The sequence below is a fragment of the Mustelus asterias genome, chromosome 28 (assembly GCF_964213995.1).
Source record: "Mustelus asterias chromosome 28, sMusAst1.hap1.1, whole genome shotgun sequence".
Taxonomy (NCBI): domain Eukaryota; kingdom Metazoa; phylum Chordata; class Chondrichthyes; order Carcharhiniformes; family Triakidae; genus Mustelus; species Mustelus asterias.
The window spans coordinates 30,593,095-30,665,183 of record NC_135828.1 but is presented as its reverse complement, the minus strand read 5'-3'; the positions used below and the strand labels follow the sequence as shown (position 1 = coordinate 30,665,183).

At 45.1% G+C, this 72,089-nt stretch overlaps 1 pseudogene and 1 gene segment (V, D, J or C); both read left to right on the top strand.

Annotated features, from left to right (window-relative positions):
- Positions 1 to 34,560: 34,560 nt before the first annotated feature.
- Positions 34,561 to 35,170, top strand: LOC144480151 (large ribosomal subunit protein eL19 pseudogene; annotated as a pseudogene).
- Positions 35,171 to 61,521: 26,351 nt separating this feature from the next.
- Positions 61,522 to 71,867, top strand: LOC144480177 (immunoglobulin lambda constant 6-like). The segment is given in 5 exon segments: positions 61,522 to 61,854; positions 61,971 to 62,306; positions 65,679 to 65,696; positions 67,783 to 67,927; positions 71,403 to 71,867. Coding segments are annotated over 4 exon segments (504 nt in total).
- Positions 71,868 to 72,089: the final 222 nt, after the last annotated feature.

Below are 72,089 nucleotides of genomic sequence, written 5' to 3'. Positions count from 1 at the left end.
GGGCACGCAATCCAACTCGTGATCAGCACTGTCCACAATGCTCCGCAATTGATGAAGTTAATTTCTATTCCTCCGCTTATCCCTATGACTCCAGGACATCTCAACGCGTTTTAAATTTAAATCGGCAAAGAGTAATTGATTCATTCCTACAATGAAGCATGTTTTTTGCCTGCACTGCTGGAAGACCATCGAGGCAATATCGGCTTAATTAGAGCAAGACAGTCAAAGTCCTCCCCCCCCCGTTCATATCCGTAAGCTCTGCAAATTGATTTCCCCTGAAATTTTACTTCCATTAAAAAAGTTGCTCATGTTCGTCGCTTCCACCTCCCTCATCGACGAGGAGCTCCAAGTCCTCAGCACTTGCTGCATAAACAATAGATCCCTCATATCCTTCCTGTATGACTCGTTTAATTGCAAATGTTTGTCCCCTTTTCCGTGCACAGTAACTGAGGATGACAGCTTTTATTGCGTACCTTATTTAAGCCTAACATTGTGTTGCATACCTGCATGCAATCTGTCCTCAACTGATTTTCATCTAAGTAGAAAATATCCAATTTCTCGAAACTATTCTTTTTGCTGAATTCCCTCAGTACTCTTACCATTCCGGTAATTATCCTTTCCAAACTCAGAAGGACACCCGCACACTTCCTAAAATGTTCTGATCAAAGTGGTTGCAAATCTATAGCTGCGGCGAATTAAGGATTTGATAAATGTCCAGAGTAACATCAGTGATTTTTGTTGTTATGAAGTGCAATTCCGCCTTTCGATTCTCTTTCTTCTATGATTTCTAATATTTCAAGTGCAACCATTACAATAACGTAGGTAAATCAATTGCTACTTTATACACGGGAAGAGTCCAACATCGCCCAACGGGCTGTCAGGGTCCTTTATTTCCTCAGAGTGACATTTGAGTTTGAGATATAACCATTGCTAATGACTGTTTTCATTGGCACAACACTGTTTAATTTCGAAATTAGAGCTCGCCGTTTGTATTGCATCATCACATTTGCGAATGCACACAGTACGAAAAAATGAAATACTTCTCATTTGCTCAATCTATTGACCTGGCTTAGCACACTACTGGTTCATCGATCCAGAACTGGCTTGCCCAAAGGAGGCAGAGGAGTGGGTATAGATGGGTCTTTTTCTAATTGGAGGTCGGTCACCATTGGTTTGCCCCAGGGATCTGTTCAGGGACCCTTGCTGTTTGTCATTTTCATAAATGATCTGGATGAGGAAGTGGAGGGATGGGTTGGTACGTTTGCCGACGACAGGAAGGTTGGTGGGGTTGTGGATAGTCTGGAGGGACGTCAGAAGTTACAGAGGGACATAGATAGGGTGCACGACTGGGCGAAGAAGTGGCAGATGGACTTCAAAGCAGATAAATGCGTGGTGGTCCATTTTGGCAGGTCAAATGGGATGAAGGAGTACAATATAAAGGGAAAGACTCTTAGTACGGTAGAGGATCAGAAGGACCCTGGGGTCCGGGTCCATAGGACTCTAAAATCGGCCCCGCAGGTGGAGGAGGTGGTTAAGAAGACGTATGGTGTACTGGTCTTGATCAATCGAGGGATTTATTTAAGGAATCCGGGATAATGATGCAGCTATTTAAGACCCTCGTCAGACCCCACGTGGAGTATTGTGCTCAGTTCTGATCGCCTCATTACAGGAAGGATGTGGAAAAGATTGAAAGGGTGCAGAGGAAATTTACAAGGATGTTGCCTGGATTGAGTGGCATGCCTTATGATGATAGGCGGAGGGAGCTCGGTCTTTTCTCCTTGGAGAGACGTAGGATGAGAGGAGACCTAATAGAGGTATATAAGAGGTTGAGAGGCATGGATCGGCTAGACACTCAGATGCTTTGTCCCAGGGTGGAAATGGCTGCTACGAGAGGACACAGGTTTAAGGTGCTGGGGGTAGGTACAGGGGAAACGTTAGGGGGAAGGTTTTCACACAGAGGGTGGTGGGCAAGTGGGATCGGCTGCCGTCAGTGGTGGTGGAGGCAAACTCAATAGGGTCTTTTAAGAGACTCCTGGATGAGTACATGGGACTTAATAGGATGGAGGGTTATAGGTAGGCCTAAAAGGTAGGGATATGTTCGGCACAACTTGTGGGGCCGAAGGGCCTGTTTTGTGCTGTAGCTTTCTATGTTTCTATGTTTCTCCAAGTGCAGCTCGCTTCCATATTGTGAGACTTCCGCTGGGAGGGAAAATTTGCTTGCTAGCAGGTTATGCCTCATTAACTCTCCAAGTCCCTCATAACGAGGGAGAGGGGACTCACATCTCAATTGTTCTTCATATTGTTTCACCGAATAGACGGGCCATTGGAGCTGTTGTCAGAATTAAGCATCGAAATATGCTTTGGAAAATTAAAAGAAGTGGAGTACCGTCCATTTGTGAATACATGGGAGCAAATTTTGATTGGTTTAATGGGGGTGGGTGGATAGCAAATGGAGATGTATCTTTACACAGATAGCGGGAAGAGTCAAGATTAGATAATCCTGTGAAGTGCTGGCATTTTCACGATGGGCTGAGTGCCCTCTGTGTTGGATCATTCTAGTTGTCTCGGCATTTCATTTTTCGTTGTACCTATTTCAAGGGGATGCATCTGCATCCACTGCCTCCCGGCCGAGGCTGCCTTTGCAGAGGGAGAGAATCTCGGTCTCATTTGCAGTTTGGAGGGAGCGAACAAGAGCTCCTACACCATGTATTGGAATAGGCAAGAGAGAGCATCCAATCGTGTACTTAATTTGAAGGGCAGTCAGTATTTAAATATTGAATATGTGGGGGGAAAAAAATCACACGTGCCGAATCAGGCAAATGTATGTTTCATTCGTGTTAAATAAGGACTAAACATTTCCCGGACAAGAATAAAGAAATAAGTATCGCGAAAGCCATAAACATTGACCAGGCTCATCGGTAACCCTTCAGCATCACACACCCGATAACACTTCTGCCTTACGAATAAGGAACAAATACTGACTATAGACCGGTGAGTCTTACGTCAGTGGTCGGGAAAATCATAGAAATCATAGAGACCCAACAGTGCAGAAAGAGGGCATTTGGCACATCGATTCTGCACCGACCACAATCCCACCCAGGCCCTACCCCCATATCCCTACACATTTACCTGCTAATCCCTCTAACCTACGCATCTCAGGACACGAAGGGGCAATTTTAGCATGGCCAATCAACCTAACCCGCACATCTTTGGACTGTGGGAGGAAACCGAAGCACGTGGAGGAAACCCACACAGACACGGGAAGAATGTACAAACTCCACACAGACAGTAACCCCAGCTGGGAATCGAACCCAGGTCCCTGGAGCTGTGAAGCAGCCGTGCTAACCACTGTGCTACCGTGCTGCCCTCAATTATTTGAAAAGATTCTTAGAGACATTCTGTACTCACATTTGGAAACAAATGGACTTATTCTTGGTAAAGACCATGGTTTTATGAAGGGGAGGTCCTGCCTCACGAACTTGAATGAGCTTTTTGAGGAAGTGACGAAGGTGTTAGATGAGGGAAAGGCAGTGGATTTTGCGTGCATGGACTTCAGTAAAGCCTTTGACAAGGTACCTCCTGGTAGACTGGTATGAAAGCGGCGGAGCCTTGCTTTAATTTGCAGATTGATGGATACGCTGAAGGACGTTTAATTTAGGGCGGCACGGTAGCACAGTGGTTAGCACTGCTGCTTCATAGCTCCAGGGTCCCGGGTTCGATTCCCGGCTCGGGTCACTGTCTGTGTGGAGTTTGCACATTCTCCTCGTGTCTGCGTGGGTTTCCTCCGGGTGCTCCGGTTTCCTCCCACAGTCCAAAGATGTGCGGGTTAGGTTGATTGGCCAGGTTAAAAAATTGCCCCTTTGAGTCCTGGGATGTGTCGGTTAGAGGGATTAGCGGGTAAAATATGTGGGAGTAGGGCCTGGGTGGGATTGTGATCGGTGCAGACTCGATGGGCCGAATGGCCTTCTTCTGCACTGTAGGGTTTCTATGAAAGGTAAAGTCGCACCGGATCAGGGCAGAACTGGCAAGATGGATGCAGAACTGGCTTGGGCACATAATACAAAGGGTAGCAGGAGACGGGTGCGTTTCTGAATGGAAGGCTGTGACTAGCAGTATTCCACATAAATTATTTTGACGAAAATGTAGCTGGTCTGACTTGTACGTTCGCAAACGACACAAAAACCCATATAGCTGCAGATAGTGAAGAGGATTGTCAGAAGGTGCAGCAATATGTGGACCGGTTGGAGATTTGGGCGGAGAAATGCCAGATGGAGTCTGTTGTGGGAAATGTACCTGAGTCAGGCTTGACGATTTCAAGAATACAGTTTTTTTTTTTAACGAGGCTTCGTGGAGACAAGGCACTAACAAGTAGCAAACCTTCTCTCAATGAGACAATAGGAGCGGTCCATCTTTGTACCCTTTACACATAGATGGACCGGACATCTAGCCATTATCACATCGTTGTAATCAAGTAGGTGATCGATCGTTAACACATCGTCATAGACATATACAGACAGGTTATGACTGGCATGTTAACATCGCATTGTTCTATGAATGGATACATTTCCTACGATAGTGACCATCAATGGTTTTAGTTTCGGCTCATTCATATAATAATTGGCTTTCCTGCATTTATGTATTCCCGATCCCACCTGTAGCTAATCTCTTTACCCAACTTTATTGTCCTTATCCTAAAGGGTGTCTCAAGCCCTGGCTGGCTTCCTGCAGGATCTGATTCCTGCATATTTAACTTTAAATAGCTGCCTGTCCTTTATGTTTTAATCTCAGGTGGCTGTCTGTACTAAACGTCAGTGCCTGTTTAATGTCTCTTTCCCAGGTGACTGTTTATGTGCCAGGCAGTCATTTTTTAAAGTGTACTCATCTGTATATTTTCCCCACTTCAGAGTCTATCCGGACAAATGTGAGGTAATGCGTTTTGAAAGGTCCAATGCATGTAGGAATTTCACAGTAAATGGAAGAACGAATAGTATAATTGACAGGCAGCAAGATCTGGGCGCACATGTCCACCGATCACTGTAAGTGGCAACGCAGGTGGATAAGGTCATCAGAAAGGCACACGACACGGTTGACTTCATTGGTTTGGGCACTGAGTATAAAAATTGGCAGGTCATGCTGCAGCTGTACAGAATCTTAGTTTGGCCTCATTTACCTGATTTAGAATATTATGTGCAATTGTGGTCGCCACAATACCAGGGGGATGTGGCTTATTTGGAGAAAACACAGAAGAGGTTTACCAGGGTGCTGCCTGGTGTGCACGGTATTAGCTATGAGGAGAGGCTGGGTAAACTCGGTTTGTTCTCACTGGAAGGACGGAAGTTGATGGGCAACCTGATATGGGTTTAAAAGGTTATGAGTGGCATCGACAGAGTGGATAGTCAGATGCTCTTTCCTCGGGCCGAAAAGTCAATAACCAGGGGACATAGGTTAAAGGTGCGTTGGGAAAAGTTTAGAGGAGATGTTTTTTACACAGATGGTGGTTAATGTCTGGAACGCGCTGCCCGGGGAGGTTTTGGGAGCAGGTATGATAGCGGCATTTATGGGGCACCGAGACGACTACGTGAATAGGATAGGAAGGGAAGGATACAGACTCTGTAAGTGCATACAGTTTTAGTTTGGGCAGAAATCATGATCGGCACAGGCTTGGAGGGCCGAAATGCCTATTCCAGTGCTATACTGTTCTTTGTTCTGTGTTCTTTGATCCTTCAATAGCAATTGCAAAACGTGTAATAATCATAAAGAACAAAGAACAAAGAACAGTACAGCACAGGAAACAGGCCCTTCGGCCCTCCAAGCCTGTGCCGCTCCTTGGTCCAACTAGACCAATCGTTTGTATCCCTCCATTCCCAGGCTGCTCATGTGACTATCCAGGTAAGTCTTAAACGATGTCAGCGTGCCTGCCTCCATCACCCTACTTGGCAGCGCATTCCAGGCCCCCACCACCCTCTGTGTAAAAAACGTCCCTCTGATGTCTGAGTTATACCTCGCCCCTCTCAGCTTGAGCCCGTGACCCCTCGTGATCGTCACCTCCGACCTGGGAAAAAGCTTCCCACTGTTCACTCTATCTATACCCTTCATAATCTTATATACCTCTATTAGATCTCCCCTCATTCTCCGTCTTTCCAAGGAGAACAACCCCAGTCTACCCAATCTCTCCTCATAGTTAAGACCCTCCATAATTGAATTCAAATTCCACCTTCTGCCGTGGTGGGATTCGAACCCGAGTCCCCAGAACATTCACTGAGTTTCTGTGTTAATAGTCTATCGATAATACCACTAGGCCATCACCTCCCCCTTGTTAAAGAAAACATTCAAAAGAGGTGACAACGAATCATATTGGTCGAAGAATAAAGAGACATTAGTTACCAAAAGCTGACGATTTGCTGAAGTTGGGTGTTAGCAGAAAAAAGCCTTCTATTGCAATTATGGCTCCTATGCTCTCGCCCGATATTTGTAATCAACGGGTTGGTTATTTACAGAAAAAAGGTGCTCGCTCCATTCACTGATATTGAGGGCAGCTGCAAACACATCAGGGATGAATCGTCTTCCAACTGATGGAGTGTGTATCCGCAGTGTAATGGATTAGCTGCTGTCTGAATCTTTGGATAATGTTTAGGTTCACCAGCTAATGAATAGAGTTATAGGTCTCCTTGTTATCAGCGGTCCAAAGCTGAGCCTGAACCATCTCAGTGTGCAGATAGTAGCAAGTGTCAAATGGATAATTTTCCACTTGCTTGAGACCCCTGTCCTGTCTCATGCCACTGTGGTTCGATGCACTTAGCGTAGTGAAGGTGGTGGCGCAATGTCTTTTTTCACTTGGCTAGTAATCCAGAGACACGTGACAATACGCTGGGGATCGAGTTCGAGTTGCAACGCTGCAGGTGAATTTGAACACAATAGAATATCTGAAATTTTGTTGTAAAAAATCTGTATGTTTCACTGCCTCCCATTCGAGGACTAAATCTGCTGCCAAACCTGACCTGGCGTTCATGAGACTCCACTCTGCATCAATGAGGGCGACTCTGGAATGACCTCTGAAATGGTCAAGCAGGTCACCCAGTTCAAGTCCTATTAGAGATGGGCAAGAAATGATCACCCAGCCAGGGACATGGACATCGCAGGAATGACATTAAATCATGATCCTCGTTTAGAGAGCCGCTGCGGACGCGAAAGGCCAAAAGGCCCCGATCTGCACAGCAATTCTGTGAATCTGTGAATAATTGGCCAGTTCTGAAACGTAAGGAAATTCAACTGGAATATAGAACAACAGCTGCCCTTGTTGCGGATCCCAACGCCATGCAATTGAGACAGGCATGGCTACTGGCAACCAAATAGATTCAGGTTGGTTGCTTCAACTAAAAAGGCAAGTCCAACAATACAGTCAATTCTTCTCATGTTTCCTGAATTATTTTAAAAGCGGCAGTGTTTTCACCTCAGAGTACTCAATGCTCCTGATCTCGCTACCTCTTTTAGTAGGATAGTACATGTAGAAAAATGCATTTGTTCCTGGCTCTTTTAACTCTGCTTCACGGTAAGGGATTTTGAAAAAAAATACATTGTTGCTTTACGTTACTTTACCGTCTTTCGATTTAATTTTCAGAATATCCCTGTTTACTGATCTTCTCCTCTCCCCATCTCATTGCCAGAAGTGAACGCCCAGGCTATCAGACTCCCAAAGCCCTCTCCAGATTTCTGGGGGAGTCAGCCAACATGAGGTGCAATGTGGAGGGCACGAGTAACCCTTACATGTACTGGTACAGGCAATATCCAGGGAAGCAGCCGCAGCTGATGTTTTACTCCCTATCAATACAGAACGGAAATTCGAATGTAAAGGTGGACAGGTTTAAGGCAGATAGACCGAGTGACACTGTATTCAATCTGACTTCCTCCAGCCTGCAGGCGGATGACAGCCGTATACTTCTGCACCTGGATTCTTCACAGTGACTCAGAAAGATGCAACCGTATATCAGAAACCCGAATGTGGCAGCAAAACACTTGTTGCACACCAAATCGTGCGTTACCTCGTCCTTTTTGAGAGCGTTTTGCAGGAAGGCAGTACTTTTCCCAAGAAGAAGAGAAAGATTTGAACAGAAGGTGGCGGTCGCTCGATGTTACGGAATTTGACTATCACTAGAAAATAGACACCTGGAAGCTTCTCGTCTGGCACTCATCTTGCAATTACAAGATTTCCAAATTTAAAAAGAACAATAATTAAAACTTCATAAACACTTAATGTTGATTGGTTAGCAAATTGATTCGGATTGGTACAGAGGCATTCCCCTGGAGAAAGTGAAAGTTAGCTGATGACGGACAATTAAATACCAAACTCTGTTGAAATTCAAGTGTAGTAGCACTTGGACTCAAAATAGTCAGGGTGTTGCCATGGGAGCATGGCTGTCACCTATTTATAGTCGACAATTGGGCAATGCATATACATGTCTGCGTTTTCTGCACAGAGCAGGGTCCTGTGTATTAATTAGACACGGAGCAAGTGCTGCACACGGTGAAACCGTCTGACCATCTGAAATCTCGTTCAGTATAATTCTTACCACGCTAACCATTGTTGAGCGAATGTTACCCAAACGCGGAAGCAAATTTAATGTTGAACACTGCGTTTTGAATCTCGAAAGCATCGGCTGGCTGGATACTGTCAGTCTTTTGCGAGTTGCCCACAGCCGAAGGGACTCGTCATTTGACACCAGCTGCCAGTCTTTGGAACATCGAGCCCATACACCTCGTACCACACCTGCAATGAATACTAATTACATTGTGTGGTAGGCAGAACGTCATTTAGGCTTCAGGGCAGCATCTTGTTTCTGGCGAAGATCAACCCTGTTGCCCCTGGAGAGAAGCAGCGAAAAACGCCTAGATTCAGCTGTTCACCGACGTGTGGCGCACTTGCGTCTGCTGGAAGTTTGCCGCCGATGTTGGAATGGCAGAATGTGTAAAGGAGAATGAACAAAGATGACGCTGTAAATGGGACGTGTTAAGGAGGCGGGACAGACATTTGACGTCGGAATACGTTTTGACAGTCAAATATAATCCGGACTCACCCAGGGAAATCAATTAGAGTGCTTTGTTTCAGTCCTGAAATATAGGTTGACGCTGGCTGTGCCTATCCCTAATTGTCGTTGAACTGAATGACGTCGCAGACCATTTTAGAGGGCATTAAATATAAACCACATTGCTGTGGATCTAAATTTACATGTAGGTCACTTAGTTTTTTCAGGACAATCCATGTAAATTTTATGTTCGCCATTAAACTTTTAACTTCAGATTAGATGTTATACTGACAGAGCATTGATGTTGCAGACGTGGAAATTAAAGATGATTAAAAGAACAACATTTCTACAAATTCATTATTTTATGGGATGTGGCCGTCATTGGCTGGCTCACGAAATATCTCCTATTTCTAATTATCCTTCAATTGAGTGTTGCTACGTTTCAGAGGGTCTGGAGGCACGTGTAGGTCAGAATAGATCCTTAATTAAACAACATTACCAAACCATGTGGGCTTTTTAGACATAAAATGCCGGATTTTTGTTGGATTCAAATTTAATCATTTGTTGTGCTGGGAATCGAACATGGATGCACAGAGAAATAACATTGTTCTGTGGATTACTAACCCAATTATAAGAGCGATATGTCACCGCGCCCCCCACCCCCCCTCCCCCCTCCCCAACCCCATCACCGAGTAATCGAAGACATGAAGAGCGAAGGAGTACATTGCATACTGAAAATCGTTGTCTCCCTTGGACGCATGCTTTGGAGAGGACGCTTTGTGAGTATGCACTGGCGGGGGGCGGGGGGGGGGGGGTAGGGGCGGAGGGCGCGGAAGGTGTGCTGCACTATAGCAGCCAAACCACGATACAAATGGTACTAAACTCGCCATACGTAAGAGTTTAATGCCACAACAAGGTTCACTTCCTGAAAATTCGAGACACCTGTCCCGATACCATCAACTCTGGGACACCTGCTCCCTTTCTGCGGTTTCACAAGGTACTGCAAACAGTCTTTTCGCTTGTCGAGGTTTCGTTTTGATGTGTTTTGCAAAGAAATTGATAATGGTGGACATGGTAATCCTTCAATTCCTGGATAGAACTGTAATTCTTGAAGCACAGTAGTCATAGTACGAATCCGGAGAACTGGAGAAATTACCCCAAGGTATTCATTAAAATGCAGCACGCTGCAATGGAAGTTAAATTCCATGAAACTATTGATGGATTGCAATATTAATTATCATAATCATTGCCACAAAGCTAGTTAATTGATCCAAAAGTCCTATTATTCGCTGATCTTCTTTTGATTGGACGTCTGCCACCCTTACCTTAGTGCCTAAGACTATTAATTATCCTGTGAAATGGTCAAATAAGCCTTTCAGACATATGCACGAAAAGGTTTAACCACTATTCTTTCTAGGGCAATTATTTACAGAGGCACTCCCAAAATTGGAGTGAGGCGAAGTTTCACGTCCACGTGTAAGTGAGCTCAGTACATCAATGACTGCAAGATGGAGCTCCGTCACTACAGCGGCTTTCTCTCGATTGCGTCTGCGACAGTAAACCATTCCCTCAGCCCACATGGCGTTTGATAAGGTGCTGCACAAAAGATTAAGACACAAGGTAAGATCGCATGGGGCTGAGACTAAATATTAGCTTGGATAGAGGATTTGACAACCGAAAGAAAGCAGCGAGTGTGGATAAACGGGTCCTTGTTTAAGTGGCAATATGTCACTCGTGGTGCGCCGCAGTTAGAACATAGAACATTACAGCGCAGTATAGGCCCTTCGGCCCTCGATGTTGCGCCGATCATTGAAACCAATCTAAAGCCCATCTAACGTACACTATTCCAATATCATCCACATGTATTTATGCAATGACCCTTTAAACGTCCTTAATGTTGACGAGTCCACTACTGCTGCAGGCAGGACATTCCACGCCCTGAGTAAAGAACCTACCTCTGACATCTGTCTTATATCTATCACCCTCAATTTAAAGCTATGTCCCCTCGTGTTAGCCATCACCATCCGAGGAAAAAGGCTCTCACTGTCCACCCTATCTAATCCTCTGATCACCTTGTATGTCTCTATTAAGTCACCTCTTAACCTTCTTCTCTCTAACGAAAACAGCCTCAAGTAACTCAGCCTTTCCTCATTAGACCTTCCCACCATACCAGGCAACATCCTGGTAAATCTCCTCTGCACCCTTTCCAATGCTTCCACATCCTTCCTATAATGCGGCGACCAGAACTGCACGCAATACTCCAAGTGCGGCCGCACCAGAGTTTTGTACAGCTGCAACATGATATCGTGGCTCCGAAACTCAATCCCTCTACCAATAAAAGCGAACACACTGTACGCCTTCTTAAAAACCCTATCAACCTGGGTGCCAACTTTCAGGGATCTATGCACATGGACACCGAGATCTCTCTGCTCATCCACACTACCAAGTATCTTACCATTAGCCCAGTACTCTGTATTCTTGTTACTCCTTCCAAAGTGAATCACCTCACACTTTTCCGCATTATTCTCCATTTGCCACCTCTCAGCCCAGCTCTGCAGCTTATCTATGTCCTTCTGTAACCTGCAACATCCTTCCACACTGTCCACAACTCCACCGACTTTAGTGTCATCCGCAAATTTACGAATCCATCCTTCTACGCCCTCATCCAGGTCATTTATAAAAATGACAAACAGCACTGGCCACAAAACAGATCCTTGCGGTACACCACTAGTAACTGAACTCCAGGATGAACATTTCCCATCAACCATCACCCTCTGTTTTCTTACAGCTAGTCAATTTCTGATCCAAACCGCAAAGTCACCCTCAATCCCATGCCTCCGTATTTTCGGCAATAGCCTACCGTGGGGAACCTTATCAAACGCTTTACTGAAATCCATATACACCACATCAACTGCTTTACCCTCATCCACCTCTTTGGTCACCTTCTCAAAGAACTCAATAAGGTTTGTGAGGCACGACCTACCCTTCACAAAACCGTATTGACTATCCCTAATCAAATTGTTCCTTTCAAGATGATTATAAATCCTATCTCTTATAATCCTTTCCAAAACTTTGCCCACAACAGAAGTAAGGCTCACTGGTCTATAATTACCAGGGTCGTCTCTACTCCCCTTCTTGAACAAGGGGACAACATTTGCTATCCTCCAGTCTTCTGGCACTATTCCTGTAGACAATGACGACATAAAGAACAAAGCCAAAGGCTCTGCAATCTCCTCCCTAGCTTCCCAGAGAATCCTAGGATAAATCCCATCCGGCCCAGGGGACTTATCTATTTTCGCACTTTCCAGAATTGCTAACACCTCCTCCTTATGAATCTCAATCCCGTCTAGTCTAATAGCTTGTATCTCAGTATTCTCTTCGACAACATTGTCTTTTTCCTGTGTGAATACTGACGGAAAATATTCATTTAGCACCTCTCCTATCTCTTCGCACTCCACGCACAACTTCCCACTACCGTCCTTGACTGGCCTTAATCTTACCCCAGTCAATCTTTTATTCCTGACATACCTATAGAAAGCTTTAGGGTTTTCCTTGATCCTACCTGCCAAATACTTCTCATATCCCCTCCTACCTCTTCTTAGCTCTCTCTTCAGGTCCTTCCTGGCTATCTCAAAGGCCCCAACTACTTACGGACGATGTTAATCACTCGGACACAGCAATATACTGTACTGTATCCAAATTTGCAGATGGCACTCAAATAAGTGGGAAACAAAGGTGCAATGTGGAAATCAGGAATTTATAAGTGGGTATGGATAGGTTGGGTGAGTGGGACAATATTTGGCAGGTGGAATTCAATTCGGATGATTGGGAAATTATTTGCATTTGTCCAAGGAATGTAAAAGCACTTAGTACCTAAATGGAAGACAACTTATTCATTTTCAGTGCAGAGAGATCTGGGTGTCCTCATGCATGAATCCTAGAAAGTTCATATGCAGGTGTAGAAGCCACTAAGTAAGGTAAATACATTTTTAACATTAATTCTTAATGGAATGCACTATAAAAGTAAAGAAGCGATTTCGCAACTGAATCGCGCACTGTGACTTCTGTACTGTACGTATTTTGGATGGCGTTATGTAAGGAAGGGCAGAAATGCATTAGAGGCGGTTCATATGAGGTTCACTCGATTGATTCCAGCAATAAATGACTTGTCTATTGAAAGGGGATTGCGCAGTTTAGGCCTACACTGGCTGGAGTTTAGAAGAATGAGACGAGTTCTAATTACGTTATATACGTTACTAAAGGGTATTGACACGGCAGATGTAGAGCGGATATTTCCCCTTGTTGCATATTCTGTAAGGTGCAGATCACACTGACGTCCAAGAACAGCCAAGATCGCATTAAATGCCAGACCAGGGTCGAGGGGCTGCATTGCCGATGCCTGCTTCTCGTTCTTATCTTCCTGTACTCTGGACGTTGTCACCATTTTTTTCCATCATCCGTCATGTGTTATAAACATTTAAAACTGCATTAGTTGACGCTTCAATATTGTATTATCATGCGGAAGCAAATCCAATATATGCAGCACACCCCACAAATTAATTGTCTCGGCAGCTCATTCGTGCTGAAGAACTGAAAGCAAGACAGAGCAGAGCAATTATTGGCGGAGAAAGGACAGCGAAAATGTGAATACTCGAGTGAGAATCAATCGCAGCAAGTAAGTCGAAGTGAAGCTTCTGGATTTTGGTGGAAAGGCTGGGGGGCATCAGAGCTGTCATTCAGAGAGTGGAAAACTGGTTTTAAATTTTTCGGTCCGGCTGGTGGATGAGAGAATGTGGTTTGGTCTGTCAATTAGCGCCTGAAGGGCAGGACTGTCTCATGGAGGCAGGAGGCTTGGGTGTCAAGCATAGAGGGCAGTGTTGAGCTGGCATTCTGAGCTGTCAATCACAGTAAGCGAGCCAGGGCTGCCAATCAGGAAATGGTGGGCGGAATTGGAATTGTGGAGGAGGATGGGGCTGGCAATCCGAAAGGATGGGGCGGGACCTGTTAAAGGATTCCCCTTGCTTATATCCGTCATTTTCTCAGAACTTGCAAAACGACTTATGCACATGTGTTGTCTCTGGAAATAGAAAAAAGCGTTCGGTCTCTGTTTTCGGAATCTCTGTCCAGGACCATGCGGTCTCTACTCTTGCTCCGTGCATCGATCGTGTTCCAATTGGTGGGTAAGTCAAAAGTGAGACCGGTGTCAATTCAGGAGTGGGCCGCAAAGGAACGATCAATTCCAAATGCCAAATATTTAATAAGGAGTGTACGCATGAAATCTAAAAAGGAGGTTTAAGTGAGAGAAGAAAATAGAGATTGAGGGAACGGAGGAAGTAAGGAATGAACGGATGATTTCACGAAATACAACAAAACCAGCAAGTGGATTGTTAAACACTTATTTGGTGCATATCCATTGATAATGAAAAGAGATCTTTTATTGGGTAGCTTCTGCAGGAAAATGTCCCAGACAGGTTGACTGACTGAGTACACTTTCGGGTGCCAGCGCAAATTAGAATGGGAGCTCAATAATCAACTGGAGCCCATCTAACTATAGATATCACCGGCATGTCCAAAGATGTGCGGGTTAGGTTGATTGGCCAGGTTAAAAATTGCCCCTTAGAGTCCTGAGATGCGTAGGTTAGAGGGATTAGTGGGTAAATATGTGGGGTAGGGCCTGGGTGGGATTGTGGTCGGTGCAGACTCGATGGGCCGAATGGCCTCCTTCTGCACTGTAGGGTTTCTATGTCTATACTACTTTTATTTTGGATTTTCCCGACGACAGTAGATATAATTTGCCAATTCTCAACACAGGGACATAAAGGCACGCAACGCCCTCAGTCTATTCCAGGATTCAACCAGATCATGGTGCCGTCTGTATTGTTCCACCATTGAAGAGCCTTTGTTGCAAACCATTATTGCCCCTACATAACCCTCTGATTGGTTAACGTTTAGCCTTGCGTTCGTCCAAGCCTGGATTTATTTAATTGGACATCGCGACATGCTGCCAGATATGAGCCATGGACTCTACTAGACAATGATTTCCGTCAATCTCCACAGACAACCCTGCCCACAGTCTCCACTGGATTGTAGGAGACAAACCATGGTGTTCAATTGCAATAATGTGATAGAAATGGGACATCGAAGGAGGAATGTCTAATGCAAAGAGTTTGTCTTATTGATGATTCCTGTATTCATTTTATTCCAGGACTTGGAGAGTCTCAGAATATCGTGCAGTCCCTGGAAACTGTCTCGGTGAGAAAGGGAGCGAATGTGACTATCCCGTGCAACCAGGGCGGTACTGATATTTACATGTACTGGTACCGTCAGTTCCCGGGCCTGGGACTCCAGGACCTCTTGTATGCAGTGCGGGAAGGTAAGCCGATCAGGTCAGACGGGATCCCGGAGCGGTTTAGGGCGCAGAAGACTTCAGAGGGCTCCTTCGATCTGAAGATCGAGGACTTGCAGCTGAACGATCAGGCTCAGTATTTCTGTTCCTCCAGTGATGCACAGTGATACATTCGGGCTGAAGAGTGCTACAGAAACACCACCGCCTGAGACATGAGCGCCACACGGGTTATAATCTCTCCATAGCCAAACAGATAGACATACGGACAAAGACGGTAATTCGAGTCGAACAATAAACGGTGGTGCCGGCCCCCCGACCCCCCTTGGCTGGAAACTGTGTAAACCTGAAGCAGATTTGGGAGTGAGCATTCCAGCCTGGCCGAGCTGGCCGGACACGAAGAAGAAAGAACGAGAATTTTCGAATCGACAAATAAGGAAGATAATGGGTGAAATTTGCCTGAATCTTGAAATTGAGAAAATTTGTGCGAGCGAGGGAGTGCTAAGAATCGTCATATGCCTTTGTATTTCAGTTGCCCGTCTTTTTGTCATCCGGCCATGCATCCACCAACCTCTCTCGCCAAGTATCTCTCCTCATACCGGTGCTGTTTTGATTCTAACGGTATCATTCGCTCTATATCCATATTTCAACATATAAAGTCAGTAGTTTCTCTCTCTGCCTCTCCGTCGACCGGTAGCTATCTGTCTACCTTTTTTTCTCTATAGCCTCCTCTCTCTGTCTCGGCATTTCTCCGCCGATCTCTCCCTGACTTTTAAAAAAATATTTATCTAGATATACGTCTCTATGTTCACTTAACCTAAATCTACTTATCTCCATCAACACCTATATATTTTTAAATAATGCAATTAGTATTCACAGATCCAAGGACAGATCCTCGTTTAATACTGTAATTTATTAATGCTTGTCTATATTCTGTCTTTCACTCACACTCGCTACTTTCAGACAGTTACCTTCTCCAATCTCTGGACGTCACTGAAATGCATCATCCCACAACATTCTGCTGAGTTTTTCTATAACGACGGAAGAAGTACAGCGTCCAAACCCACATACACAATGAAAATATTTCCTCTGAGAACGCTTAGATTTTCTGTCAGTGCAAGGCTGGAGCGGCTCTGCAGATGCGTTCACCCTGGAACACCTGCTTCCTGACACGGATAGAGGATGTGTTTAAAAACCGTTTGCTCACTGTTTTCAGAAATCCACATAAACATTTATAGAGTGGCTTCTGTCACATGGTTTCTGACTGTGGGTAACTTGACCACTTTTCGCCCATTGTTTTACATGTACTGTGTACTCGCTGTGTATACATCTGTGAAGTTAATGCACATCTGCACATAACAAAAAAAATTACTCTCAATCAGCCCAGCTTACATTTTGGGAAGTGACTTGTTGAGCAGGAACATCGGCTTGGTGCAGAAGTGTACGTGTTCGTTGTTTCCACTAGCGGGGGCTGTAGCTCACTGCAACCTGCGGCACTGTGTCCTGGCATAATATTTTTTATCAACGAACTCCACGTACTGTTACCATAGAACCATAGAAAATTACAGCTCAGAAACAGGCCTTTTGGCCCTTCTTGTCTGTGCCGAACCATTTTATGCCTAGTCCCACTGACCTGCACTTGGACCATATCCCTCCACACCCCTCTCATCCATGAACCCGTCCAAGTTTTTCTTAAATGTTAAACTTTAACATTTAACTTTATCTGGCAGCTCATTCCACACTCTCACCACTCTCTGCGTGAAGAAGCCCCCCCCCCCTAATATTCCCTTTAAACTTTTCTCCTTTCACCCTTAACCCATGCCCTCTGGTTTTTTTCTCCCCTAGCCTCAGCGGAAAAAGCCTGCTTGCATTCACTCTATCTATACCCATCAAAATCTTATACACCTCTATCAAATCTCCCCTCAATCTTCTACGCTCCAGGGAATAAAGTCCCAACCTATTCAATCTTTCTCTGTAACTCAGCTTCTCAAGTCACGGCAACATCCTTGTGAACCTTCTCTGCACTCTTTCATTCTTATTTACATCCTTCCTGTAACTAGGTGACCAAAACTGTACACAATACTCCAAATTCGGCCTCACCAATGCCTTATATAACCTTACCATAACACTCCAACTTTTATACTCGATACTGCGATTTATAAAGGCCAATGTACCAAAGGGACTCTTTACGACCCTATCCACCTGTGACGTCACTTTCAGGGAATTTTGTACCTGTATTCCCAGATCTCTCTGTTCAACTGCACTCTTCAGAGTCCTACCATTTACCCTGTACGTTCTACTTTGATTTGTCCTTCCAAAGTGCAATATCTCACACTTGTCCGCGTTAAATTCCATTTGCCATTTTTCAGCCCATTTTTCTAGTTGGTCCAAATCCCTCTGCAAGCTTAGAAAACCTTCCTCACTGTCCACTACACCTCCAATCTTTGTATCATCAGCAAACTTGCTGATCCAATTTACCACATTATCATCCAGATCATTGATATAGATGACAAACAACAATGGACCCGACACTGATCCCTGCGGCACACCACTAGTCACAGGCCTCCACTCAGAGAAGCAATCCTCCACAACCACTCTCTGGCTTCTTCCATTGAGCCAGTGTCTTATCCAATTTACTACCTCCCCATGTATACCTAGCGACTGAACCTTCCTAACTAACCTCCCATGAGGGACCTTGTCAAAGGCCTTGCTGAAATCCAGGTAGACAACATCCACCGCCTTCCCTTCATCCTCTTTCCTGGTAACCTCCTCGAAAAACTCTAATAGATTGGTCAAACATGACCTACCACGCACAAAGCCATGTTGACTCTCCCTAATAAGTCCCTGCCTATCCAAATATTTGTAGATCCTATCCCGTATCACACCTTCCAATAACTTGCCCACCGCCGACGTCAAACTTACTGGCCGATAATTTCCCGGATTTCTTTTGGAACCTTTTTTAAACAACGGAACAACATGAGCCACCCTCCAATCATCTGGCACCTCCCCCGTGAATACTGACATTTTAAATATGTCTGCCAGGGCCCCTGCAAGTTCAACACTAGCTTCCCTCAAGGTCCATGGGAATACCCTGTCCGGTCCTGGGGATTTATCCACTCTGATTTGCCTCAAGACAGCGAGCACCTCCTCCCCTTTAATCTGTAAAGGTTCCATGGCCTCCCTACCAGTTTGCCCTATTTCCGTAGACTCCATGCCCGTTTCCTCAGTAAATACGGATGCAAAAAAACCATTTAGTATCTCCCCCATCTCTTTTGGTTCCATACACAGTGTACCACTCTGGTCTTCAAGAGGACCAATTTTATCCCTCACTATCCTTTTGCTCCTAACATACCTATAGAAGCTCTTTGGATTTTCCTTCACTCTGTCTGCCAAAGCAACCTCATGTCTTCTTTTAGCCCTCCTGATTTCCCTCTTAAGTAGCTTCTTGCACTTTTTATACTCCTCGAGCATCTGATGTGTTCCTTGCTGCCTGTACATTTCATACAACTCTCTCTTCCTCTTAATCAGTGTTACAATCTCCCTCGAGAACCAAGGTTCCTTATTCCTATTTACTTTGCCTTTAATCCTGACTGGAACATACAAACTCTGCACTCTCAAAATTTCTCCTTTGAAGGCCTCCCACTTTTCATTTACATCCTTACCAGAGAACAGCCTGTGCCAATCCACACTTCCCAGATCCCTTCTCATTTCATCAAATTTGGCCTTTTTCCAGTTCAGAACTTCAACCCTGTTATAAGCAGCTCCTTTTTTTATGTAACTGTTTCGAATGCATTTCATTATATATGCAAACACAGATTGAGTGCTTCCTATCTCTTTCTTTCTCCTGATGTTATATGAAGAGGTTCTCTTTCCACTGTTGAATTCGGGCGTTACTAAGGTACGAATTTGCACCGGATTTCGGCCATTCGGGTCCTCGAGCCTGCTCTGCCATTTGATACGGTGGTTGATTATGTCATCGTGGACTCAGCTACATTTCTTGCTTAACCCCAATAACACACTTTGTTCGTCAAGAATCTACCCAACATTGCCATTAAAAACACAATATAATTTTCTCTATTCTGGAGAAGAGAATACGGTCGATTCAAATTAAAAGTCTCTACCCAGGTCGGAGTGCAGGACCAGCGACAGTAAAAATGTCAATAATGGTGTCGTCAAGTGTGGTTTCTGGAACAGGTTCCTTGGATTCATGTCGGCAGAAGGGCCATGTAACCTCTACACAAACGAGAATATGTCTATGCCTTCATAAAGGGAAAAGTGGTCCAAGATACTCCGCAAAAATGCATCGATTTAGTAGGCTTCACAGGAACCAATAGTTGTCGTTTAATTGACGATTTGTTCGTTAGACGAAATGGCTCACGATTGGCCTTTGTTTTTTTATGGGCATGGAGGCTGCCTGGTTACCAATATAAAGCATTGCATTTTCCAACAGCTGTACGGGCATTACAATACACCTTCCTGATACCCTGATGAGTTAATTGTACAAGTCGTTTCTAACTCGGGGGTACTTCAAAACTCGGTTGGTCAACTTTACGAGTACAATTCCAGTAGGGGTCTCCCAGAAACAAAATGCAATTTCATGGATGTCCTGCTGGATTCTGTTTCACCGGTCACACCAGATCTTCCTCATCTTGATTAGCTGCACTTCCTGCCCGAATTATAACACTTACCGTGGGTAGTGGCAGACTCCTCTCGAGTCGGTGACATGCAGATAGTGGTCTTCGTTTCACGCCTCCATAACATCATAAGACCATAAGAGATAGGTGCAGAATTAGGCCACTCGGCCCATTGAGTCTGCTCCGCCATTCAATCATGGCTGATATTTTTCTCATTCCCATTTTCCCCATAACCCCTGTCCCACTTATTAATCAAGAAACTATCTATCTCTGTCTTAAAGGCACTCAATGATTTCGCCTCCACGGCCTTCTACGGCAAAGAGTTCAACAGAGTCACCACTTTCTGGCTGAATGAATTCCTCCTCATCGCTGATATAAAGGATCGTCCCTTTAGCCTGAGATTGTGCCCTTTGGTTCTAATTTTATCCTATCAGTGGAAACATCCTCTCAACGTTCACTTTATCCAGACCTCTGAGTATCCTATAAGTTTCAATAAGACACCCCTCATCCTTCTAAACTCCAAGGAGTGCAGACCCAGAATCCTCAACCGTTCCTCATATGACAAGCTCTTCATTCCAGGGATCATTCTTGTGAACCTCCTCTGGACCCTTTCCAAGGCCAGCACATCCTTCCTTAGATATGGAGACCAAGGCTGCTCACGATACCCCAAATGGGGTCTGACCAGAGCCTAGTACAGCCTCAGAAGTACATCCCTGTTCTTGTATTCCAGCCCTCTCGACATGAATGCGAACATTGCATTTGCCTTCCTAACTGCCGACTGAATCTGCGTGCTAACCTTTAGAGAATCTTGAACAATGTCTCCCAAGTCCCTTTGTCTTTCTTATTTACTAAGCATTTCCCCATTTAGAAAATAGTCTATGTCTCCATTCCTCCTTCGAAAGTGCATAACTTTTCCACATTGCATTCCATCTGCCACTTCTTTGCTCACTCTCCTAACCTGTCCATGTCATTTTGCAGCCCCCCTGCTTCCTCAATATTACCTGTCCCTTGGCATATCTTTGTATCATCTGCAAACTTAGCAACAGTGCCTTCACTTCCTTCCTCCAAATCGTTAATGTATATTGTGAAAAGTTATGGCCCCAGTACTGACCAATGAGGCAGACCATTAGTCACCGGCTGCCAGCCTGAGAAGGGCACCATTATCCCCACTCTCTGCCTTCTCCCTGTAAAGACGGAGGATGAGGGGAGACTTAATAGAGGTGTATAAAATTATGAAAGGCATAGATAGGGTGAACTGTGGGAAGCTTTTCCCCAGGTCGGTGGTGACGTTCAGGAGGGGGTCAGAGGTTCAAGGTGAAGGGGGGGAGGTAACACGGATATCAGAAGGACATATTTTACACAGAGGGTGGTGGGGGCCTGGAATGCGCTGCCAGGCAAGGTGGTGGAGGCGGACACACTGGGAACGTTTAAGACTTATCTAGATAGCCACATGAACGGAGTGGGAATGGAGGGATACAAAAGAATGGTCTAGTTTGGAACAGGGAGCGGCACGGGCTTGGAGGGCTGAAGGGCCTGTTCCTGTGCTGTATTGTTCTTTTTTCTTTGTTCTTTGTTTGTTGTTTGTTCTGCCAGTCAGCCAATCCTCTATCAATGCCAGGATCGAACCCTTAACACCAAGCGCACTTAAGTTATTTAAGAGTCTGCTGGGCGGAACCTTGTCAAAGGTCTTCTGGAAATCTAAAAAAATCACGTCCACTGGTGCTCCTTAATCTAAGTTTCTTGTTACCTCCTCAAAGAACTCGAACAGATTTGTCAGGCATGACCTTCCCATGACAAAGTCGTGCTGACTTAGCCCTACTTTATCATGCAATTCCAACTACTCTGCGATCTCATCTTTAATAATGGACACTAAAATCTTGCCAGTGATCGAAGTCAGGCTTACGTGCCTATAATTGTCCGTCTGCTGCCTCCCTCCCTTCTGAAAAGCGGTGTTACATTAACTAATTTCCTGTCCTCTGGTACGCTTGTTAGAGATGATCATTGCCTGGCACTTTTCTGGCATGAATGTTGGTTCCCACCTTTCAATCTAAGCCTGGGTATGGTCCAGGTCTTGCTACATCTGGACAGCGACTGCTTCAGTATCTAAGCAGCCGCGAATGGTGTTGAACATTGTGCAATCATCTGTGAACATCCCTACTTCTGACGTTATGATGGAAGGGAGATCATTGATCATGGTTGGGCTTGGGACACTTACCCGAAGAAGTCGTGCAGTAGTGTCCTGGGACTCAAATGATTGAAAGAAGTCTCACAACACCACGTTAAAGTCCAACAGGTTTATTTAGTAGCACAAGCTTTCGGAGTGTTGCTTCTTCCTCAGGTGAGTGAAGAGTTGTGCTCACATAGACAAAGGGTCTATGTGCACAGGATCTGTGTACCTGGTGGATGGTGTTCTCACGTGAGATGATGGCATCCGTGTTGATGATCCGACACGTCTTGCAGAGGTTGCAAGAGGGGAGGGGAGTGAACAGTTAGAAGAGGGGTCATCTGTGGTTGTCCCACTCCAAAACAGGTATATTGTTTTGGATAGTGTGGAGGAGTGTGCCTCTCCAGTGGTAAGACACAGTGACCAGGTCACTGGCACACAGTCAGGCTCTGTGGCCCGGAAAGGGAAGAGAGGGGTTAGGAGAGCGATAGTGGTGGGGGATGCATCAGTTAGAGGCACAGACAGGCGATTCTGTGGGTGCGAACGGGACTCCAGGATGGTAGTCTGCCTACCTGGTGCTGGGGTCACGGATGTCTCCGAGCGGATAGGAGGCATATTAAAAGGGGAAGATAAAGAAACGGATGTCATTATACACATTGGTGGAAATGACGTAGATAGGAAGAGTAGGGGGATCCTAAGAGAGCAATTCAGGGAGTTGGGAAATAGGTTAAAAAGTAGGGTCACTAGGGTGGCCATCTCTGGGCTGCTCCCAATGCCTCGTGCCAGTGAGGCTAAGAATAGGGAGTTGGTACAAATGAATGCCTGGCTAAAGGACTGGTCCAGGAGGGAGGGCTTCATTTTCATAGATCAATGGGAAGTTTTCAGGAGAGGATGGCACCTGTACAAGAGGGAGGGGTCACAACTAAGTTGGAAGGGCACAAACATCCTGGCTGGGAGCTTTGCTAGTGCAGTTCGGGGGCTTTAAACTAGTATGGCAGGGGGGTGGGGATCAAAATATTAGGTCTACAAGTGTGGAGGCTGGGGACGAACTTGGGGCTGGGACAAGGCTGGCAAAGAAGAAGAGCACTCTGGGGGAGGACGACCTCACTGGGCCTGGAGGTCTGGAATGCTTATACTTCAATGAAAGGAGCGTAGCAGGTAAGACAGACGAACTTGGGGCCTTAATGTGCACGAGGAATTTGGATGTGGTTGCGGTGACAGAGACTTGGTTGAAAGAGGGACAGGACTGGCAGCTGAATATTCCAGGGTACAAGTGTTTTAGGCGAGACAGAGGAGGGGCCAAAAGAGGTGGGGGAGTAGCGGTATTAGTTGGAGAGCATATTACAGCGGTGCAGAGGGAGGACAATTCAGAGGGGTCGTGTAGCGAGTCACTCTGGGTGGAGCTTAGAAACAGGAAAGGCGCAGTCACTATGTTGGGGTGTACTACAGGCCCCCCAACAGCCCAAGGGAAGTGGAAGAATGGATAAGTCAGGAGATACTGGATAGGTGCAGGAAAAATAGGGTTGTTGTAGTGGGAGACTTCAATTTCCCTGGTATAGACTGGAAATCGCTGAGGGCAGGGACTCTGGATGGGGAGGAATTTGTAAAATGTGTACAGGAGGGTTCGTTGGAACAATATGTAGACAGCCCGACTAGAGAGGGGGCTATACTGGACCTGGTACTGGGGAATGAGCCCGGTCAGGTCTTCAAAGATTTGGTAGGGGAACATGTGGCAAATAGTGACCACAATTCTGTTAGCTTTAGGATAGTGATGGAAAAGGATGAGTGGTGTCCCAAGAAGGGTAAGGTGTTGGATTGGGGGAAGGCTAACTTTAGTGGGATCAGGCAGAAATTGGCAGCTCTTGATTGGGAGAGGCTGTTTGAGGGTAAATCCACATCTGGTATGTGGCAGTCTTTTAAGGAACAGTTGTTGGGGCTACAGGACAAGCATGTCCCTGTAAAAAAGAAGGATAGGAAGGGTAGGATTAGAGAACAGTGGATAACCAGGGAAATTGAGGGACTGGTCAAAAAGAAAAGAGAGGCGTATGTTAGGTCCAAGCAGCTAAAAACGGAGGGAGCTCTGGAGGAGTACAAAGAAAGTAGGAAAGTACTCAAATGGGGAATTAGAAGAGCAAAAAGGGGTCACGAAATGTTCTTGGCAGACAGGATTAAGGAGAATCCCAAGGCATTTTATTCATACGTTAGGAACAAAAGGGTTGTTAGGGAAAAAATTGGACCTCTCAGGGACAAAAGTGGGGACTTATGCTTGGCGCCCAAAGAAGTAGGGGAGATCCTAAATGAATACTTTGCGTCGGTATTCACAAAGGAGAGGGATGTGTTGACTGGGAGTGTCTCTGAGGGGAGTGTTGAACCGTTGGAGAAAATCTCCATTACAAAGGAGGAAGTGTTAGGTTTGTTAGAGAATATAAAGACTGACAAATCCCCAGGGCCTGATGGAATGTATCCAAGGCTGCTCAGGGAGACGAGAGGTGAAATCGTTGGGCCTCTGACGCAAATATTTGTCTCGTCACTGGACGCAGGTGAGGTCCCAGAGGATTGGAGGATAGCTAATGTGGTCCCGTTATTTAAGAAGGGTAGGAAGGATAACCCGGTTAATTATAGGCCGGTGAGCTTGACGTCCGTGGTGGGGAAGTTGTTGGAGAAGATTCTTAGAGATAGGATGTATGCGCATTTAGAAAGGAATAAACTCATTAACGATAGTCAGCATGGTTTTGTGAGAGGGAAGTCATGCCTCACTAACCTGGTGGTGTTTTTTGAAGAAGTGACCAGAATGGTTGACGAAGGAAGGGCCGTGGATGTTGTCTATATGGACTTTAGTAAAGCGTTTGACAAAGTCCCTCATGGTAGGCTAGTGAAAAAGGTTGGATCTCATGGGATAAAGGGGGAGGTGGCTAGATGGGTGGAGAACTGGCTTGGTCATAGAAGACAGAGGGTGGTAGTGGAAGGGTCTTTTTCCGGCTGGAGGCCTGTGACTAGTGGTGTTCCGCAGGGCTCTGTATTGAGACCTCTGCTGTTTGTGATTTATATAAATGATCTGGAAGAAGGAGTAACTGGGGTGATCAGTAAGTTTGCGGACGACACAAAACTGGCAGGACTTGCAGATAGTGAGGAACATTGTCAGAGGCTACAGAAGGATATAGATAGGCTGGAAATTTGGGCAAAGAAATGGCAGATGGAGTTCAATCCTGATAAATGCGAAGTGATGCATTTTGGTGGGAATAATGTAGGGAGGAGCTACACGATAAATGGAAGAACCATAAAGGGTGTAGAGACGCAGAGGGACCTGGGTGTGCAAGTCCACAGATCTTTGAAGGTGACGTCCCAGGAGGAGAATGTGGTGAAGAAGGCATATGGCATGCTTGCCTTTATAGGACGGGGCATAGAGTATAAAAGTTGGGGTCTGATGTTGCAGATGTATAGAACGTTGGTTCGGCCGCATTTGGAATACTGCGTCCAGTTCTGGTCGCCACACTACCAGAAGGCCGTGGAGGCTTTAGAGAGAGTACAGAGGAGGTTTACCAGGATGTTGCCTGGTATGGAGGGGCTTGGTTATGAGGAGAGATTGGGGAAACTGGGGTTGTTCTCCTTGGAAAGACGGAGGATGAGGGGAGACTTAATAGAGGTGTATAAAATTATGAAAGGCATAGATAGGGTGAACGGTGGGAAGCTTTTCCCCGGGTCGGTGGTGACGTTCACGAGGGGTCATAGGTTCAAGGTGAAGGGGGGAGGTTTAACACAGATATCAGAAGGACATATTTTACACAGAGGGTCGTGGGGGCCTGGAATGTGTTGCCGGGCAAGGTGGTGGAGGCGGACACACTGGGAACGTTTAAGGCTTATCTAGACAGCTATATGAACGGAGTGGGAATGGAGGGATACAAAAGAGTGGTCTAGTTTGGACCAGGGAGCGGCGCGGGCTAATTGTTCTTTGTTTTTCGTTTCAAGGCTTCATTCTATGATCATCTTGCTGGTGCCAGTACAGAGCGAGACTGCGGAAAGTTGGGAACCTGTCTCGGGGGCAGGGAACTCAGATGGTGTTCGTAAAGCAGAAGTGGAAATGAATAGGGTTGGGAAGCATTTTCTGATCAGGGCCAGTGTGATCTCCTGGACTCGTTTCGATCGCCACAGGGGGTCGGAGAGGAATTTCCCAGATTTCTTTCCCCCATATTGGTCCTGGGGTTTTCACTCTGGGTTTTCGCCTCTCCCTGGAGATCACATGGTCTGGAATGGGGGGGTGGGGGTGAGTTAATAGGTTGTGATGAACAAAGCATCGTAGCTGTGAGGGACAGCTCGGTGGATAGGATACTAGGATCTAGATAGGCTGGAAAATTGGGCGGCGATCCTGGATTCAGGATTCAATCCTGGACCGGGGAGCGGCGCGGGCTTGGAGGGCCGAAGGGCCTGTTCCTGTGCTGTATTGTTCTTTGTTGTGTGGCAGGATTGTGTAGTGTCGTGGTCACTCCTGAAGGCTGCATAGTTTGCTGCGGACAATGGTCTGTTTGAAGTTGTGCGGTTGTTTGAAGGCCGGAAGTGGGGGTGTGGGGATGGCCTTGGCGAGATGCTTGTCTTCATCGATGACATGTTGAAGGCTTGGGAGAAGATGTCATTGCTTCTCCGCTCTGGGAAAATCCTGGACAGTGGAGGATACTCTGTCCGCCGTGTCCCAGGTTTGTCTTCTGAGGAGGTCGGTGCGGGTTTTCGCTGTGGCACGTCGGAACTGTCGATCGATGTGTCGCGCACCATATCCTGTTCTTCTGAGGGCGTATTTCAGTGTCTGTAGGTATCTGTTGCAATCCTCCTCATCTGAGCCAATCCTGTGTATACGGAGGGCTTGTACGTAGGGGGTGGCTTCCTTAGCGTGTTTCGGGTGGAAACTGGAGAAGTGGAGCATCGTGAGGTTATCCGTGGGCTTGCAGTACAGTGAAGTGCTGAGGTGGCCGTCCTTGATGGAGATGCGTTTGTCCAAGAATACAACCGATTCCGGAGAGTAGCCCATGGTGAGTCTGATGGTGGGATGGAACTTGTTGATGTCATCATATAGTTGTTTCAGTGATTGTTCGCCAGGAGTCCAAAGGAAGAAAATGTTATCGATGTGTCTCGTGTATAGCGTCGGTTGAAGGTCCTGTGCGGTGAAGAGGTCTTGTTCGAACCTGTGTATGAAGATGCTGGCATACTGACGTGCGAAATTAGTCCCCATGGCTGTTCCGTGTGTCTGGATGAAGAACTGGTTGTTGAAGGTCCAGGATGAAGCGGATTAGTTGTGGAATTGCATCTGGAGTTTGGCAGTTGTTGGCGTTGAGTACTGAGGCAGTTGCTGCAATGCGTTATCGTCGGTGTGCTGGGGTAGAGTGCCAAGACATCCACTGTGAGGAGGAGCGCTCCTGGTTCAACTGCTCCATGTGTGCTGAGTTTCTATAGGAAGCCCGTAGTGTCGCGACAGAAGCTGGTGGTTCTTTGTACAATGGGTTTCAGGATGCCCTCGATGTAGCCAGAGAGGTTCTCACATAGGGTCCTATTGCCTGATACGATGGGACGGCGGGGTGTCTTGGCCTTGTGTATCTTCGGGACGCAGTAGAGTTCTCCAACGCAGGGAGTACGTGGGATGAGAGCCTCGAGTTTGGTTCCTCCAAGATTGAGCCAGGAGTTCAAAAAGCAGCAGGGCCCGATCACCTAAAACATTTAAAGGCAGTAAAGGGCACTTCGATCAACTGGAGCAGTTGGTTCTTAACTCTGCCAACTTCAGATAGGCCTTAAGATAAAATGCCCGCTACCCAGCGAAAAGTCCCAAATCAGACAGCCCTGATAGGAAGCGGACAGCTGCCAATAAACTCCAAAACTTCCTAACGCTATGAGACCTGGTTATAAAATTTCTTTGAGAGCGACAAAAATTCCATTATTACTATTTTGGGAATGAATGTTCCTTGCATTATTCGGACAGCTTTCCAGTCGAACCATACCTTACTTAATATGTTATCTCTTCACTTAAAATTCCTGGTCATTTGAATAAATACCTTGTTAATTATTCGCTTAAAGAGAGTGTCAGGCCTTGAGATTAATGAACCTCTATAGGTTAATTGAGAACAGCTAAGACATTCCCAAATATTTCCAGCAGATTGTGACGCGAGGTAAAGGGGATTAACCTCTGTATCATAACAGAATGGGGGCTCATGTCCGAGATTTGAACAGTCAAAGATCCTCGTGTCCTGGATCTGAACTGTCTTAAATCTTTAAATCGACGCTAAGTGAGGGATCTAAACACTCTTAAATCTTTAAAATAAACCTATGCGAGGACATGGATCTTTTCATTATTGGAGAGGTTCTGCAGGTCGCAGATGCTTTCCAAATTTGCCAAGAGACTTTAGAGAAACAAAGCAAGCTGACACTTGTAAAATTAGCCAACAGACGAAAATTGAGTTCAACCAGGGCAAATAAGAAAGCTGAATTTGAACGGAGTTCATCAAGCATCGAGGTCTAGCAGAAAGACAGTCAAGTGCAGTGACGTTGGAAAAGAAATATATGAAAAATAACTTGGAGTTAGCGAAAGAAATTAAAAGGCTGCAGTCATAAAGAGAAGAGAAGGGGAAAAGAGACAAAAGAAACAAAAAAGGAAGAAAGATGAAGGCACCAGCAGAATGGAAGGAAAGAGAGGAAGGCAGGAGTAGAAGAAAGTGAAAAAGAGACGGAAGAAAGAAAAGGAAAGAGAGGGGAAGGCACTAACAGAGGAATGGAAAAAAGAGGGAGCAGAAAGGGAAAGAGAAAGTTTGCTTCAGTTAGAAAAGAGGAAGTTGGAAATGGAACAAAAAGGTTTCAAATTACAGCAGAAGGAGTACCAGATAGAAGTAATAGTGAGTAGACTCAGCACAGCCAACCGCCTGGTAAGGATATATACAAATATGTCCAGACATTAACACAATTTGACGCAGAAGATATTTTCCATATCCTTTGAGAAATTGGCCACACAGATGGAATGGCCAGAGGATGTGTGGGTAATGTTAATTCCGAGCAAGTTGGTCGACAGGGCGACTGAGATGCTTGCACCATTCATAGAATCATAGAATCCCTACAGTACAGAAGGATGCCATTCGGCCCATCATGTCTGTACTGACCACAATCCCACCCAGGCCCTATTCCCGTAACCCCATGTATTTACCCTAGCTAATCCCCCTGGCACTAGTGTCAATTTAGCATGGTCAATCAACCTAAACCGCACATCTTTGGACTGTGGGAGGAAACCGGAGCACCTGGAGGAATCCCACGCAGACACGGGGAGAACGTGCAGACTCCACACAGTCACCCGAGACTGGAATCGAACCGGGGTCCTTGGCGCTGTGAGGTAGCAGTGCTAACCACTGTGCCACCGTGTGTTGTCAGAGGAGGTGTCAGGAAAGTATGACGAAGTAAAGAAGGCTGTTTTGAGTGCTTACGAATTGGTACAAAAAGCATATAGACAAAGGTTCAGGAATGTGAGGAAGGAACCAGGTCAGGCATATATCGAGTTTGAAAGAATTAACCAGAACAACCTGGAGAGAGGGTTGAAAATATTAAATTTGAAAAAGTGTTATGAGGCCCTGAGATATATTATATTGCTGGTGGAATTTAAAAACTCACTTTCAGAAGTGATAAGAATTAATGTTAAGGAATAGAAAGTTAAGACAACGAGAAAAGCTGTAGAGATGGCGCATGAACACGCAATAGTAAATAAATTGCAATTTGGTTTCCGGCAGGTATTTCAGTCTGTGAGGGAAGCAATTGGGAAAGAGGGAATTCCTTCAATGAAAAAGCAAAAGTAGATAACACTGGGAACTGTTTATCCCCTGTTAAAAAAGATACCCAAGAAGGGAGGAAAGAGGCGGAAGTCCTCATGTGTTTTCAGTGAGTTAAGGTGGGACACACAAAGGCTTAAGAAAGGCACTGGGGAAAAAAGGTGTGGTAAAAGAGGCTAAACCAGTGGGATTAGTTAAAGGAGTGAAAGAAATATCGAGCGAAGTCGAGGAGCTGAAGGAGAGTGCACAGACTTGGCACAGGATGGAGGATGTCGTAGATTCCGATCTTTTGAAATACTTCACCTGTGTGGAAAAGGTTGACTCGGTATAACAGGGGGAGTAGGTAAATACGTTAAACTGTTGAGAGATGCGGGAGCTAGTCTTTCTCTAATCGTAAAAGATGCGGATATTTGCATTCCTTCTGAAATACTGCCCGAGAAAATCTGCGGAATAAATGGAGAAAGGAGTCGTATTCACCTGTGCATAATAAGACTCCAGAGTCCAATCCAGTCTGGGGAAGTGTTAGTGGGAGTGATGGGAAATCTGGTTATTCCACGGATATAGTTTATTGATGGAAATTATACAGCTGGAGCACAAGTGGGCGTGGTGCCCATGATAGTCGAAAAGCCAAAAGAGAACAAGGGAACTGAGGAGTTAAACGAAAAATACCCGGAAATCTTTCCGGACTGTGAGGTAACAAGATCGCACAGCCATAAGTTAAAAAATGAAGGGAGAGCAAAAGAGAAAGAGGAGCGCTTTGAGGTCCAGTTGGCTGACACTCGGTTTGATGAGGTGGTAGGGGAAAGTCCTCGGTAGATCAGGCAGAAATGTTTAGTTCTGAAAAATAAATAAAGGAGTTACAACAGACAGATGAGCTGATAAAGGATTTTAATAGTAGAGCCACACAGTGAGGAATCCATCCTACTGGCACTGAGTGACGAATCCCATCCCGATGATGAGGATATTGATGCACCTGAAGATAAATTAAATAACGAATAAGTCCATAAAGACAGGAGTAGGGTATTGAGCTATGTGTCCTAAGGTCAGTGCACTGAATTGAAAAAAAACCTTGTGCGATGAGGACCTATGTAAAAATAACATAGGCAAGACTAACGGCGAAGTACATGATGTTGACAGAGGGAGTGATGTTCCGATAAAACAAATTCCATATTGGCTGAACCCCCACAAAGCACTGCAGGGTCAAAAGGAAGTGGAAGTGATGTTAGAAGGCGATATAATAGTCAAAGCGAGTGAAGTTCGCTGATCGTGTTGTTTGCCAAACCTGATCGTGTTCAACGGTTCTGTGTAAGTTATCCAAAGGTCAACACGGAAACTAAATTCGACGCATATCCAATTCCAAAGTTGGAGGATTGTTGGGAAAAAGGAGTCATGATGTGGAGATGCCGGCGTTGGACTGGGGTAAACACAGTAAGAAGTTTAACAACACCAGGTTAACTTCCAAAAGGTTTATTTGGTAGCAAAAGCCACACAAGCTTTCGGAGCTGCAAGCCCCTTCTTCAGGTGAGTGGGAATTCTGTTCACAAACAGAGCATATAAAGACACAAACTCAATTTACATGAATAATGGTTGGAATGCGAATACTTACAGCGAATCAAGTCTTTAAGAAACAAAACAACATGAGTGGAGAGAGCATCAAGACAGGCTAAAAAGATGTGTATTGTCTCCAGACAAGACAGCCAGTGAAACTCTGTGGGGGTTACAAATAGTGAGACATGAACCCAATATCCCAGTTGAGGCCGTCCTTGTGTGTGCGGAACTTGGCTATCAGTTTCTGCTCAGCGACTCTGCGCCGTCGTGTGTCGCGAAGGCCGCCTTGGAGAACGCTTACCCGAATATCAGAGGCCGAATGCCCGTGACCGCTGAAGTGCTCCCCAACAGGAAGAGAACAGTCTTGCCTGGTGATTGTCGAGCGGTGTTCATTCATCCATTGTCGCAGCGTCTGCATAGTTTCCCCAATGTACCATGCCTCGGGACATCCTTTCTTGCAGCGTATCATGTAGACAACGTTGGCCGAGTTGCAAGAGTATGTACCGTGTACCTGGTGTTCAAACGTGAGATGATGGCATCTGTGTCGATCATCTGGCACGTCTTGCAGAGGTTGCTGTGGCAGGGTTGTGCGGTGTCATGGTCACTGTTCTCCTGAAGGCTGGGTAGTTTGCTGCGGACAATGGTCTGTTTGAGGTTGTGCGGTTGTTTGAAGGCAAGAAGTGGGGGTGTGGGGATGGCCTTGGCGAGATGTTCGTCTTCATGAATGACATGTTGAAGGCTCCGGAGGAGATGCCATAGCTTCTCCGCTCCATGTATGCCCAAGCTGTCAGGAGGTGCGTCAACACCAAATTCATCAGCCGCACTCACAAGACAGCCCCGAACATCACCAAAGCACAACGTAACGCCATCCACGCTCTCAAGACCAACTGCAACATTGTTATCAAACCAGCAGACAAAGGAGGGGCCATCGTCATACTGAACAGAACGGATTACTGCAAAGAAGTTTACTGACAACTAAACAATGAGGAACACTACAGACAGTTACCTGCAGATCCGACCAAAGAACACACCCGTCAACTCAACACTCCGATCAAGACCTTTGATCCGGACCTTCAGAACACCCTCCGTGCTCTCATCCCACGTACTCCCCGCGTTGGAGATCTCTACTGCCTCCCGAAGATACACAAGGCAAACACACCCGGCCGTCCCATCATATCGGGCAATGGGACCCTGTGCGAGAACCTCACCGGCTATGTCGAGGGCATCCTGCAACCCATTGTACAAAGAACCCCCAGCTTTTGTCGCGACACGACAGACTTCCTACAGAAACGCGGCACACATGGAGCAGTTGAACCAGGAGCACTACTCGTCACAATGGATGTCTTGGCACTCTACACCAGCATCCCCCATGACGATGGCATTGCTGCAACGGCCTCAGTGCTCAGCGCCAACAACTGCCAGTTTCCAGATGCAATTTTACATCTCATCCGCTTCATCCTAGACCACAATATCTTCACCTTCAACAACCAGTTCCTCATCCAGACACACGGAACAGCCATGGGGACCAGATTCGCACCTCAATATGCCAACATCTTCATGCACAGGTTCGAATAAGACTTCTTCACAGCACGGGACCTTCAACCGATGCTATACACTAGGTACATCGATGAAATTTTCTTCCTTTGGACTCATGGTGAACAATCACTGAAACAACTCTATGATGACATCAACAAGTTCCATCCCACCATCAGACTCACCATAGACTACTCTACGGAATCGGTTGCCTTCTTGGACACACGCATCTCCATTAAGGACGGTCAGGTCAGCACCTCACTGTACCGCAAGCCCACGGATAACCTCACGATGCTCCACTTCTCCAGCTTCCACCCTAAACACGTTAAAGAAGCCATCCCCTACGGACAAGCCCTCCGTATACACAGGATCTCCTCAGATGAGAAGGATCGCAACAGACACCTCCAGACGCTGAAAGATGCCCTCATAAGAACAGGATATGGCGCTCGACTCATTGATCAACAGTTACAACGCGCCACAGCGAGAAACCGCACCGACCTCCTCAGAAGACAAACCCGGGACACAGTGGACAGAGTGCCCTTTGTTGTCCAGTACTTCCCCGGAGCGGAGAAGCTACGGCATCTCCTCCGGAACCTTCAACATGTCATTGATGAAGACGAACATCTCGCCAAGGCCATCCCCACACCCCCACTTCTTGCCTTCAAACAACCGCACAACCTCAAACAGACCATTGTCCGCAGCAAACTACCCAGCCTTCAGGAGAACAGTGACTATGACACCACACAACCCTGCCACAGCAACCTCTGCAAGACGTGCCGGATCATCGACACAGATGCCATCATCTCACGTGAGAATACCATCCACCAGGTACACGGTACATACTCTTGCAACTCGGCCAACGTTGTCTACCTGATACGCTGCAAGAAAGGATGTCCCGAGGCATGGTACATTGGGGAAACTATGCAGATGCTGCGACAACGGATGAATGAACACCGCTCGGCAATCACCAGGCAAGACTGTTCTCTTCCTGTTGGGGAGCACTTCAGCGGTCACGGGCATTCGGCCTCTGATATTCGGGTAAGCGTTCTCCAAGGTGGCCTTTGCGACACACGATGGCGCAGAGTCGCTGAGCAGAAACTGATAGCCAAGTTCCGCACACACGAGGACGGCCTCAACCGGGATATTGGGTTCATGTCCCACTATTTGTAACCCCCATAGAGTTTCACTGGCTGTCTTGTCTGGAGACAATACACATCTTTTTAGCCTGTCTTGATGCTCTCTCCACTCATGTTGTTTTGTTTCTTAAAGACTTGATTAGTTGTAAGTATTCGCATTCCAACCATTATTCATGTACATTGAGTTTATGTCTTTATATGCTCTGTTTGTGAACAGAATTCCCACTCACCTGAAGAAGGGGCTTGCAGCTCCGAAAGCTTGTGTGGCTTTTGCTACCAAATAAACCTGTTGGACTTTAACCTGGTGTTGGTAAACTTCTTACTGGGAAAAAGGAGGACAGGATACTTACATCATGAAGTTGGACTTAGTTCGTGGGTACTGAAAATTGCCTTTCCGTCGAAAAGCGGCAATGATTAGGCTCGGGCTTCAGAAGAGGCTGGCCTCCGACGTTTTGCGCTGTGGCAAGGCGAAGGTATGGCTGGATCAGATGGCCAATGCCAATTCCCGTCAACAAATCAGAAAATTAATGAAAGATGGTTAAATTATCCGCAAGCCTGTGACTGTACCCTCGCATGTTTGATGCAGGAAGAACACCCTTACGCACAGGAAGGAATGGAACATGGGCTTCAATAAGCGAATGGATAGAGCTAATGCTCGCATGCAGAAGAAAGTGGCCTTGATGAGGAGAATGAAAACTCTGAGGCGTCTACTTCGCAGATACGTTGGGCCCAAGTAGATCGATCGCCACATGTATCACAACATGTATCTGAAGGGCAAGGGTACTGTCTTCAAGAATAAACGTATCTTGGTGGAGCACATTCACAAACTAAAATGTAGACAAGGCTCGCAAGAAGCGACTGGCTGTCCAGGCTGAAACTCACAGGAGGAAGGAGGTTCATAGGCGCCATGAAGAACGTTGGCACGCCAAAAAGGAAGAGATTATTAAGACGTTGTTTAAGGAGGAAGAGTCTGAAAGAACTAAAACTAGATCTCTTGGACAGACTTGAAAAGTATTTCAAAATGTCTCAGACCACGGAAGAAAAACAAGGAAGCCATTGTCTCATGTTGATGGCACATTTTTATCCGGAAGGGGGGAGGTGTTGTCAAGTTGAGTTTAATAGACGTACAGAGTGTCTGTAAATAATGTCAAACACTGTCGGGGAAAGCAGTGCGTGTTCCCTTTAAAAGCTGGTGTGTCAATGCCTTCAGAAGCTGAAATTATTCAATGCTGAGATGTTTAAAATGCAGAGTACACACAGACTCTAAGTTGCAGCATTTGATGCGAGCACCAAGCATAACGGTTGCCTTGTTAACCGGCTCTGTAGATTTTTGCATTTTGTTTGCCGATGAATTTAAATATGGCAATCAGCTAACAGCCTGTCAGTTTAAAGAAAACGCTCAGCGAAAGCTAACCTGTGAGGTTTGAATTTGCTGTTGTTGTGAACATCAGGCAAATCTGAGTATACAGGAATATTGATAGGTCAAAATGATTATAAAAATGATTATTAATTAACTGCCTTGAGTTCAGTTCCACCAGTGTTGAGCCAGGAGTTCAACCATAAGCAGAGCTCGATCACCTGAAGCAGCTAAATACATTTAAGGGCAGTTAGATCAACTGGAGCAGTCAGTCCCTAACTCTGCCAGTCTTAAGATAAATCACTCGCTACCCAGCAAAAGGTCCCAAATCTGACAGCTCAAATAGAATGCGGACAACTACCAAAGAATTCCAAAACTTCCGCATGCTATCAGGACCAACTGTACAGGGCCTTGGTGAGACCACATTTGGAATATTGTGTGCAGTTCTGGTCACCTCACTATAAGAAGGATGTGGAAGCGCTGGAAAGAGTGCAGAGGAGATTTACCAGGATGCTGCCTGGTTTGGAGGGTAGGTCTTATGGGGAAAGGTTGAGGGAGCTAGGGCTGTTCTCTCTGGAGCGGAGGAGGCTGAGGGGAGACTTAATAGAGGTTTATAAAATGATGAAGGGGATAGAGAGAGTGAACGTTCAAAGACTATTTCCTCGGGTGGATGGAGCTATTACAAGGGGGCATAACTATAGGGTTCGTGGTGGGAGATATAGGAAGGATATCAGAGGTAGGTTCTTTACTTGGTTGCGGTGTGGAATGGACTGCCTGCAGTGATAGTGGAGTCAGACATTTTATGAACATTTAAGCGGTTATTGGATAGGCACATAGAGCACACCAGGATGACAGGGAGTGGGGTAGCTTGATCTTGGTTTCAGATAAAGCTCGGCACAACATCGTGGGCCGAAGGGCCTGTTCTGTGCTGTACTGTTCTATGTTCTATGTTCTATCAGACCTGGTTATATAATTGATTTGAGAATGACAAAAATCCGTTATTACTATTTTGGTAATGAATGTTCCTTGCAATATTCGAACAGCATTCCAGTCGAACTGTACCTTAATTATGACGCGAGGTAAAGGGGATTAACCTCTGTGCCGTAACATCATGAATTACATTTACACCCTTGGCTGTGAGTATTTCATCATTTAAATACAAAATTCACTCAGAATGCTAACGTTGTTTGTGTTACACTTCGGCTGTCCCCAGGGTGCCGAGAGTGAGATCATTATTAATTCACAATATTGTCCGTCTTTGTGTGTGGGAATGTTTGTTTGAGGACATCTGTCCTTCGTGTGTACCTTCCTGTGTGTCAGCGAGTTTGTGGCTGTATGTGTCAGTGTTTGTATAGGTGCTTATGAATGTGTGTTTGGGAGGGATTCTGTGTTTCTCTATCTGCACGTCTCTCTGCCTGTCAGTGCGTGGATGAGTGTGCATGTGTTTGAGCTTGTGTGCGTGTTTGTGAGAATGTCTGTGTTTCCCTGTTTCTGCATCTGAACATCTTCATCCGTGTGCACATCAGAATTTGTGTGTCACTTCGTGCTTCTGTGAGTGTAGGGGTTTGTGTGGGATAACTATATATCTCTATGTGTGTGGCGTTCTGTTACTTGTATAATCATGTATTTATGTGAGTGTGTGTCTGTGTGTGTGTGCGCGCGCCTGAGTGACATTATGCTTTGGATGATTTATGCTTTTGTGTGAATGTCACTACCGCTGTCAGATTGAGATTTTAAATCAGAAACCCATTTCACCTTTGGAACAGAATCACTTCAACCATCCTGTGCATTCTGGATGTTAACATTTCCAGAAATTATTGAAGCATCATTTCCCTTTTTGTGCTTGTTGTGTACGAATGAATGGTTACCCTGTTTCACGAGAGTAAACACTGAAAATTTATCTGGAAGTATGTGGGAACACTTGTTGACGTTTACAACTGTCACGGTAAAGACGGGCGACAGTGGAAGTCAGGCATTTGGATCCCAACGGAGCTACTCTCTCTGTCTCATCGAAACCTGTCGAGTTGCAGACCAATTGTTGCAAAATGGGAGCATTTTGTTTATAACTCCTTTTCTGGTAGAGCACGGACACAATGGGCATAAATATGTAAAACAAAATTCTGTGCCCTAAAATGATTGTGTTTTCCCGTTCCAACAAGCTGTCGTGAAATTGAGACATTTATGTTGGAAACATTAACAAGGCTTTTCGCAAGATTCATTGCGTAAGATTGAACATTGACAATGTCTGGCGCAGGGATTATAGCGTGCAGTAATGTTTATCCACTCTCATTCTGAGTGAGTGTGTGAGAAGGTGAGTGTGTGTGAGAAAGTGTGTGCGTGAGAGATCGAGTATGTGAAATGAGACTGAGTTTCGGAGATATTGTGCGAGAGAGAAAGAGAGAGAGAGCTGACGTCTTACAGCTACTGCAGGCGTGCCTCTTTGTGAGCCTCAGGCAAGTTCAGTAAGTCCCATGCCTGCATGTAGGAACTGATTGCTTAAGTATACCTATTGAACAACATTGTCAGCGATTGAACCTTGCAGCAGATATCTCGGGTGGTACATTCGCCCTTTTATCAGCAGGCACTGTATATCAACGCTCTTCCCTTATACCCCATAAGATATATCGTCTGTTACCTCAGGCTGGACTGTAGAGATTTGGAGCACATTTACTTCTCCTATTTCCCTTCTTGCAGTACTCCAACGGCCAGCTGTTGATTCATCCACTTGAATCTTTGCTAGGTCTGTACTCAAAACAAAAACCGTCAGATGTACCGAAGGCACTGTTGCCTCCCTGTCCGCACCTCTGGAGGTCGTTTTAGATCACGAGTGATGAAGTGAATGCAAGTTGGTTCATAAAATAAAATCATTTTTGACTGTAAACATGCTGGCAGCAAATGGCCACAAACCGACCAAAGGAGAAAGTAACTGTGAACCAGACTGAGCAGTCCCTGGCTGCACGACGCAGCAGAACAATAACACTACACAGAGGAAACGCCACAAAAGCCTTTGGACTGCTCTCAGTTTTTTTTCTGTTTATTAATTAATTCAATAATTGATGGAACCAGATATTTCACAGAGTGCATGATCTGCTCTCTGAACTTGGATTGAGTGACCCCATAAATAAATGTGTTTGTGCAGCAATTTCAAACCTCTAGCATAAATCCAACATTTTAAAAAATTATAGAAAAATCCCTTGTAGTCGGCGGGTTTTGTTCCTGCAGTAGTATATTACAGGAAGTTAATACCATACGATAAGCACATAAATATGAAGCTACCCAATATGGCGAAGAGCAAAACCACGGACTTCCTTTTGCTCTCCATCTCTGGGTCACTGCGATTCTCTCTCTTGCTCTGATCCTTCAGACGTTTCCGAACTTGACGGGCCACTAAAATATGTCTGACCATCAAGGAGTTGAGACGAATATCATTTAGACGAATGGGAACAATGGTACTAAAACAGTATCCAGCCAGTCTAATCCCACCCAAGCAGGGTGGGATTAATTTTCTTTGCCTTGCAGTACCATGGAGCATTTTTCATTATCTTCCAAGGTTCATAATGGAAATAGAAAGGGATGTTTTGGTAACAGAGCAGGCTGCATGTTGTTGCTAGAACCACAGCCGCAGTTTCATCGGAACAACCTTTTGTTTTTAGATGCTGGCAGCAAATGGCCACACACCGACAAAAGGAGAAAGTAACTGTGAACCAGACTGAGCAGTCCCTGGCTGCACGAAGCATGCAGAACAATAACACTACACAGAGGAAACGCCACAAAAGTAAATAGTGATATAATAGAACCTCGGTGATAATGACCACTAGATCCACCGAGTGGTGCAGGTGGAGAGGCCGCAGTTTCCCCTTGACAGGATCACAAACGCCACGAGGTTCACTGTAAACTAGACATTGTGTTTCAACTTTTCAGTCTGAAATAGGTTTTCTCAGATCAGGGTAATGTTTCATGATGAATTTGAAAGCAATAATAGAGTAACTGAAATGTGCGGTATAAGGGTGAGGTGGGAGGGTGGGGGGATAGTGGGGGGGGGGGGGTAGAGGGGCGTTGGGGATGCAAATGAAAGGTGTGTGATTGGATAACGACCGGATGTGATTCAGCAACAAAATTGATATTGGTGCATCTTCAATGGGGCAATTAAATAAAGAGAAGGGTTCAGCGAATGTGGAATAACTGAAGCGTACATAGAATCAACGTAGAATTATCAAAGTGCAGAAAGAGGTCATTCAGCCCATCGAGACTGCACCGAAAATAATTTCACCCAGGCCCTCTCCCCGTAACCCCACGTATTTGCCCTGCTAATTACCCTGACACCGAGGGGTAATTTATCATGGCCAATCCACTTAACCCGCACATCTTTTGGAGTGTTGGAGGAAACTGGAATACCCAGAGGGAACCCACGCAGACACGGGGAGAACGTATAAACTCCACACAGATAGCCACCCAAGGACAGAATTAAACCCAGGTCCTGGCGATGTGAGGCAGCAGTGCTAACCAATGTGCCACTATACCGCCACCCCCCCCCCCCCCACCCCCCCCCCCTCCCCGGCTAGGTTGAGCATGGAAAATCTTGAACACAGCAGGAGGCTGTTTTTGCCTTGAAAACTGAGGCATAATGGCGAGTAGATAGAAGGGTGCAGAACAACCCTTCAGCCCTGTACCAAAGGCTAGAGACAGCATGGTGGTTAGCACTGATGCCTCGCAGCGCCGGGGACCCGCGTTCAAATCTGGCCTTGTTGAACCATCTGTGTGGAGGTTGAACATGATCCCCGTGTCTGCGTTCGTCTCTTCGCACATTCCAAAGATGTGCAGGTTGTGTTGATTGGCCATGCCCCTTCGTGACAGGGAGACTGGCAGGGTCTATGTGTGTGGTTATGGGGATAGGGCCTGGGTGGGTTTGTTGCCAGTGTAGGCTCGACGGACTGAATGACCTCTGTCTGCACTGTAAAAAAATTATGATTTGAGGAAAAGGTTATCCCTCAATCCCAGTGACAGCCACATCTCAAACAGTCTAAATGACTCTGTTATGCCATTGTCAATTAGTAATAATGGCTGTCCTCCGAAAGGGGAGCGGCCACTTTAACCTAAAGTTCCTCATTTCAGTGTTCTGAGAGGCAGAGCAGACCTAATCAGAAAATGATTTGCCGTCCCACACTGAAGAGCATGTCATGAGTGCATGAGGTGAAAAGTAGAGAGGATTCTCAAGTTAACACCAAGGGTCTCAGATTTGCAGAATCACCAATGGAAATCTGCAACTCAGCACCACTCCATTCCGGCACTTTGAGGGGATATGCAAGTTTCAGCGTAAGTGGGTGGCATTGGCCCCCGGTGCAAGTCAACGATATTTATCATTTATTCAGTCACCCGATAAATCACGGAGGAGAGGCTCAAGGACCATTCGCTGTTGCTCAGTCCAAATAATAAGAAGGTAAGAACAAAAGAATTAGGAGCAGGAGTAAGCCACCTGGCCCCATGGGCCTGTTCCGCCATTCAATAAGATCATGGCTGATCTTTTCATGGACTCAGCTCCACTTACCCGCCCGCTCACCACAACCCTTAATTCCTTTACTGTTCAAAAATGTATCTATCCTTGCCTTAAAAAAACATTCAATGAGGTAGCCTCAGCTGCGTCACTGGGCAGGGAATTCCACACATTCACAACACTTTGTGTGAAGAAGTTCCTCCTTATCTCAGTCCTAAATCTGCTTCCCCTTATTTTGAGGCCATGCCCCCTAGTTCTAGTTCCACTTGCCAGTGGAAACAATTTCCCTGCTTCTATTTTATCTATTCCCTTCATAATCTTATACGTTTCAAGAAGATCTCCCCTCATTCTTCTGAATTCCAATGAGTATAGCCCTAGTCTACTCAGTCTCTCTTCATAAGCCAACCCTCTCAACTCCGGAATCTCCTCGTGAATCTCCTAGTGAATATCCCCTGCACCCCCTCCAGTGCCAGTATATCCTTTCTCAATAAAGAGACCAAAACTGTACACAGTACTCCAGGTGTGTCCTCACCAGCATCTTATACAGCTGCAACATAACCTCGCTGTTTTTAAACTCCATCCCTCTAGCAATGAAGGACAACATTCCACTTGCCTTCTTAATTACCTGCTGCACCTGCAAACCAACTCCTTGTGATAGCCGGTCTTGGGAACATGACAGATGAAGATTTTGAAGGAGCTGCACAATTGTTTTCCAGCCCAATGCAGGTGTCAAATAATGAGCTCACGCAATGGAGGAAACCCACCTGGAGCAGATGAGCTACATTTATTGGACCATTGATTTCTACCACCAACACAAAAGACGAGAATTGCATCTGACAATGTTCTGGATTTTAAGGCGAAGGAGTCAGAAAAGTTAGAACATGAAATAATAATTGTGCCGGCCAAGCGTTCTTGGCAACATCACATGTTTATCCTTTGGTATTGAGTTTTTCTATCATTGTGAAGAATAATTCACAAAACGTTGAATTGTACATCCTGTAATTGGGAACGTGAGTCAGGTTTACACCATCGTCAGACAACATTGCCTGATTGTGAACCGTGTACAATGAGAGTGATTTGGAGGTATTGCAGAACCACTGCCTCGTTATCTCTGAAGAGATGTTAACCACAGCTGCGGGCTGCAGAGACCAGATCCTTAAGGGCATTATAAAAATGTCTTTCGCAATAAAATATATATGGTTTTATAAGATATGGAGGCAGCAAGCTAAATTTCACAAACTTAATTCCTTGGAAATATGGAAAATGCAAGCAACCCATGGACAGAACGGGACGGTAGCACAGTGGTTAGCACTGCTGCTTCACAGCTCCAGGGACCTGGGTTCGATTCCCGGCTCGGGTCACTGTCTGTGTGGAGTTTGCACATTCTCCTCGTGTCTGCGTGGGTTTCATCCGGGTGCTCTGGTTTCCTCCCACAGTCCAAAGATGTGCGGGTTAGGTTGACTGGCCATGCTAAAAGTGCCCCTTAGTGTCCTGGAATGCGTGGATTAGCGGGTAAAATATGTAGGGATATGGGGTTGGGTGGGATTGTGGTCAGTGCAGACTCGATGTAATAGTGAGACGTCGAGCGTCATATTAGTCTCCCATTTTTCCATCTGTAAGCAGCAGCATAGAAAAGGGTTTGTTTCTAGGAGCGAATGCCAGGCCCTATCTACAATTTTTGACGGCAAAATATGAGTTTGTCCACCACCGAATACTCTCACCCAAACAGACATATACTCTCTCTCACTCTCACATACGTACACAATCTCTTTCACTGCCTTCCATGCACGCACAATCGTACACATAGAGTTGCACACATTTACTCGTCCGGACACTCGCACTCTCAAATTCTCTTATTCACAGTCACTCATTGATGCGCGATTAATTCACTCGGGAGGCTGGATCGTACCCGGGAAATAAAGGCTTTTATTCGTAACAAGAATAGAGCATACTGCTTAACAACACAATCCCAGACTAAAGGGTCACCAGGCAATGCAGTGACCTTTATACTCCTATAGGTAGGCGGAGCCAACCGGAGTGTACCACAGAACAATACCAACAGGTGGAACACCCCAACCCTAACCCCAACAGTAACAAGAGTAACATATGTACAAGTACCCATAGTGATAACCATGTATGGTTCAGTACCCATAGTGGTAACCATCTATGGTTCACCACACTCATGCACTGACAAATATTGAGTTTTCACTCAGTCTCACGCATAATCACTCACACTCACTCTCCCCGCTCATACACACATACACATACATGCCCATGCATACGCTGACACGCATTATCTCATCCAGTCAACCTCTAAGATTAAATCACCTTTGCCTGCTGAGTTAATAGTCGAGGTGATCTCCACTGAAAAATTCAGATGACTTCCAAATGAAAAAAAGCATAATAGATTGATTAAAATATAGTTAGGGAAAATAAGTTAGTGAGGTATGTTAAATAGAATATCAGACGGATAGGTCTTTGAACAGGAAACAATTACAAACTTGTGTTGGTCCACCAGACAATTAGAATGGGGATTCATTTGTAGATGAACAGGAAATGATGGATAAAGGGAGCAAATATTATGCTTCGGTCTTCACTATAAAGGACATTAAAACATTCTAGTAATAGTTGTAAATTGGGAGGTGGAGGACTGAAGCAGTGCAGGGCAAACTAACGGAACTTGCAGGTGAAGAAGTCTCCGAGTATGGATGGATTTTATCCTATGAGATGAAAAGCAATAGCTGACGAGCCACTAGGTGCATTGTTGTAATTTTTCCAAAATTCCCGAGGTCCTGGAAAGCTTCCATTAGACTGGAAAGTCGTCAATATAAACTTTCCTTTCAAACTGGGAGGCAGGCAAAGACCATGGAAATTATAGGTCCGTCAGCTTTACCTTTGCGTTGGGAAATGTGTTAGAATAAATCATTAACTGGGTTCTAGCTGTCTGGTTAGAAAACCCCAAGCAAATCAAGAAGAATCAGCATGGTTCACAAAAGATGAATCATGTTAGCCAACTTCACGAGAGTGTCTTGAAGGTGTGGCATATGCTGTGGGTAGAGGGGAATCTCTGATTGTACTGTACTGCATTTCCAGGCGATAGTTGATCAGTTGGCCAGATTATGAGTTCGGCAGCACGGTGGCACCATGGTTAGGACGGCTGCCTCACAGCACCAGGAACCTGGGTTCGAGTCCGGCCTCCGGTGCCTTTCTATGTGGAGTTTGCACATTCTCCCTCTGTCTGCGTGAGTTTCATCCCGGTGCTGTGGTTTGCTCCCACAGACAAAAGATTGCAGGTTAGGTGGATATGCCATGCTAAGATGTTCCTTAGTGTCCAAAGATGATGTGGTTCGGTGGATCCAACACGCTAAATTGCCATTTAGTGTCCAAAGATATTCAGATTGGATGGACTGACCATCGTAAATTGCCCTTTTCTGTCCAATGATGTGCAGGTTATGCGTGTTGGCCATGCAACATTGCCCATTACTGTTCAAGTATGTGTAGGTAATGTCGACAATACATGGAAAATGCGCCAGGTTATGGGGATAGGGCGGAGGCTGGGTGGGAAGGTCCCTCGGTGGGTGGTTGCAAACTCGATGGGCCGAATGGCCCCCTTTAGCACTGTAGAAATTATATGGAAGAGATGGCATCAATGTTTATTCCAGCAAATAAGAGATGGTGGTGTATGTGCCTACAATTTAGCCTGAATAGAAAATTAACTGTCTGGCAAAAAACTGCATGTGCACAAGTGCGTTAAACTTAAGTGTTTAGATGTGCAATTCCAAGTTTGCATTTCGAGGCGGAGTAGGTGTTGAGGGAAGAAGGCATTTTGAATAAAGTTATTGTGGGAAATGTGTGGGTGCTATCGAGAGCTGCTCGCGCATGTGATGGTGGCCGTCATTGAAGTTTGGAGAGGGTGTTTGCAGCCCGGTGGATGATGAAAGATTGGTGGGTGGGGTACTGAGAGGACTGTTGTACGAGAAATGCAGTGCAATTGCATGATGAATGTCCTGGCGTTTTCCTGACAGTCCTGTGACAACTAATTCTCACTCTGTGCCACGAGATAGCCAATGCAGAATGAAGGGGCAAATGTTCGAATTGCCAGCCCCTCCATTCAATGGTGGGTAGCAGTGGAGGGTATCATGGTTGGAATTACGATCAATACCTTTAAAATGGCGGCTGCAGCGTTTGGTCTCTGTACAAGGAAGCTGCCTCTGTGCATGGATGTGGGCAGAAAAATAATTGAAAAGTGCTTTCATTGCAAATAGTTGAGACCATAATGATCCAGCTTGTTTGCACTGCGAGCGATATCACTTCGTAGCACAGTGGTTAGCACTGCTGCCACACACCACCAGGCAACCAACTTCAATTCCAGCCTTGGGTGACGGTTTATGTGGAGTTTGCACATTCTCCTCATGTCTGCGTGGGATTCGTCCAGGTGGTCCCATTTCCTCCCTCAGTCCAAAGATGTGCGGGTTATGACGATTGCCAATGCCAAACTGACCTTTAGTGTCCAAAGATGTGAAATAATCTCCCCTTCAGTGTCAACAAAACGAAGGAGGTGGTCATCGACGTCAGGGAGCGTAAACGAGAACCTCTGTCTAGATCAACGGGGACAAAGTAGAAAGGGTCGAGAGCTTCAGGTGTTTAGGTGTCCAGATCGCCAACAACCTGTCCTGGTCCCCCCATACCGACACTATAGTTAAGAATGCTCACCAACGCCTCTACGTTCTCAGAGGTATAAGGACATTTGGCATGTCAATTAGGGCTCTCGCCAACTTTTACAGTTACACCATAGAAAGCATTATTTCTGGTTGTATCAGAAATAATACATTGATATGGCTCCTGCTTGATATGGCTCCTGCTCTGCCCAAGACTACAAGTAACTCCATAAAGCTATGAATGTAGCACAATCATAATTAAGGACCCCACGGACCCCGGACATTCTCTCTTCCACCTTCTTCCATCGGGAAAAATATACAAAAGTCTGAGGTGATGTACCAACTGACTCAAGAACATCTTCTTCCCTGCTGCTGTCAGACGTTTGAGTGGACTTACCTTGCATTAAGCTGATCTTTCTCTACACTCCAGCTATGACTGTAACACTAAATTCTGCACTCTCTCGTTTCCTTCTGTATGAATGGTACGCTTTGTCTGTATGGCGCGCAAGAAACAATACTTTTCACTGTATGCTAATACATGTGACAAAAATAAATCAAATAAAAAAAAACAAGGTTTGGTGAATTGGCCGTTGCATTTTTTCAGGGTTACAGGGACAGGGTGGAGGAGAGGGACTTGTCAATGTGCTGAGATGGAATTGGCTCTGATTAGTATATCGGATGGTTAATTGGAAAGAGCTGACACTGTCGCAGATCTGTTGCAGATAGCCGGCAAACAGGTAAAGGGGAACGTGATAGTGGAATAGGTTTAATGGGATAAATCTCTCAAACTTTCACCGAGAAATACCGTAAGGGACAATTGGTGTATTCTTTTGTATGTTCCTCCACGCATTCTTCAGAGGGAGAGAGAGAGATAACGAGGAAGAGAAATTGGATGACGACAGAGAGAGAGAGAGAGGGAGAGAGGGAGAAGGAGAGGGAGAGAGAGTTGGAGTGAGGGAGAGCGAGAGAGAGTGGGAGAGAGAGAGAGATCGATGCGGAATGTGATCCTGAAAGAGAAAGACAAAGAAAAACATAGATAAAGAAAAGATTAAGTATTTAAAAGCACACGGAGATATTCTGAGAGAGAGAGAGATAGAATGTGATCCTGATGAATAGAATGAGAGAGGCAGTAGCAGGGAGAATGTCCTCCTTCTGCATACAGTGCAGAAGGAGGACATTCGGCCTATCAAGTCTGCATCAACCACAGTCCCACCCAGACCGTATCCCCATAACCATGTGCACTTACCCCAGCTAGTCCCCCTGACACTAAGTGGCAAATTAGCATGGCCAGTCCACGTAACCCACACTTTCTTGGAGTGTGAGAAGAAATCAGAGCACCTGGAGGAAACCCACATGGGGAGAATGTGCAAACCCCACACAGACAGTGACCCAAGCGGAAATCGAACCCGGGTTCCTGGTGCTGTCAGGCAGCAGTGCTAAGCACTGTGCCACGCTGCTGTCCCATGAGCCACAGATGCTGGTAAATGTAGACAGACAAGCAGAAAAGGACAGAGCGAGACAGCAGGCGAGGGGAAGGCAAATAAATCGAGCATGGCAGAAAAAAACGGAAAGCAAACCACAGGGAAGGCGAGTTTCCGACAATCACAGCTGCCGTGTATGGACGGGATAACAGTGGCGCCACCAAACCAGTGAGTCAGGGTCCTTTTCCAAATGGCGCAAAGCCCTTACCTTCCTTGATCGCTCGTGTGAGTTGTGTTGAGGATTTCTGGTCTGCCTTGTCAGTTTGGTGTGTTCCAGGTTAAAATCCATCCACTGACAAGCCGACTGCATGAGAAGTCTCACAACATCATGTTAAAGTCCAGCAGGTTTATTTGTTAGCACGAGCTTTCGGATCACTGCCCCTTCATCAGGTGAGTGAAGAATCGGGTTCACAAACAGGGCATATATAGACAAAAACTCAATTAAAGGAAATGGTTGGAATGCGTGTCTTAACAGGTAATCAATTCTTTACAGGTGTACAAAATGCGAGTGGAGAGCGGTTAAGCACAGATTAAAGAGGTGTGAATTGTCTCGAGCCAGGACAGTGAGTAAGATATTGCAATCCCAGAATGGGACAGTAACAAATGGTAGTATAGCGTGAACCCAAGATCCCGGTTGAGGCCGTCCTCATGTGTGCGGAACCTGACCATCAGTTTCTGCTCGGCAATTCTGCATTGTTGTGTGTCTTGAAGGATGCCTTGGAGAATACTTACCCGAAGATCAGAGGCTGAATGCCCTTGACTGCTGAAGTGTGCCCCGACAGGAAGAAAACACTCCTGCCTGGTAATTGTCGAGCGGTGTCCATTCATCCGTTGTTGTAGCGTCTGCCGATGTACCATGCCTCGGGACATCTTTTCCTGCAGTGTATCAGGTAGACAACGTTGGCCGAGTCTCAAGAGTATGTACAGTGCATCTGGTGGATGGTGTTCTCACGTGAGATGATGGCATCCGTCTAGGTGATCTGGCACATCTTGCAGAAGTTACTGTGGCAGGATTGTGTGGTGTTGTGGTCGCTGTTCTCCTGAAGGCTGAGTGGTTTGCTGGGAACAATGGTCTGTTTGAGGTTGCGCTGTTGTTTGAAGGCACATAGTAGGGTGTGGGAATGGCCTTGGAGAGATGTTCGTCTTCATCAATGACGTGTTGAAGGCTTCGCAGAAGATGTTGTAGCTTCTCCGCTCCAGGGAAGTACTGGCTAACAAAGGGCACTCTGTCGGCCGTGTCCCGTGTTTGCCTTCTGAGGAGGTCGGTGCGGTTTCTCACTGTAATGCATCACTGGTTAGGCACATTGACCGCAACAGGCGCTGGAGTGTGGCGACTCAGGGTATTTGACAGTAACTTAATTGCAGTGCTAATGTCAGCCTTACTTGTGACTAATAAATAAACTTTACTTTAGATCAATGGAGTTGAGATCTCGCATTATTATTTCAAAACATAACTGTTTTAATGATTGCAGTTAGTGAATTACGTTCAGTACAACTTTAGAAGGACTGATACTCCCAGGAGTACATGCTCAATGGGGCCAGGCGCTTCTCTCTACTTAGTGGTTTACATGCAATTAATTTGACATTGACTGATCCCTTTGTACAAATATCAATTGACAGATCGAGAAATGATTATATGGCCCAGGCTCCAGGACAGTGCAGCAAATGTAACGATTGAGCACGGGCATGAGATGCAATGGAAGCATTCACTTAGGAAATAAAATTAAATGAACACCAGAGAGTGTGACCTGCTCGCTCTGAGTGAAACGGTCTGAGTGTTCGGGTGTATGTGTTCCAATCGCCACGAAATCAGCGTATAACAATAATAAGAGCAGAAACAGAGAGAAGCTTTGACGTGCTTCCACACAAGTTCAAAGATTATATTTACGTACCGTGAACACCAAGGATGGCGAGCACTGCGTAGTAATATTTCTGCACTTGTGGAATTGGTCGATGCATCTTCTCGCTGATGCAGTCTGCCCCATCCTTCTGTCAGTGATCTTTCTGTATTATGAGGCAATGCATTCCGAGGGCCTTTAATTTCTATCATGTGGGTATCCCACTGAGATACTGAAGTTGCAGTACCTTTATTGTTCTTGAATAAATGAATAAACAGATTACTGCAGCAGGTTAATTCCCAGATGTGCTCGAACAAAGAAATGTGATTCAACATTACAGTTCAGATCACAATAATGAAATAACAAATAATACAGTCAATATTCCCAACACCAGATCTGATGTTATGTCAGAGATGTCATTGAATCCATAGTGATCATGAAATAATGAAATTGGAAATGTTAGTTTGAACCTCTCAGGGCTTTTTGCACGTTGTAGCTGCCGTTTTTAATGGTGAAAAAATGCAGACAAGTGATTAAAGCAGGTTCTTTATGACTATACTTTGCAGGATTTGACGAATATAGCATTTAAGTCTTAGGCAGTGGAAGTGTATCTTTTTGATAATTTCAATGGCAGCAATAATGAGATTCTTGGCAAACATGGGGTGAATTGTAATTCGGGGCAGGCGAGGTAGGACAACCATGATCTTATTGGATGGTAGAACAATATCAAAATGGCTGATTAGTCCACTCGTGCTTCTAATGCATGCGGTTGCATGGTTAGACATGTTAAACTCATAAGAGGCCTAGGCAAACAAAAGTCCCCAGTGATACATAGATTCATAAAATCATCGAATTCTACAGTGCAGAAGGAGGCCATTCGGCCCATCGAGTCTGCACTGACCACAATCCTACCCAGGCCCCATCCCCATAACCACATGCAGTTACCCCAGGTAGATCCTCTGACGCTGAGGGGCAATTGAGCATGGCCAATCCACCTAATCTGCACATCTCTGGACTGTGGGGGGAAACCGGATCACTCGGAGGAAACACACACAGACACGGAGAGAAGTTACAAATTCCACACAGGTAGTGATCCAAGCCGGGAATTGAACACGGGTCCCTAGAGCGGTGAGGCAGCAGTGCTAACCACGGTGTCACCCCAATTTTTTTTTGATTGGTCACATTAACACTCCAATAAAGTTACTTTGATAATCCCGAGTCAAAAGAACAAAGAACAAAGAACAGTACAGCACAGGAAACAGGCCCTTCGGCCCTCCAAGCCTGTGCCACTCCTTGGTCCAACTAGACCAATCGTTTGTTTCCCTCCATTCCCAGGCTGCTCATGTGAATATCCAGGTAAGTCTTAAACGATGTCAGCGTGCCTGCCTCCACCACCCTACTTGGCAGCGCATTCCAGGCCCCCACCACCCTCTGTGTAAAAAACGTCCCTCTGATATCTGAGTTATACTTCGCCCCTCTCACCTTGAGCCCGTGACCTCTCGTGATCGTCACCTCCGACCTGAGAAAAAGCTTCCCACTGTTCACCCTATCTATACCCTTCATAATCTTGTACACCTCTATTCGATCTCCCCTCATTCTCCGTCTTTCCAAGGAGAACAACCCCAGTCTACCCAATCTCTCCTCATAGCTAAGACCCTCCATACCAGGCAACATCCTGGTAAACCTTCTCTGCTCTCTCTCTAACGCCTCCACGTCCTTCTGGTAGTGCCAGAACTGGACCCAGTACTCCAAATGTGGCCTAACCAGCGTTCTATACAGCTGCATCATCAGACTCCAGCTTTTATACTCTATACCCCGTCCTATAAAGGCAAGCATACCATATGCCTTCTTCACCACCTTCTCCACCTGTGTTGCCACCTTCAAGGATTTGTGGACTTGCACACCTAGGTCCCTCTGTGTTTCTATACTCCTGATGACTCTGCCATTTATTGTACAACTCCTCCCTACATTATTTCTTCCAAAATGCATCACTTCGCATTTATCCGGATTAAACTCCATCTGCCACCTCTCCGCCTAATTTTCCAGCCTATCTATATCCTGCTGTATTGCCCAACAATGCTCTTCACTATCCGCAAGTCCAGCCATCTTCGTATCATCCGCAAACTTGCTGATTACACCAGTTACACCTTCTTCCAAATCATTTATATATATCACAAATAGCAGAGGTCCCAGTACAGAGCACTGCGGAACACCACTGGTCACAGACCTCCAGCCGGAAAAAGACCCTTCGACCACTACCCTCTGTCTCCTATGGCCAAGCCAGTTCTCCACCCATCTAGCCACTTCTCCTTGTATCCCATGAGCCTTAAACTTCTTAACCAACCTGCCATGTGGGACTTTGTCAAATGCCTTACTGAAATCCATATAGACGACATCCACGGCCCTTCCTTCATCAACCGTTTTTGTCACTTCCTCAAAAAACTCCACCAAATTTGTAAGGCACGACCTCCCTCTTACAAAACCATGCTGTCTGTCACTAATGAGATTGTTCCGTTCTAAATGCACATACATCCTGTCTCTCAGAATCCTCTCCAACAACCTCCCTACCACGGACGTCAAGCTCACCGGCCTATAATTTCCCGGGTTATCCCTGCTACCCTTCTTAAACAACGGGACCACATTCGCTATCCTCCAATCCTCAGGGACCTCACCCGTGTCCAAAGAAGCGACAAAGATTTCCGTCAGAGGCCCAGCAATTTCATCTCTCGTCTCCCTGAGCAGTCGAGGATAGATGCCATCAGGCCCTGGGGCTTTGTCAGTTTTACTGTTCCCTAAAAAACCTAACACTTCCTCTCTTGTAATGGAGATTTTCTCTAACGGGTCAACACCTCCCTCCGAGACACTCCCGGTTAACACGCCCCTCTCCTTCGTGAATACCGATGCAAAGTATTCATTTAGGATCTCCCCTATTCCCTCGGGTTCTAAGCATAATTCCCCTCCTTTGTCCCTGAGAGGTCCGATTTTCTCCCTGACAACTCTTTTGTTCCTAACGTATGAATAGAATGCCTTAGGATTCTCCTTAATCCTGCCTGCCAAGAACATCTCGTGACCTCTTTTTGCCCTTCCACCTCCCCATTTGAGTTCTTTCCTACTCTCTCTGTATTCCTCCAGAGCTCCATCTGTTTTCAGTTGCCTGGACTTAACGTACGCCTCACTTTTCATTTTAATCAGATCCTCAATTTCCCTGGTTATCCACAGCTCTCGAATCCTACCTTTCCTATCTTTCTTGGACTTGGAAGTTGGTGTGCATTTTGGTGATAGTGACCACAATTCGGTTACGTTCACCTTAGTGATGGAAAGGGATAGGCATGAACCTCGGGCCAGTGGTTTTAGCTGGGGGAAGGGTAATTATGAGGCTATTAGGAGAGAATTAGGAAACATAGGTTGGACTAGGAGATTACAGGGACTGGGAACGTCCGACATGTGGAGTTTTTTCAAGGAGCAGCTACTGCGAGTCTGTGATAGGTATGTCCCTGTCAGGCAAGGAGGAATTGGTAGGGCTAGGGAACCGTGGTGCACCAAAAAAGTTTCTTTGTTGGTTAAAAAGAAAAAGGAGGCTTATGTTCGGATGAGACGTGAGCACTCGGGTAGTGCACTAGAAAGCTTTAGATTGGCTAAGAGGGAGTTGAAGAGCGAGCTTAGAAGGGCTAAAAGGGGACATGAGAAGACTTTGGCGGATAGGGTTAAAGAGAATCCTAAGGCGTTCTATAGGTATGTCAAGAACAGAAGGTTGGTTAGGGCAAGTTTAGGGCCAGTTATAGATGGCAGAGGGAAGTTATGTGTGGAACCGGAGGAGATTGGTGAAGCATTGAACCAATATTTCTCTTCGGTGTTCACGCAAGGGGACATGAATATAGCTGAGGAGGACACTGGGTTGCAAGGGAGTAGAATAGACAGTATTACAGTTGATAAGGAGGATGTGCAGGATATTCTGGAGGGTCTGAAAATAGATAAATCCCCTGGTCCGGATGGGATTTATCCAAGGATTCTCTGGGAGGCAAGAGAAGTGATTGCAGAGCCTCTGGCTCTGATCTTCAGGTCGTCGTTGGCCTCTGGTATAGTACCAGAAGATTGGAGGTTAGCGAATGTTGTCCCATTGTTTAAGAAGGGGAACAGAGACTTCCCCGGGAATTATAGACCGGTGAGTCTCACTTCTGTTGTCGGCAAGATGTTGGAAAAAATTATAAGGGATAGGATTTATAGTTATTTGGAGAGTAATGAATTGATAGGTGATAGTCAGCATGGTTTTGTGGCAGGTAGGTCGTGCCTTACTAACCTTATTGAGTTTTTTGAGAAAGTGACCAAGGAGGTGGATGGGGGCAAGGCAGTGGACGTGGTATATATGGATTTTAGTAAGGCGTTTGATAAGGTTCACCATGGTAGGCTTCTGCAGAAAATGCAGATGTATGGGATTGGGGGTGATCTAGGAAATTGGATCAGGAATTGGCTAGCGGATAGGAAACAGAGGGTGGTGGTTGATAGTAAATATTCATCATGGAGTGCGGTTACAAGTGGTGTACCTCAGGGATCTGTTTTGGGGTCACTGCTGTTTGTAATATTTATTAATGATCTGGATGAGGGTATAGTTGGGTGGATTAGCAAATTTGCTGATGACACCAAAGTCGGTGGTGTGGTAGACAGTGAGGAAGGGTGTCGTAGTTTGCAGGAAGACTTAGACAGGTTGCAAAGTTGGGCCGAGAGGTGGCGGATGGAGTTTAATGCGGAGAAGTGTGAGGTAATTCACTTTGGTAGGAATAACAGATGTGTTGAGTATAGGGCTAACGGGAGGACTTTGAATAGTGTGGAGGAGCAGAGGGATCTAGGTGTATGTGTGCATAGATCCCTGAAAGTTGGGAATCAAGTAGATAAGGTTGTTAAGAAGGCATATGGTGTCTTGGCGTTTATTGGTAGGGGGATTGAATTTAGGAGTCGTAGCGTTATGTTGCAACTGTACACAACTCTGGTGCGGCCGCACTTGGAGTACTGTGTGCAGTTCTGGTCCCCACATTACAGGAAGGATGTGGAGGCTTTGGAGAGGGTGCAGAGGAGGTTTACCAGGATGTTGCCTGGTATGGAGGGGAGATCCTATGAGGAGAGGCTGAGGGATTTGGGATTGTTTTCGCTGGAAAGGCGGCGGCTAAGAGGGGATCTTATTGAAACATATAAGATGATTAGAGGTTTAGATAGGGTGGATAGTGATAGCCTTTTTCCTCTGATGGAGAAATCCAGCACGAGGGGGCATGGCTTTAAATTGAGGGGGGGTAGTTATAGAACCGATGTCAGGGGTAGGTTCTTTACCCAGAGGGTGGTGAGGGATTGGAATGCCCTGCCAGCATCAGTAGTAAATGCGCCTAGTTTGGGGGCGTTTAAGAGATCCGTAGATAGGTTCATGGACGAAAAGAAATTGGTTTAGGTTGGAGGGTCACAGTTTTTTTTTTTAACTGGTCGGTGCAACATCGTGGGCCGAAGGGCCTGTTCTGCGCTGTAATGTTCTATGTTCTATGTTCTATGTTTCCTTTTTACAGGCACATGAGTCGCCACACTTCAACGCCTGTTCGGGTATACTGAGGGCCAACTGACACGACTGGTAGAGATGTCCACTGTAAGAGTTTTAACAACACTAGGTTAAAGTCCAACAGGTTTATTTGGTAGCAAATACCATTAGCTTTCGGAGCGCTGCTCCTTCGTCACATGGATACTGTGTTTACCCCAGTCCAACGCCGGCATCTCCACATCATAGATATCCACTGACATAGAACACATAACTGATAAAGGTCATTTAAGTGACACAACTCACATAGTGATATTGTTATAGAGCACACAACCGATACAGAGGCTCCGACTAACACAAAGGTAACACAGCTCCACTGTCAGATAACACACAACCGATACAGGGGTTCCAACAGATAATGGCCTACAACCTTCCTATTCTGTACCTTTTATTTTGTACACTTTTATTCTGTAAACTTCTTATTCTGTACCTTTTCCCCTCATGTCTTGATCTCTCAAAATGATATCTGGCTTCCTCTGTTCTATCTTTCTCTCTCTCTTTTTTCTGCACTTGGCTTTTCTTTTCCCTGACTTTCCCTATTTTTCCATCACATTTGCTGTTTGTCTCTTTCCATTTCTCTTTCTTTCCATCTGTCTTCTTTCTATCAGTCTGTCCTTTATACTTGTCCCTCTTTCTAACTCATTCTATCTATCTCTTTCTTTGTATTTGTTTCTCTTTCTATCTGTCACTCTCTTTATCCGTCACTCTTGCTACAATTCTCTTTCTATCTTTCCTCTAGCCATCGTTCTATCTCTCTCTCTTTCTCATTCCCTACCTTTATCTTTCTCTCTCTCTGTAGCTGTGTGTCACTTTCTCTTTATCTCCCTCATTCGACCTTTCTGTTTCTTCCTAAATCTTTATTTGTTTCTCTATCTCTTTCGCTAAATCTCTTTCCTGTGTTCTTACAATTCAATGACTCACTCCCAACATTATTTCTCAGTGCCTATTATGCCAATCTACTTCCTCCATGTCCAGTCACAGCATTTCAAGTTCCCATCCCAGTCCATTTTAGTCGCAGTGCGGAGGAGTTTTTTTCCATCCCAGACAGGAATTTGCTTCTGATCAGACGTATCACTGGCTGGGCCAGCACTTTCTGCCCAACAACTTTTGCTGCGACTTGGTGCAGTTCGGAAGTCGGCTACCTCTATCACTTTTCTTCCTAGTGTCTCCAATTATACGATTTATTTCGCATTGACATTACCCCGGTGCAGTTGGCTTTTGACGTGTACTAATTAATTTAGTTATCTCTCCACTTTGAAATGTTACTTCCATCGCCCCATTTTTCTTCCGAGTCACATACGTAAAAATGATTGTTCCCCGTTGATCTGCATCTCATCATTTCTCCAGCTAACCACCTCTATTCTAACCGCCTGTTTGTATTTCTTATCATAATTTTCCCAGTTCTGAACACAACTGCCCGTTACAAACTGTAAGCTGATAAGATGTAGGTGCAAAGGTAGACCATTCGGTGCATCAACACCACTCCATCATTAAATGTGACCGTGACTGCTCTGATAGGATCATCCTCAACTCAACTTTTCCGCCTCATGCCCATTGGTGATTGTGATAAAAAAAAACAATTCTGGAGAACCCTCGCAGGACTTTGACTGATGTGCGTTCATTACGTGAAGTCAGCAGGGATTCATTAAGGGAAAGCCCCAGTTCCACTTCTTGGAGATGCTTCAATTAGTAACATACTGTCTTGAGGAGGGTAATGTTTTTTGGGGATGGAAAAGGAGAGGACAGAGATTTAAAGTGCTTGACAACATATGAGATGGGGACATGATTGGTCTGGAACCGGAATCGGAATGACCTGTATCAGAATGTGTTGGAGGCAGTTTTAGGTTAAATATTCCAGAGGGAATAAGATTGCTACCTATCAAGCAGAGAAGTGCAATTTTAAGGGGAAACGGAGGAGGGAGGCGGGGGGGGGGGGAGGGGAGCTGTGGGGGGTGTGTGTTGGGTGGGGGGGGGGTCTCGGTTCGGATTGATCACTTGAAGTGCCAGTGCAGACACGCTGCTTTCAATTATTTCCCTCTGCCATGTCACAGGTCTGTGATTCTGGGATCCTCGGTCATTCCTCCACGCCGCCACCAAGCGGGAGTGTTGGCCAACAAATGAAAACTCTCTTGTTTCAGCCGATGCCACTGGCTCCATTCACCCTCACAGTTCCTCCTCACATTGCTTCTCTCCTTTATAGACGCTCCCTCTTTCTTCTGTTTGCTGCTTGTTTGTTACATAGGATCAGCATGACGTAGGTTCATCGCTCTGAGACATCGACATTCACACCAACCATGGATATTTGTATTTGAGTTGTGCTCTTACAGCTGGCTGCTCTTTCTAACACTAAGAATTCCGATGTATATGGACGTTGAACTGATAAAGACTGGCCTATCTGCCCCTTTGGCTCAGTATTTGCCTTGTTATTCATTTATGTTGTTGTTTATTCATATTGGCGCTTCAGTGAAATGTTGCACAGCAAGTATTATACACCAAGGGAAGTCCGGAGGAAACACGACATTCTTTGAGGTACAGATGAAGTGTGAGAAAGGCAGAACTCAAGAGAGAGTTGGGAAGCCCTTGCAGAAAAGGAGATGGAGAAACAAATTTAAGAAATAAATTTGCATAGTTCCACAAAATCAGTAGTGGAGATTTAGAGTTAGGGAGAGCAACCACAGATGGGCAAACAGAGGAAGTCATAGCTAGGAAGACAGAAGGGCATATAGACAGAAAGAGGTAGAGGGGGACGGGAAGATAAGGACACTGGGAGAGACAGGGTGATACCAAGGCATAAAGGGAGAGATTGAAAATAGGGATAGAGTTTCAGACAGAGAACATAGGAGACATGTATGGGAAATACAGAAATAGGGAAAGAGAGGGCGAGGCAGTGATTTAAATCATCAGAAGATGCATGATACAGGGATATAAGAGTTACAGGGGAGGTGAACAGATAAGCTGTGATAAGACAGAGATTGAAAGAAAAATAGGCAGAGACAAAAACAGAACAAGACACTGACCGTGAAATATTAGGGGCAGATCCAAACTTTGGTGAAATGAAGGGTTCGTAAAATCTCTTTGCATCAGATATAAAATGCAGTGATCTCTGAACCCAGGTGCATTTTTTGAACTCAGATGTATCACCGTGGGGACAATCAACTTCCACCGTGCCTCATTTGCTGGTGCCCTCGCTACAAGAACTGCCCATTAAAAAATGATCTCCAGCACCTACCCTCATGATAGTGTTACAGAGGATTCTGAGCTTCACACTGATTCCTGCTACCAGCCTCTATTGGGAAACATCCAAGCCTCTGATTCCGAATGTAAGTGTGCAGGAACCAGCCGCTCTGGGTCGGTGACTCCTCTCTAGGAATGGTTTCGAGCAGCAACTAGTTTGCGTCTGGCTCAATAACACTGTGAATGCTGAACAGCACTTCGGAGCAGGGACCAGGCTGACTGTTTTAGGTGAGTACTCCAAACGGCAGTTATTTTTAATCTTTGAAACATTGGCCATGGGTAGAATGTTTTTCTTTCCTTGATTGCCGATTGGAGATAGATTGTTGTTGATAAAGAGGGAAAGAGTCAAAGAGAGGGAGAGAAATAGGAAAGAGAGGGAGGTTTTGAGATAAACAGTGGCAGACACTGGTAAATTGCAAGAAACAGAGACAAGGATGAAGATGGGGAAGGAAAATAAATTCAGAAGTGGAAATAGAACACATGGAAGCGGGGGAGATTTGGCAAGGTCACAGTGATCATGGGGGATTTCAATATGCAGGTGGACTGGGTAAATAATGTTGCCAGTGGACCCAAAGAAAGGGAATTCATTGAATGTTTACAGGATGGCTTTTTGGAACAGCTTGTGATGGAACCCACGAGGGAACAGGCTATTCTGGACTTAGTGTTATGTAATGAGCCAGACGTGATAAAATATCTTAAAGTAAGGGAACACTTAGGAAGCAGTGATCATAATATGGTAGAATTCAGTCTGCAATTTGAAAGAAGGAAGGCAGAATCAGATGTGAAGGTTCTACAGTTAAATAAAGATAATTACAGGCGCATGAGGGAGGAACTGACAAAAATCGACTGGAAGCAGAGCCTAGTGGGAAAGACAGTAGAACAGCAATGGCAGGAGTTTCTGGGAGTAATTGAGGACACAGTGCAGAGGTTCATCCCAAACAAAAGAAAGGTTATCAGAGGGGGGATTAGGCAGCCATGGCTGACAAAGGAAGTCAGGGAATGCATCAAGGCAAAAGAGAGAGCCTATAATGTGGCAAAGAGTAGTGGGAAGTCAGAAGATTGGGAAGGCTATAAAAACAAACAGAGGATAACAAAGAGAGAAATAAGGAAGGAGAGGATCAAATATGAAGGTAGGCTAGCCAGTAACATTAGGAATGATAGTAAAAGTTTCTTTAAATACATTAAAAACAAACGGGAGGCAAAAGTAGACATTGGGCCGCTCCAAAATGACGCTGGTAATCTAGTGATGGGAGACAAGGAAATAGCTGAGGAACTTAATAAGTACTTTGCGTCAGTCTTCACAGTAGAAGACATGAGTAATATCCCAACAATTCAGGAAAGTCAGGGGGCAGAGTTGAATATGGTTGCCATCACAAAGGAGAAAGTGCTAGAGAAACTAAAAGGTCTGAAAATTGGTAAATCTCCGGGCCCAGATGGGCTACATCCTAGAGTTCTAAAGGAGATAGCTGAAGAAATAGTGGAGGCGTTAGTTATGATCTTTCAAAAGTCACTGGAGTCAGGGAAAGTCCCAGAGGACTGGAAAATTGCTGTTGTAACCCCACTGTTCAAGAAGGGAACAAGAAAAAAGATGGAAAATTATAGGCCAATTAGCCTAACCTCAGTTGTTGGCAAAATTCTAGAATCCATCATTAAGGATGAGATTTCTAAATTCTTGGAAGTGCAGGGTCGGATTAGGACAAGTCAGCATGGATTTAGTAAGGGGAGGTCGTGCCTGACAAACCTGTTAGAGTTCTTTGAAGAGATAACAAATAGGTTAGACAAGGAGAGCCAATGGATGTTATCTATCTTGACTTCCAAAAGGCCTTTGACAAGGTGCCTCACGGGAGACTGCTGAGTAAAATAAGGGCCCATGGTATTCGAGGCAAGGTACTAACATGGATTGACGATTGGCTGTCAGACAGAAGGCAGAGAGTTGGGATAAAAGGTTCTTTCTCAGAATGGCAACCGGTGACAAGTGGTGTCCCGCAGGGTTCAGTGTTGGGGCCACAGCTGTTCTCTTTATATATTAACGATCTAGATGACGGGACTGGGAGCATTCTGGCCACGTTTGCCGATGATACAAAGATAGGTGGAGGGGCAGGTACTATTGAGGAGGTGGGGAGGCTGCAGAAAGATTTAGACAGTTTAGGAGAGTGGTCCAAGAAGTGGCTGATGAAATTCAACGTGGGCAAGTGCGAGGTCGTACACTTTGGAAAAAAGAATAGCGGCATGGACTATTTTCTAAACGGTGACAAAATTCATAATGCTAAAGTGCAAAGGGACTTGGGAGTCCTAGTCCAGGATTCTCTAAAGGTAAACTTGCAGGTTGAGTCCGTAATTAAGAAAGCAAATGTAATGTTGTCATTTATCTCAAGAGGCTTGGAATACAAAAGCAGGGATGTACTTCTGAGGCTTTATAAAGCACTGGTTAGGCCCCATTTGGAGTACTGTGAGCAATTTTGGGCCCCACACCTCAGGAAGGACATACTGGCACTGGAGCGGGTCCAGCGGAGATTCACACGGATGATCCCAGGAATGGTAGGCCTGACATACGATGAACGTCTGAGGATCGTGGGATTATATTCATTGGAGTTTAGGAGGTTGAGGGGAGATCTGATAGAAACTTACAAGATAATGAACGGCTTAGATAGGATGGACGTAGGGAAGTTGTTTCCATTAACAGGGGAGACTAGGACGCGGGGGCACAGCCTTAGAATAAAAGGGAGTCACTTTAGAACAGAGATGAGGAGAAATTTCTTCAGCCAGAGAGTGGTGGGTCTGTGGAATTCATTGCCACAGAGGGCTGTGGAGGCCAAGACGTTGAGCGTCTTCAAGACAGAAATTGATAAATTCTTGATTTCTCGAGGAATTAAGGGCTATGGGGAGAGAGCGGGTAAATGGAGTTGAAATCAACCATGATTGAATGGTGGAGTGGGCTCGGTGGGCCGAATGGCCTTACTTCCGCTCCTATGTCTTATGGTCTTATGGTCTTAACAGCTGATGTACAGAGAAAGAGAGGGAGTGAATGTGATTGAAATCTGCTGGGTAGAAGGTTCTAATCAAAACATGAGAAGGCCAACGAGGTGCGAATATAGATAAAAAGAAGATTGGTTGGTTTCAAGGGAAATGGTTGGAAGAAGGGGAGAAGAAAGGAAAAAATGGCTTGAGATTGCAAGGGAACAGAGGCGAGTAAAAAATTAATGTGAAAATGTGGAGAGGGACTGGGGCAGTAGCTGGAAAATGAGGCTGAGAGGAAACGAACTGGATTTGTGGTAATATTGGAATATATTGTGTCACGTTTATAGCATCGGTATCTTGAGCAACTTTGGAATGTTTTATGATGATATATTTTACGAATGAGCTGTAATCATTGTTGTCCAGTAAAATACTAAACCATTGCCATGTTCAATACCATATGCTCTATTTGGATTCATAAATAGGGTTTTGAATGTTTTCACTTTGTGTGTGTGTATATGTATGTGTGTGTGTGCATGTGTATGAATTACGTGTGTGATTGTATGTGTGTGTGCGCATGAATGAGAGTGTATGTGCATCTGAGCATGTGTGTGATTATGAGCGTTTATGTCTGCATGTGTGAGAATGCATGTCTGAGTCTGTATGTGTATATGTGTGCATATATGCTCGCCTGCGCGTCTGTCTGCCTGTGAGCGGGTCTGTCTGCCTGTGAGCGTGCATCTGCATAAATGTGTGTGTGCATGACTGAATGTGTGAGTATGTGGATATGATTGTGTGCGAGAGTTTGTGCGAGTGTGTGTATGTGTGTGTGACTGTGTGAATATAATTGTGTATGAGAGTCAGTTTGACAGCTTGGGTGAGACTTAGTGTGTGAGTATATGTGTGCCTGTGTGTGTATACGCGTGTGGGTGTGAGTGAGTATTTGAGTGTATGTTCTGCTCGATTTCTCAAATTATGTCTTTACACACTCCGGGACAATCTGATAATGGAATGCCCCTCGTTTGCAGCGGAATCAAGGTTTAGTGTGATGCAACACAAGGTCAAATAATCAGGTGAACAAATGTCAATTGCCAACCAGAATAACGGTGAGAGAGAAATAACCCTGTTTAACATCATCTTCGTTACTCTCCATCTGTTCCATCTGTTAACAAATTTCGTTTGTTGCACCTCCCTTCTTCCCCGTGTCCTCCACACATTCCAGAGGCAGGTCAGGAGGTTAAGCACCCCAAGGTGACGATTTTTGAGCCATCGGAAGAAGAGATCCGGGATCACAGGAAAGTTACCATAGTGTGCCTGGCCAGTCACTTCTTTCCGGACTATGTGAAATTCTACTGGAGCGCGGACGGCCAAGAGGTCGAGGAGAAGTATGTGGTGACGGACAGGCCGGTGAAGGCCCAGCTCAACGTCTACAGTGTGAGCAGCCGGGTGACTGTGTCCCGGGAGGATTGGGGACGCCAGGAGTTTTCGTGCAAAGTAACGCATTACAGTAAAGAAGGGAAGGAGGTGCATGCCGAGGAGAAGATTAGAAGTAAGACAGGTGGGTGTCTTCACATTCTGGAATCAGCCCTGATCGGTCTTTTAGTTTACCCGACCTGAAAAAAGTGTATGTGTATGTGTGTGTGGAGGGGGGCGGGGCGGGGGAGGGGGGGGGGGGGGTTGTGGGGGGCGGGGTGGGGGGAGACAAAAACCACTTGTGCGGCCTCAACTGGAATATTGTGCAGCAATTCAGACATATGCGAAGCTACTAAAGAGGTAAATATTTACCAAAATTGTTCAAGGATCAGAGACTTCTCAGTTAGGAACAGCAAACAGGATGAGATGTATTTGGTCTACTTGTAGAAAGAAGGCTGAGAGAAATGTCTTCCAACTCTTAAGCAGATTTGACATGGCAAACTGTGAGATAATGATACTACTGGCAGGAGGTGGGTGCACGAATGTGTATTGCTCAATTATCAAAGTGAATGCCACACCCCGGGACTATGAGCCCATAAGCCATAAGAGCAGAAAGTAGGTATTTCAGTCCATCGAAATAACTACACTTCATTTTTCCTGTGTAAGTGGTGAATGTATTGGGAGGAATGAACCTCAGACTGTCATGGAGACAGAATCAAACAGTCTTTCAGAATTTAACTGCATTTTTTTACTGAAATTGTAAGTAAATTCCAAGGGCATGAGGTTGTAAGGAGGAGGAGATGAACAAGCTGATATGTACTTACATTACAGTAACCACATTCCTGCCTCAAAGGGGCACCAGTGGAGAGTTTCAAATCGGGCGCAAAGTACTGTTGTATCGTATAACATCAGGTGCCTGGGAAAGTGGGCCAGAATCAAACTTCTGCTGAACAGCACACAGAGAAAGGGATGGATTTGTTCTATTCATTAGTCACACCCTTCTGCAACAGTGCTCATTCATTCAGGATTTCAGCTGCGCATTGGTGCCATGCGGGTCCAGAAGGGTGAAGATGAGATGCTGTCGCTTGTTTGGACTCCCGACCGGCCAGAATTTGTATCAGAATGGTGTCAACATTGTAGAATTTGTTCAGTTGGTATCCAGCGGGAGCTCGTTACCCTTGTACATCACTCACCTCCAGATGCAGCAAAGAATTAGGAAATGTTACAAAGAGATACTATCAGTATATATTACCTTGCTGAGGACTGAATGCAGCATTGGTTTCATTACCCGAGGCAGGATTTTGAGAAGGAGAGCGGGTGGCAAAACAAGAAAATGAGAATACAATGCCAGTTCACATCAGGGGAAATAGAAAGCCAATCTATAAAACATGATCTGATAATAAGAGACGGAGAAGGAGTTATTGAGGATAAGGAAGTACAGGGAAAGAGGAATTTACAGTTTGATGCTTCATAAATGAGATAAGAACTTGAGTTGGCCTTCAACTCCTCTCACCTCTCCGACCATTTAATATAAGGATGAGTCGTCCTTCCTCGCCTTGGTTCCATAGCGATCACTGATTTTCCTGTTCCCGACCGGCCAGTCAGACTTGTCCATACCAGAGACCTGACATTTTCAATTCACCCCCAGACCCAACAGTACTTTGGAAAACAAGGCTTTCATAAAGCAGCGTTAGTAATGTGCTTCATAATATGTGCCCACAACAGCCTGCCTCCAATTTTCAAATTACGTCCTATTATTATGGACTGTTGACACTCATGTTGAAGACGTCCTTCAATCAACTCGATCAAGTCATTCACTCATGTGTTCCTTTTTAATCTGTTAGATCATGCATTGATAGTCGATACCCATGGAAGTTACAAAACAAAATGCCGAATTTGGAGACATAATATAACTCCATAATTTTCTCAAATAGTGCAGCACATTGTGTCTACGCCAAATCTTTCAAATGCACAGTGCAACTCTCCAAATCCTCACCACTATTCCTGCAAATCTTTCCTCTTGGAATTATTTATACAATTGTCATTTGGAAGCTAATATTGAATCATATAATGCAGCCCTCCCAGGGACTGCACACCAATTCCTAGCCATTCACTGCAAAGAAGCCCCCCCCATGCCCTCCGCCTCCAACCACATCCCACCCCCCCACCGCCAACACTCACCTCCACCCTCACCCCCTATCGCACCTTGCTCTGTTTCCAATCAGGATTAAATGTGTTGCTTTCACAGTCATAGAGTTTTACAGCATGGAAACAGGCCCTTCGGCCCAACTTGTCCATTTGCCTATTTTAAACCCGTAAGCTAGTCCCAGTTGCCCATATTTGGCCCATATCTCTGTATACCCATTTTAGCCATGTAACTGTCTAAACGCTTTTTAAAAGACAAAATTGTTCCAACCTCTACTACTACCTCTGACAGCTTGTTCCAGACACTCTGTGAGAAAACAAATGCCCCTCTGGACAACTTTTGTATCTCTGACTCTCACCTTCGACCTATGCCCTCGAGTTTTAGATTCCCCTACCTTTGGGGAAGTATGTTGACTATCTAGCTGATCTATGCCCCTCATTATTTTATAGACCTCTATAAGGTCACCCTTCTACACTCCAGAGAAAAAAGTCTCAGTCTCTCCAGCCTCTCCTTATAACTCAAACCATTAAGACCCGGTAGCATCCTTGCAAATCTCTCCTGCACTCTTTCTAGTTTAATAATATCCTTTCTATAATAGGGTCACCAGAACTGTGCACAGTATTCCAAGTGTAGCCTTATCAATGTCTTGTAAAGCTTCAACAAGACGTCCCAACTCCTGTATTCAATGTTCTGATAAATGAAACTGAATGCCTTTTTCACGACTCTGTCCATTTTCAAGGAGCTATTAACCTGTACCCCGAGATCTCTTTGCTCTGTAACTCTTCCCAAACCCTACAATTAACTGAGTAAGTCATGCCCTGGTTCAATCTGCCAAAATGCATCACGTTGCATTTATCTAAATTACACTCCATCTGCCATTCGTCAGCCCGCCGGCCCAATTGATCAAGATCCCGTTGCAATCCGAGATAACCTTCTTCACTGTCCACTATGCCACGAATCTTGGTGTCAGCTGCAAACTTACGAACCACGTCTCCTATATTCTCATCGGAATCATTAACATAAACGACAAATAAAAGTGGACCCAGCACCAATCATGCTAACTGTGTGCACACCAATTCTTTCTAACCCCTTCAAAACTGCACCATCAAGCATTACATTACGATTCTTAATTCTTCCCGTCAGTATCCTTACAATTTTGTCCTTAAACTGCATCTAGCAAGGTTTCTTCCTATTTATGTTGATTTCCCCGAGAGATGAATCGTGATCGCGTTCACTATTTTCTGCGCTGTCAATCTTTTTTAACCAATTATCTCCGTGAAATGGCGTCTATCGTAGCAGCATGTTTGTGTGATGTGAAAGCTGTACTGATAAGCAACTAATGTGATCGATTTTTCAATTTATTTATTACAGGTCTATGTGAAGGCAACGGTGAGAACTTTAAGTTTTCTATTTGTTTTCCCTGTACGTAGTTGTCTTTTTCTCACACAAAATGGACATATATTATTAGGATGGTCCGGGAAAGTGCAAAAGCAACATTAATTATGCCAAACGCATGCTGGACTTTTTTATCCAATCAGCAAAATGCAGAAGTTCAAAAATCATGTGATCTCATTACAGAACACTTGCTACTCTGTGCTCCGTTCTGGACATCACATGTCAGGAAGAATATGCTGGCCTTGGATGGAGCGTAACAGGTTAACTGGGTGATAACTGGGCAGCAATGGTTACATTGTGAGGCGAGAATACATAAACTGGGGTTGCATTCGCTTGAATCGAGGAGAATACATAGAATCCATAGAATCAAAGATTTCAAGATATTCAGGGAAACAGAAGATAGTTTGGGATAACTTGGATGTCTAGAGCTAGGGGCATTGTCTAAAAAATAGAGATGAACATTTCAGGGCCGACTTAGGAAATTCTGCTGCAGACAATGCACTGCAAAGGCTTGGAACTCCATTCCACTAGTGCCAACAAAAGCTGGATCGATTGTCATATCTATATCTGAGATTGATAGTCATTGATTAGCCAAGGTTGTAAGTGGATATGTATTGTAGCTGGAAACTAGAGCCATTGACCTGTTATTTTGTCATTCTTAGTGAATGGTGGAACAGGGTTAACAGGCTGAATAGTCTCCTTCTGTACACATGCACTTGATTCATCATCATTAATGTTGCATTGAATGAAATGCATGGCATGACTGATGGGATTAAGCAGTACTCAGAAAAGGCGGAGTTTGCTCCAGTTTTTTGTAGAGAGTTGGGCAATACATTGTTTCATATCCGAGCTTCTCCCTATAACGTTGACATTGTGTCTTCAACCGTTTGTGTCCTATTCCCATTTAGAACGCCCGGTGTAAGCTGAAACCAACTCAATCTTCAATAGTTTTTTACAGATAATAGTAACCCTGCCAGCAAAACAAAACAACGCCCGCCCCCTCCGCCCCCCCGCCCCCTCCGCCCCCCCCCCCCCACTCCCACCCCCAACCACCCCCCTCCCCCCCACCCCCTCAACTTCCATCCTTTCACTGGGTTCCTGAATTCTGCTTCCTTTAGTGACCGAGCCCATTGACATCCCAAATGTTAACTTCCCACTCAGTTTTTCCGAAAACCTTCATAATTGTGAATGTATCCAGTTGATATACCTTTATCCTGCTCAAGGTGAACAGCCCCAGTTTATCCATGCTGTGCACAGAGCTGAAGACCTTATGCGTAGCACCATCATGTTTTACTCTGGATCACTTCTAACTCTTTGATGCCTTTCACAAATATCCCTCCTCAGGATTTTTCCACCATTAGTACAAACTGGTTTCCCACCAAGTCATACACACCTGGGCAGCTGACCGTCTCGAGAGAGTCGCTGATTATAACACGGTTCATAACAGTTGAATAGCAGATCAGATTAGGGAGAGCAAAAGAAAAAAAAATAGGACTGAGTTTATATGAAATACTTTGACTCAAATGTGTTAGATGAATCTTTACAATTCTCTACACAAAACAGAACTGCTTGCTCGTTCGTTCAGAATATATAAAATGGAGAGTGAAACATTTTGGAAAAATGGAATTAAGGCATATTGGGATCGTGTGGGGAAAATGAAGCTGACGGAATAGATGAAAAATGATCTTAATAAATATCGGAAAAGGTTATAGGGTCCAACTGACTTACAATTGCTTTAATTAAAATTGCTCTTAACGGTTTTACGTGAATTCAGGTAACTATACCCAAGTTTTGGGATTATCACTGCTTCCCAACTAATCTGCACACATACGCCCACAGAATTTATCCACCTTCCTGTTCTTCTTGAGGGCCCCTTCAACTTCTCAATCATTCAAAACCAATCCTAAATTTCCCCTGTTCAGCTCGTTCTACATTTATGTCTGTTTTGTATTTTTGTAAAGTACTTGGACCAAATTGGCACGTGAATGTGGGTTGTTGTTGTGACTGTGTCTACTTGCAGGAGGCTGCCTGTTCAGACAACTGCTTGTTTAGTTGTATTGTTTTTCCTTCTGACTTTCAGTGGAGCGGATACAGAAGCAACAAGTTATGGCCAAAACTACCTACATGTTACTCATCTCGAAGAGTATCCTGTATACGACTGTCATTACCATCTTAGTGCTGAAGATGAAGGGATGGGTTAAGTAGAGAATCAATGCCATCATCAGGTGAAATTTCAACTCCATTCCTTCCTCCCAGACTTCAACACTCAGCACACTTTGAGAAACATTGCGACATTTTCATCAGACGTTTCTGAATATATCACATACAATCCAGGTGACGCCAGCACGCAAATCCGCAGTGCAATTACATCACGGGGACGATTGGATATTTGAATAGAGATCCTACATAGAGACAGAGAGATAGAGAGGATAGGGTGTGTGTGTGTGGGGGCGGGGGGGGGGGGGCGGTGGAGGAAATGGAGATAGAAACAAAGAGAAGGAAGGGAAAGTGTACGAGAAGGACAGCAGAGGAAGAGAAGGACAGAAAGAGACAGATTTAGACAATTGGAACAGGAAGATAAAAAATAAAGTTAGAATGACAGATGGAACAAGTCAAAGGCAGAGAGAGAATGGCAGTGAGAGAATAAGAATGAAATAAACAGATAGCCATGTAAACAAAGATAAATGACCAGAAACAGGACGAGAGAAATCAAGTGACATGGAAAATCATATAGTCAGACACAGATAAGGAACTAGGGACAGAATTACAAGACGCAGGGTGAGAATAGAGCGATTAGGTGTTAGATGCTGCAACTGTAAGAGTTCGGGGCAGCGAGAGCCAGATTGAGGGGAGTCAAACAGTGATCGAACACATTAACAAAAGGAGGGACTGAGGGGTGAGGGAAATTAATGAAATGTGCGGGACACTGAGGGAACACGATGAGAGGTGGATAGAGGTTAACACGGAGGAATTAAAGTACGTGTGGAGAGAGAGTGAATGTGAGAAACAACAAACGGAAGAGATATAGATGAGGTGAGTGTGGCAGATCGAGGAAGACAATATAAGCTCGAGATATAGGGAAGAGTGTGGAGACGTGTAAGAATGGAGAATTAGGAAGAAAGCAGATTAATAAGACACAGATGGAAAGAGAGAGAAAAACAAATGGCTAGCACGCATATGATGGAATGGGACCTGGAGAAGAGATCAGACAGGTTTCGGAAGGCAAGGACTACTCATTCATATATCTGATCTTTATTTTATTTAACCGATCAAAAGTCCCCAAGCCCAGTTCTTTCTGATGGTGTTGCCGTCTTGAGTGCGGTAGGCCTCCATTGAGTCTGTGATTGGACGCTCCTCTATGATATGGTGCAAAGTTTTCTCTTTCCCTGAAACACATAGTGGGCTGGCACTAATGCCCTATCTGCCAAGCAGGCGCGATGGCCACTCTTGAAACTGTTGAGGCTGCACCACTCTTTCCAAGGAAGGTTGCAACCAGACAGCTGGGTTGGATTTGAAACCAGGTAATTGTTTGTCAAGTCCAAAGATTCCCATTCATTGGTCCAGGTTGTCATAGAGTCATAGAGGTTTACAGCATGGAAACAGACCCTTCGGCCCAACTTGTCCATGGCACCTCTTTTTTAAACCCCTAAGCTAGTCCCAATTGCCCGTATTTGGCCGATATCCCTCTATACCCAACTTACCTGTGTAACTGTCAAAATGCTTTTTAGAAGACTAAATTGTACCCGCCTTTACTAATACCTCTGGCAGCCTGTTCCAGACACTTAACACACTCTGTGTGGAAAACATCCCCCTCTGAACACCTTTGTATCTCTCCCCTCTCACCTTAAACCTATGCTCTCCAGTTTTACACTCCCCCACCTTTGGAAAAAGATATTGACGATCTAGCTGATCTGTACCCCTCATTATTTCATAGACCTCTGTAAGATCACCCCTCAGCCTTCTATGCTCCAGAGAAAAAAGTCCCAGTCGATCCAGCCTCTCCTTATAACTCAAACCATCAATTCCCGGTAGCATCCTAGTAAATCTTTTCTGCAGTCTTTCTAGTTTAATAATATCCTTTCAGTGACCAGAACTGTACACAGTACACAGTATTCCAAGTGTAGCCTTACCAATGTCTTGTACAACTTCAGCAAGACGTCCCAACTCCTGTATTCATGGTTCTGACCAACGAAACCAAGCATGTGATTGCCTTCTTCACCACTCTGTCCACCTGTGACTCCACTTTCAGGGAGCTATGAAAATGTACCCCGAGATCTCTTTGTTCTTTAACGATTCCCAACGCCCTATCATTAACTGAGTAAGTCCTGCCCTGGTTCAATCTACCAAGATGCATCACGTTGCATTCATCTAAATTAAACTCCATCTGCCATTCGTGAGTCCATTGGCGCAATTGATCAAGATCCCGTGGCAATCCGAGATAACCTTCTTCGCTGTCCACTCTGCCACCAATCCTGGTGTCATCTGCAAACTTACTAACCATGCCTCCTATATTCTCATCCATATCGTGAATATAAATGACAAATAACAGCGGACCCAGCACTGATCCCTGAGGCACACCGCTGGTCACAGGCGTCCAGTTTGAAAAGCATCCCTCTGCAACCACCCTCTGGCTTCTGTCAAGAACAGTAAGAAGTCTCACAACACCAGGTTATAGTCCAACAGGTTTATTTGGTAGCAAATACCATAACCTTTCGGAGCACAGCTCCTTCGTCAGATGGAGTGGATATCTGTTCTCCAACAGTGCACAGATTCTGTGTCAGAGCACTGTTGGAGAACAGATATCCACTCCATCTGACGAAGGAGCTGTGCTCCGAAAGCTTATGGTATTTGCTACCAAATAAACCTGTTGGACTTTAACCTGGTGTTGTGAGACTTCTTACTGTGCTTACCCCAGTCCAACGCTGGCATCTCCACATCATGACTTCTGTCAAGAAGCCAATTTTATATCCAGTTAGCTACCTCACCCTGGATCCCTTGAGATTCAACCTTATGCAACAACCTACCATTGGGTATCATGTCAAAAGCCTTGCTAAAGCCCATGTCGACAACATCAACTGCAGTGCCCTCATTTACCTTCTTGGTTACCCGTTGAAAAAACCCAATCAAATTTCAAAATAATTAAATTAGTTGGTGTTTGCGTTGATGTCCTGTGTGGAAGAGTTTTTCCAGATAGGTCTTGTTGGTGGGAGTCGTACCTTACGTGGGCTGAATAGATCAACATGACTTGGCAAGTGGGGGCCATTGCAAGCTTTTTCTCGGTTTGAATCTTCTGAACCGAGACACCAGGATTTGAAGTGCACCGTTCTGTATCGTCTGACCTTTGGCTTTCCCTCCTCCCCTGTTTGATTTTCTTGCAATATTTGCACTTGATGAGCTGCATGCATTCCCCTTTTCTACTTGACCTTTACCAGTCATTCTGCTGCCATCATTCTTTCAGGTAACAACTTCCATTTCACAATATGTTGGGACATAAAGAAACTCCCTCCTCATCACTCCTTGAGGGTGTGTTGCAAGCAATCATACATTTGTGCATATAAAGATCTATTTCTAATCTATATCGATAAATATTCATATCACAAGCATCTGTCTTTTGATTAGAAGCTCTTTGAAGAGCAAATATCAAAGCAATAATCCACAAGATACTCAATATTTGTCCCTCATTTTTTCTCTCACTTCCAGTTTTCGGGAAAATTGGCAAAGCACTTTGATTAGCAATGCTGGAACAGGGATCAAGCAGCAGGACATCCTCAACATCATGGTCACAAAAAAAAAGATCGGAAAGAAGGAGGAGAAGATTGAAATATATGTACAGTGTTGATATGTTGTCATTTTCCGTTTCTTCTGCATCGTTCTGCAACTTTGGATTCTTGGAAAGCACTTAACTTTGAAGAAAATAGATGTGTGGGACACCATTTATTAAATCGTTGAAACTTCTTTTTCACTTGAACCATTTAGTCATCTGTAGTTAGTTAGTTGAGTTGACTTTGTTTATTCAATTGTCCTCACCAGTTGAGGTGCTCCCTTCCTATCTTTGACATGTTTCACAAAATGTATTTTTTAAGTTTGAAGGATAAAGTAGTGGGAATCTCCTTCGATCTCTTGTGAATCATCATTTCAAATGTGAATTAAAATAATTATTTAAGTAATCAATTCTTGTAATTTGTAACTTCAGCAAATGGCTACCTTTAAGATTTAAGTCTCTGAACATTGCACTTCTCCAGCTTACACGAGAAAATGCACAACCGATCAAGGGATGTGACTGGAGATGCAGATAAAGTGGTCAATAAGACATGTGGTGTGGTTGCCTTAATAGATGGAACACAAATCAAAGAGGTGGGAGGATATGCTGGACTTGGACATGGACTG